Below are 72089 nucleotides of genomic sequence, written 5' to 3'. Positions count from 1 at the left end.
AAGTGAGAGGTACGTGAATGTATATATGCATGTGGGATAACAATGTGATATTCTTTTCATTCCGATATTCATAGCTAAAAGTGTTTAAGATAATTTACCTCATGCAAACCCTTGACCCTTATAAAAATAAGAGGGTTGTGAAAAACGGATGGAGAATGGTGACACGTCACATTAGCATTTCTTCCATGAGACTTGTTGTGCGACTTACCACACGACTTAGACCTAGTCTTCTGCGAGTCTTTGCCACAACCATTCCCATTGTCATTCTTTCCATTACCATCTCTGCTTCTAAAAGTCAAACCATGCAACACACTAAAGGCATCCAAGTTCTTACAGTCAATCTCTTCCTGTAGAAGAGCATTCTCTACATCAGGCAAGTTCAAAATAGTAGCAGAAGCACATAAGGCAATGTAGAATACATCCCATGACTCACTCAAAGTCCCAAGCAAAAACAATAGAGTAACCTCATCATTGAAGGTAATGCCCTGCGAAGTCAAGTTCTTGAGAATAGCTTGGAAGTGGCTCAAATGAGTAGACATCATCATATTCTCCTTCATGTGCAGGTCTGTAAGTTGCTTCAGCCAATACATCTGACTTGCTAGACTTTTCTTGTCATAGAGGTTCTTGATCTTATCCCAAAGCTGCCAAGCACTCTATGCTTCCTCAACCACATTGTAATGCACCTGTTTAGTGAGAGACAAGATGAGGGTGGACTTGCATAACTCATCAAGCTCCATCAATTCATCATCAATCATAGTTTCAGGCTGCTCTCCATGTAACCTTAGTGGTTTTATTTGCAATTTCTGCACCAATACCTACCAAACTTGGCTCTTCTAATAGGCATAATTCGTATCATCAAGCTTAGTGATGTTGAAGATAGCACTGTCAATGGAAGAAGATGCCATACTGCAGTCCAAAACGGTGCAGACAATTCAAAACTGCTTGCTATTTTTTGTTGTAAATAGCGAAAATACCACCAAAACCAAGGTAAATGACCACGAACTAATAGCTAATGATGCTACCCACACCAAGTACCATCAAAAGTGCTTAAAATTAAGATGTTTCTGCATGAAAAATACATCATAGTCCATGTATAACTACTTGATATAATAAATCACAGCCAAGTACAATGAGAGCAAACTATAGGTAAAATGAATGCACCAAGTCAACCATTGACTGTCAAAGCATAACCAGCATCAAGCGAGCATAAATTAGCATGTGATAGTCATACGGGCATCGAGGAAACACCCAATCATGTCAAATGAATCCGTTAGTAAGCCGGCACACCCCCTTTGTAATAGGGCAAAGTGTACACAACACTGGCAAGACCTGACAAAAATAGGTGTATGCTCAAGGAGCGCCAATCCCAAATTAGCCCAACCAGATCTATGAGGACCACAGCATATCAAGCATGTAACATCCAAGTGAAGATCCCAGTCTCAAGTATCTGAATGCTCAAGTAGCATAAACCCATCTACTCTATGTTTGTCAAGCATATTAAGACGCTCCCACTGGCATAAAATGTGTAAATGCCAAGCAAGAAAGATTGAACAAAGCATGTAAGAGTGCACCAGTTTACAAGTGTCCAAGGTCAAGCATCAATGAGATATCCCAAGCATATAGGCTCTGTAGCATCCATAAACATCAAGTACATCTAAACTGTAACATCAAATACAACCAAGAAAGAGCCAAAGTAAGCTTCGGGAAATCAAATGTCAAGCCCAAGTAAGCCATAGTAGCAATCAACTCTAAGACAATGTAACTAGCATGTATAAGTGGCATAAGCCAAGCGTTTCAAGACCAGGCAGACGACAAAAGTGAGGTACATGCCAAAGTATATCCAAAGACGGAGATTCAAGTGCTGCAAAGCAAAGGTCAAGCTCAACCAATGATCCAAAGCAATATCAAGCTAAAAGTCGATCCCTGATGATTAATACATCAAGGTACATCTCCAAAGCATGTTCCCATTCCAAGAGGCATAGGCAAACTTGAAGTAATAGGCTTCAGCCCACTATTTTACAACAATGATTTACTATTGAAAACTCTAATTTTTCAGCCCAAAAATCAGTCCAAAATCATGGCAAAACATATGCCTTGCATCCCCCAACAATCGGTCATCAATAGGCATCAAACTGCTTAACTAGAAGCTCCAAACAAGCAAAGGCATCAATTGCTGGTGTAGCATTGACATTTAGTGTCGGTAAGCTACTATAAACTGGCTCAAAACAATGCTACAGGGCCTCAAATCAATGTTCAAGTCTTGGGAGGCTTCAAAGCATGTCAAGCATCATTGCCAAGGGTGCCAAAATGATTAGGAAGTATGCCATAATCATCAAAAAGTGGAGGATGAGCTGTCCAGGGGCTACCGAAACTGGCGCAAATTCATGCTTCCTAGCTAGATGGTTTGCTACTTCTGCTGATGTGATTCAAGGTGCTCCAAGGCTTTATCACGAGTCAAGGGAGGCACACAAGAAGCCTCCAGTAGCCACCATAAGAGGTCTATGATGAGATATGAAGCAAGAGAGCTTCCATGGTGTTGCCCCCTTTCTTTGCTTAGACATGTAGACCTATGAACTCAATGAAACCCTAAATCAAATGAAGAAATACCACTAATGCAATGCCTTGAGGATGCCCAAAGGGGTTGGGAAGGTTCTTGCGAAGCCGGGGAGTGATGAGAGCTTGAGAAGGTCAGCTATGGTTGCCAGGAAGGAGACCCAATGAATATAGGGATTTGATAGGAAGTTGAAGACCTCATGAACCAAGTTGGAATGCTCAAGTAACCATGCTCTAATACCAGTTGAAGGGTGAGAAGGAAGATCGAAGCTTTCTTGGAAGAGCTATGGCTGGAGAACAAGAGCAAGAAAGAGAGAGACACAAAATGGGAACTCCAACCGTCAAAATGTGGGACTGGGCCTTCCTTTATTCAAACTGTCACTAAAAAAATAAATAATAAAGTGACGATGATGGGCACCCACCACCTACAGTGTGCAGTGGCGGGTATTGTCAGTGTAGTAATACACGGGCGGCTAGGCGGAGGCGCCTTTACCCTCAATAGGTCAATGATATCATTGAGATACTTGAAAAAGAAATTCTTGATCATCCAATCAAGAGGGCTCGACTTGCATTATTAGCAATTGGCATATACAAGAAAATTGTATCCCTATAGCCACACGCATGTACAATGATAAGCACAAGTACAAAAACCCAAGCCCAAAACATTATATTAACTCAACTTGTGGTTCAGATGCCCATTTATTTAAACTTTCTAGAGAGAAGAAGAGTTGTAAAAAGCATAATTCACTCTGTATGGGGTCGATGACATCGTTGAGATACGTAAAAAAGGAATTCTTAATTATCCAACTGAGAAGGATCAACTTAGAATTGTTAGGAGTCAGTAGAGATAAGAAACTTGTATCTCTATAGCCATATGTCTGGACATGGAGAAGTATAGGTATAAAAACACAAGCCTAAAATACTATATAAACTCAACTTCCTTTACAAGAGACTGAAGTTTCATATTACGAGGCTTCTTTTCCATCATGGTTTGTTACAAGGGAGAGGAGAAGTAAATCCATTTACAATAGAGCAACACAATACAAAAACCATTTAGAGGGTAAAATCATTTTGTACTACTACGACCTCAATACCATATACAACATTAGGTAGTTTGATTAAAATCAAGATCCTCAAATGCCTAGGACCTAATGCTTAAAAAGTACAGCTCCCGGAGAACCTAAAAGTTTATAATGTATTTCATATCAGTCTATTGAAAAAGTATATACCTAATCCTAATCACGTACTTGACGACCAACAAGTTGTAATGCCTAGTCAAGGAGTCCTTGAGCTAAGGCCTGATAGGATCTTAGATGTTAGGGAGAGACAATTAAGACCCAGAACCTTGAGAGAATGCCTCATCCAGTGGAAAGATAATCCCAAAGAGGATGCCACTTGGGTAGAAGAAGGCACTCTCAGCTATCAATACCCCCATTTTATCTTGAGATGAGGACATCTCGATTTCTCTAAGGAGGAGAGAATGTAATATATCAAATACAATTTTTTTAAAAAATTTTCCCTCCTGACTGTCGTGCTGTAAGGGGAGGGAAATAGAAATATGGGTTAAGCTCCTTTGTGGAGCTCGACGCCTTCCACCGCCATGCAGATTGCCACATAAGGAGGGGGAGGATTCCCCTCCCTCCCCTATTTAAGAGAGGTGGTTGTGTGAAGAGGAAGGGGGAGGCGGTAATTATCGTCACATTACTGACGCTGCGGCCGAGAGAAGGAGTGACGTCGAGGGAGGAGTGGGCCAACTGTTGGTGCTGTTGATGAGTGAGGGGAGGAGTGGGGTACTCTGGACGCTGCGCTGCCCTGAGTTGGGAGAGGCCCACATTGCCGCTAGCTGAGAAGGAAAGTGTTGGCGTGGAGAGAGAAGGAGGAGGAGAGGGTGAGGAAGGGAGAAGAAATGAGAGAGGGAGAGGAAGAGAGCAAAAGGAAATGAGAGAGGGAGAGGAGAGAGAAAAAATGAGAGAATGAGAGGAGAGAGAAAAAGAGAGAAAAGATGTTAAACATAATAGGGAAAGAGAGAAAGAGAGGGTGAGGGTGAGGGTGAGGGAGGGAGAGGAAATGAGAGAGGGAAAGGAAGAGAGAAAAGGAAATGAGAGAGGGAGAGGAGAGAGAAAAAGAGAGAAAAAACATTAAACATAATAGGGGAAGAGAGAGAAAGAGAGGGAGAGGGTGAGGGAGAGAGAAGAAATGAGAGAGGGAGAGGAAGAGAGCAAAAGGAAATGAGAGAGGGAGAGGAGAGAGAAAAAAATGAGAGAAAGAGAGGAGAGAGAAAAATAGAGAAAATATGTTGAATATAATAGGGAAAGAGAGAAAGAGAGAGTGAGGGTGAGGGTGAGGGTGAGGGAGGGAGAGGAAGAGAGAAAAGGAAATGAGAGAGGGAGAGGATAGAGAAAAAGAGAGAAAAAACATTATACATAATAGGGGAAGAGAGAAAGAGAGGGTGAGGGTGAGGGAGGGAGAAGAAATGAGAGAGGGAGAGGAAGAGAGCAAAAGGAAATGAGAGAGGGAGAGGAGAGAGAAAAGATGTTATACATAATAGGGAAAGAGAGAAAGAGAGGGTGAGGGTGAGGGTGAGGATACGGGTGAGGGAGGGAGAGGAGAGATTAAAAAATGAGAGAAAGATAGGAGAGAGAAAAAGAGAGAAAAGATGTTAAACATAATAGGGAAAGAGAGAAAGAGAGGGTGAGGGTGAGGGTGAGAGAGGGAGAGGAAATGAGAGAGGGAGAGGAAGAGAGAAAAGGAAATGAGAGAGGGAGAGGAGAGAGAAAAAGAGAGAAAAATCATTAAACCTAATAGGGAAAGAGAGAAAGAGAGGGTGAGGGTAAGGGAGGGAGAGAAAATGAGAGAGGGAGAGAAAGAGAGAAAAGGAAATGAGAGAGGGAGAGGAGAGATAAAAAGAGAAAAATCATCAAACCTAATAGGGAAAGAGAGAAAGAGAGGGTGAGGGGGAAATAAGACCTTACAATAAGCTCATCCTAGGCTCATAGGGGTTAGGCCGATCCTCAACAAACCAAAGGGATATATGGCTAGAGAACCCTAGCACACTTGTGCCTCCTAGCATAATGTTCTTCCTACAAAGAGACCTCTCATACATGGAGCTTGTCCTAGCCTCCACCACGCAAGTATACAACGAAGGCAATCAGCCTATCAGTTAGAAAAATATTCATTTTTCATAACGTAAATCCTAAAATAACTTTGGATATTCCATAAAAATCAATCTCTTCTTAAAAAGACAAATACAAAAAACTAAAATAGCATCATTCATATGCTTCGCAAAAACTAAAACAGCATCACCACAAGATCTCTTAGAAAACTCATCTTTAACTATCAATTTCAATTAAAAAATATAATATAAAATCACTTACAAGGAAGGATCTCTTTTATCATTAACCCTCTTTCATCCTTAGAATAGTCTTAGGAGCAAATTTCTTGTCTAACAAGCATATATTTGAGCAAAATAACTATTTTAAGGTTTCTTCCATGAGTAGTAGTAGTATATATGAAATCATCAAGCTAGAGATCATGCTTTGGTATCTGTGGAGATCCCAATCTCATGCCCTCATAGAGATTGTAGTGTGCAATAGTGTGGAGAGAAGGTGGGTGAGTTGTAAATGGTAAAGGAGAATTCTATTGATGATGAAGAGAAGATGAGATGAATCGCCAATTTTATTCTTAGTGAGTGCAACCTACCCATGGTATGGCATCCATGACCGATTGAAATCAATAAGACTTTGAAATCCTACCTCGAGTATTATAACTATTGTTTCGTGGTGGTTTTTCTTGCCATAATTCAATGTCAATTTGTGCTTGTGTTCTCCACGGTGTGTTGACTATGGGTGTCAAATACTCTAGTCAGATCTCTCTCTCTTTTTCCTCTCTCTTCTCTCAACCCTTCTCTCTCCCTCAATCTTCCCTCTTTTTCTCTTCCTATACTCTCCCGATATCCTTCTCTCTCCCCCTATCTCTTTTCTCTCTCTATCTCTCTTTCTATTTCTACCTCTCTCACTTCTCTCCTCTTCTTCTCTAACTTTACTCTCTCCCTAACTCTTGTCTCTCTCTTCATCTCTATATAAGAAGTCGTAGTCGTGGTCGTGGTCGTGGTCGTGGTCGTGGTCGTGGTCGTGGTCGTGGTCATAGTCGTAGTCATAGTCATAGTCATAGTCATAGTCATAGTCATAGTCATAGTCGTAGTCATGGTGGTGGTGGTGGTGGTGGTCATGGTCATAGTCGTAGTCATGGTCGTGGTAGTCGTAGTCATAGTTGTAGTCGTGGTCCAAGACATCATCTATTGAATCCGTAAGGTGAGAAGCAGTGGAGACGGTGTTTCTCTTTAAGAAATACATGTCTACTAACATGCTCACAATACAAATCCACCTTCTTGTGCATCTTGTAGATGAAGTGGAGATTGATGTACTTGTCCATACATATGCAATGGATGTTCTTCCTGGAGCACTTCATGAGAACCCTGAAAGGCTTTATGCGACAATGACCTTAGCCAGAAAGTAGCATGGCTGAAGATTGGTGTCTGAGGTGTTAGTGCATATTTCACACTGGCTACCAAGGTGGATTCAGACAAGAGTATACTATGGTCGTTGAAGGACGATGATAGAATGACGGGAGATGTGGTGGTTTGAAATGGGGTAGAAAAAAGAATTGATGTTACAATGAAGGAGAAAGTGAATCACTTTTGTATGTTGTACCATGCCTCCATGGAGATGTGGCTCACTAGGGGCAAGCAAGCTATGAAAGATCGGGAAGAAGCGCGATCAATCTGAATTTTGACGTAGTATGCGCCATTGACCGATTTGATATCCTAAGGGCATGGAGGAGATGCCACGGTTTATGTCAATGGGACACAGCGTCTCGCGAAGAAGCGGAGGTCTCAACTGAGACGAGTGGGAATTCTCGAGGGGATATAGTCCAAATGTGATGACGTTTTTAGGGTTCGTCGTATCTACATTTTATATGCGACAACTAATTGACTATTTCAATGTATAGTACAAAATATACAGTGCGGCATGGTCGTGCGGACGGCATTTCCACGTGGAGCGTATCGACAAAATCCGCTTCACAACAGATTGTGGTATCATGGAAAAGTTCGAGCAAGAGATTTGATGCCAAGCAACGGATCCAAACACCATTATAGATGAGATGAAGTATTTTGGGAACTTGTAAAGTATTATCATGGTGGACTACCGTAGCTTTTCCATGATCCTATTCGATGTGCAGTGGTTTAAAGTGGTACTTAAAGGAACTAGAGCAATAGTTCGATGAGGTCCATTTGGATTGCTCAAAATAGATTCCAAAAAAAGATAGACGGATTTGCGTGACACATTTGTATTGTCGGCCCATTGTAAGCAAGTGCATGAACTCATTTTTTTAAAAAAGTTATTACGACATGGTACATGTCACAAAAGTTAAATCTCTCTTGTACGTGATCTTGAACATGTAATTTTCTATCCAAACCCCCGACAACCTTGATGGTGGTATGTTATATCTTCAGCTCCCCAAAGTGCATGAGTATATGATCAAAGAAATGTTCCTAGCATAGATGAGGACAATATGCAAATAGAGGGGTCGATATTGCAAGGGGTGGAGGCCACCGAAAGTTTGGAGCATGTAGAGGAGCCAGAATTGGGTAATAATGATGGAAATTTTTGGACAGGAGCCATCATCATGAATGATGAGGGGAGGAGTGTTATGGCTTGTATGAGAGAGTTGTGCCAACAAGTTTTTCGGCACAACATCTTATGTTGGCATTTTCTATGTATTATGTTATTAACATCCTTTGTATCTTGCCATGATTGTACCATCACTTTCATTACATGATCTTGTATTTATTTTATGCATCAGTATTATGGATTCAAGTACACTTTACCTTCATTTAGACGAGCATTGTACACATTACTGCAACTCTTTTGTATTGCCCAAATAAAGCACATAGTGCTATTTGTGGTGGGGTAGCTTGCTACCCTGTCACCAAATAAAAAAAAATTCCATGTTACCGTCACTATTAGCATCACAAATTTACTACACATGTTGCTATTAACATCACAATGTGTATCTCAAAGAGTCGTTATTTTTGTCCTTATCAGCGTCGCATATAGTGACTGTTCTATGGCATCACTAATGCTGACGTTTTTTGCGACGACGGGGGCAAATTTCTTTATGAACATTTTTATCGCTTTGAACATCGGTATAAGGCATGTATGTTGTAGTGGCGGTGGCGGTGAGAAGCTCTCCTTATCCCTCTTTCTCTCTTTCTCTCCCTCCCCCTTCTAAATGCACAATGTACTTCGCTCCCTCTTTCGCTCTTTTGCGCAAAATGTTGTGCTTAGGTTTCGCCCCACTTTTTTCGTCTGAGTATTGCCACTATTTGCAACGCAAATAGCGATGCCGCTAATTTGCATCGAAAATGGCCATCTCTATTCCCCTATATCCTTGTAGTGCATGTAGGAGATGCCAAGAATTTGAAGCTCCTTCCAGGCTATAGGAAACAAGAGTTCTTGAAATGTAGAGATCTCATCGAGTAGGATGAATCAAAAGATTCCTTTAGAGAACCTAGTGAATTCCTTGAAACTAAAGGCTCTTCTACAATAGAGTCAGACTAAAAGATGTTAAGGGTTTCTTGAAACCCATCTTTTTCCATCTCTTTGTCTAGTTTGTAATCATTCTGAATATATTTCCTTTGCATAAGAGTTTAAATTTCTCTTTTCTCTTCTTTGGGTTGTTATAGTGGATATAGTCATTGTCAAAGATGATGTATTACATGATGTGGTTGTGTCTTTGAGCTTGAATTTGTGCCAAATTTATCTCTAAAACCATTGAAAGGCCTCTAATAAACTATTTTCTTTGTATCTTCAACCTCTATAACTTGTGTATCTAAAGTATTTTGTTCTTTCTTGATAATGTGATTTTTCCATACCTTGGGTTGACTAGATAGATAGAGGTCCATATTTCTTGATAAAATATGGAGCATGGTTGTATAAAATATTTTGCATAGTTAACAAATAAATAAATTTAATTAGAAAACCCTATATGAGTCAGACAATAAAGAGACATACATATGCAAACTTCTTACCATATTGTGAGTGAAATGTCGATTGCCCTAAGCTTCTATCATTACCTTTTTAAAAAGGTTCTATTGGTTTTTGAAGTCTTTGAGATCATCATCAGTCCACTCAGTTTTATCATAATAAAAGAATATTTTGTGCTCCATCCTCAAGCTCCACACTCCAAGCTCCATTTCCGCGAGCAAGACAATAGAAAAGAAGAGAAGAGAAGAAGAGAGGAGAAGATGGAGAGCTTCTCCTCCTCGGTCCCTCACCCTCACACACTCACTCCCTCACACTCTCACACTCCCTCTCTCAAGCACAAGCTCAAGTAAGCAAGAACATAACGTATACCTAAACAGCCTCATGGTCATTGTTACAATGGACCGGCGTGCTTTGTATTCAGCCATTTGCATAGGTGATAGCAAGAACACAGTAGCCATTGACATTGCAAATGTCTTCCTTCTTCAACATCAGGAACCAACTACTTGTATAGTGCATAATAGGTTTGGCAGAGAGAGACGATACATATATGCGGACCTCAGTATTTGGTGTAGTACTGAATGTTGGATCCATTTCCAAAGCTATCTACACATGTACGAATACTCATGTATGATATGGGCGTCATTGAAAGAGTTGGTGTGGGGGTGTATGTCATATATAAGAGAGAAAGAGAGAGAGGAGGATACATAAAGTGTGTGCATGAGAGAGAGAGAGGGAGGGAGGGAGGGAGATAGAAAGTGTACATGCATGTGTTAATATTTCTAAATAAAATAAATACATAATATTGTCATTAGCCATTACTACTTAAATCAAAGATATTTATTAGTTTTTAAAAACTAATTTATAACTAATTTAAGATATCTAAATAATTTATAACTAATTAATAAATAACCGATTATTTTTTATTAGTTATTAATTTTAATAAATTATTTATTAGTTTTAAGTAACTAGTTATCGGTTGTTACTAATTGTCTTTTAGTTCGTAGTTATTATAAGTAATTAATTATTAATTTCAACAAATCAATCAATATATAGTTTTATTGGCTAAGTAATTAATTAATAGTTAATATAAAAATTAGTTATTTATTAATTATTAATTTTCAATAATTAATTATTTAACCAAGTAACTAATATAAAATATAATATCATTTATTAATTAATATTTAATTTTTTGATAAGTTAAATGGTTACTTAATTAGTTAGTTTAATTTAATTAGATAATTAATTATTAATTAGTTATTAATTGATTGGTTAGTTAGTTGCTAGATTAATTACTTACTTATTAAATAATTAAATATAAAAATTAATTAATTAATTAATTGTTCGAAAAAGGTATTACTTAATTTTTATTAGTTACTTAATTAATCGATAGATTGATTAGTAAGTGAATTTGGTTAATAATTAATTAAATTATTAATGGTAAATTTATTGATTTAGTTAATAGTTAATTTTATTCACTTATTTTTTGACTCAATAATTGTTTATCTAATTAGTTATTTAGTATATTGAATTATTTAATTAGTAAGTTAAGTTACTAATTAAGTTAACTTGTTAAATTAAATAGTAATTATTTAATTAGCTAATTAGTTGCCTAATTACTATCAAATAGTGATTAACTTGCTAAAATTAGAAATTGACTAATTTATTAATAGTTAATTAATTATTAATAACTATTGATTAAATAGTTAATTAATTTCTCAATTTAGGAGAAATAAAATAACTCTGATTACTTTTTTTGTCTTTATATGAAAGAGAGAGAGAGAGAGAGAGAGAGAGAGAGAGAGAGAGAGAGAGAGAGAGAGAGAGAGAGAGAGAGAGCACGCACGTTAGCGGGGACAGACGCGACGCAGGTAAGTGTCGGCGCCCCCTTTCTCCCAAATCCCTTTCGACGTCATTGAGCGAACACACACTCCAATAATTAGTGAGTTAATTTACTGCTTAAGTTAATTAACTAATTAGTTACCTAATTACTATCAAATAGTGATTAACTTATTAATTAGTTAACTTGCTAAAATTAAAAATTAACTCATAGACCTTGGCATCTTGGCCTTAGCATACTTGACAAAGAGCTACGAAGGCTTTGTTGGCGTCGTTGGTTGCACGTGAGAAGCTCCCACTAGCTTATAGGAAAATCTTCCCGGGAGGTCACCCATCCCAATAGTGTTGTCACCCAAGTGTGCTTAACTACCAAGTGACTATCCACTAGGCTGGTTCTTTTTGTTATTTTATATTACAAACATAGTTTTAATAAGCTAGTCTTGGGAGAATTTTCTAAGTATTTCTTCCATGAACTCGCATATAATACCTCATTATTAATAATACTTATCTTCATAAGTAGGCCGAATTTCATAATTAGAGCTAGTTTTTAAGAATGTGCAACATCAATCAAATTTCTTTAGAATGTGTACACACATTGTTTATTAAAATAAACTAAGTAATGGGGACCCATTCATTGCGAGAGTAACTTTTTGCCCAACTAGATTTGTGGGTATTCTTCACCTAATAAGGGGCTACTGACAACCCCTTTTTGGTGAAAGAACAAACCACTGTCCGACAATATACACCATGGGGAGAATAGGGACCAATAGGGTACATGTAAAAAATCACAAATCTAGTTGGGCGAGGGAAGAGAAAGTAACAAAGTGATCGGGGAAGAGAGAGTAACAAAGTGATTGCAGAGGGATGAGAGAGAGAGAGAGAGAGAGAGAGAGACAACATAAATAAAGCAATGTTTGAATGAGTGTGTATAAGCTTCTACTTTGTATGACTATCTCATATTATACTTCTAGGAGTGTAAGGATCTACTATTTAGAAAATTATATCTCTTTCTTTTTCTTGTAAAGTTAATTAAGTAAATGTTTGTTAATTAGTTGAGATAATGGAGGGAGAGAGAGAAATTGTGATGAGAGAGAGGGCATGTGATGTGTGTAATTTTTTCTTTCTAGAAAGGGGTCACTGGCAGCCCCTTACCGGATGAAAAAATTTGTGGTGACCCATTTCTTGCAAGAATAACTTTTTGCCCAACTAGATTTGTGGGTTTCCTTCACCTAATAAGGGGCTGCCCACAACCCCTTTTTGGCGAAAAAAACAAACCACACATCCAAGAATATATAGCATGGGAGAATTTAGACCAATAGAGTACCAGTTTTTAAACCTATTGGTCCCTGTTCTCCCCATGTTGTATATTCTCGGATCTGTGGTTTGTTTTTTCGCCAAAAAGGGGTCGCCACTGGTAGCCCCTTAATGGGCGAAAATAAAACGACATATCTAGTTCAGTGGAGGGAAGAGAGAGTAACAAAGTGATGGGAGAGGGATGAGAGAGAGAGACAATATGAATAAAGCAATGTTTAAATGAGTGTGTTTTTTAAGCAATAAAGCAATATTTGAAGGAGTGTGTATAAGCTTCTACTTTGTATGACTATCTCATATTATGCTTCTAGGAGTGTAAAGATCTACTATTTAGAAAATTATATCTCTCTCTTTCGCTCATAAAGTTAATTAAGTAAATGTTTGTTAATTAGTTTAGAAAATGGGGGGAGAGAGAGAAAGGGTGATGAAATCGAGGGCATGTAATATGTGTAATTTTTTCTCGCAAAAAAGGGGTTGACGGTAGCCCCTTACTGGACAAATTTTTTTTCTAGCGACCCATTCCTTGCAATAATAATTTTTTGCCTAGCTGGATTTGTGGGTTTTTTTCGCCTAATAAGGTGTTGTCGGCAATCCCTTTTTGGCAAAAAAACAAACCATAGATTCGAGAATATACAACATGGGGAGAATAGGGACCAATAGGTTAAATATCCCTATGCTATATATTCTTGGATCTATGGTTTGTTTTTTCACCAAAAAGGGGTCATCGTTAGCCCCTTAATGGGTGAGAAAAAAACCACAAATCTAGTTGGGCGAGGGAAGAGAGAGTAACAAAGTGATGGGAGAGGAATGAAAGAGAGAGATCGACAACATGAATAAATAAATATTTAAATGAATTTGTTTTTAAAGCAATAAAGCAATATTTGAACGAGTGTGTATAAGCTTCTACTTTGTATGACTATCTCATATTATGCTTCTAAGAATGTAAAGATTTACTATTTAGAAAATTATATCTCTCTCTTTGGCTTGTAAAGTTAATGAAGTAAATATTTGTTGATTAGTTGAGAAAATGGGGGGAGAGAGAGAAAGCGTGATGAGAGAGAGGGCATGTGATGTGTATAATTATTTCTTGCCAAAAAGGCATTGTCCCCACAGGCCGGACGAAAAAAATTTCTGGCAACCCATTCTTTGCGAGAGTAACTTTTTGCCCAACTAGATGTGTGGGTTTTCTTCACCTAATAACGGGCTACGAGCAACCTCTTTTTGGCAACAAAACAAACCATTGGTCTGAGAATATACTGCATGAGGAGTATCAGGACCAACAGGGCACAGGTTTTTTACCTATTGGTTCCTATTCTCTCCATGCTATATATTCTCGGATACGTGGTTTGTTTTTTTGCCAAAAAGGGGTTGCCCGCAGTCCCTTAATGGGCGAAAAAAAAACCACAAATCTTGTTGGGCCAGAATTTACTATCCAAGAGTGGGTCATCGAAAAAAAATCGTCCCCAACAAGGGCTACCGGTGATCCCTTTCTGGTGAGAAAATTTACACATGCTCTCCCTCTTTCCCCCTCTCTTTCATCATTCTTGCTCTCTCCCCCTATTTTCTCTCTCCTTCATCTATAAAAGGACCCATCCCCCCCTTTTCACATTTCAAATCGTTCCACTCTCATTATGTCACTCTCTCTCTCTCTCTATCCCTCCCTCCCTCTCTCTCCTTTGTCTTTAAAAGGACCCCTCTCCTTGCAATTTAACTTCTTGTTTTCTATCCCCTACCTTTAGTATGGTTTTGTCTCTCTTTCTCTCTCCATACCTCTCTCTCTAACAGAGTCACACATACTCTATCTCATCGTTCTATCCCAGGCTTTCCCCTCTCTCTCTCTCTCCCTCCCGTCCCACTCTTTCTCTCTCCCTCTCTCACTCACTCACTCACTCACTCACTCACACACATACACACTCTCTCTCTCAATCTATCCCCACCTTCCTCCCTCTCTCTATCTCCTTCTTCCTCCCCCTTTCTCTGTGTCTCTCTCCCTCTCCCTTGCTCTCACTCTCTCTCCTTGTATCTACCTCTAACTCTCTCTCTCTCTCTTTATCTCTCATTCTATTATCCTAATGCTATCTCTTCCTTCCCCCTCTCTCTCTCTCTCTATCAATTGGTATTTCATTGGTAGGAAATTGAGGAAGCAATATATCTGTAAGAAGTAACCCTAAGCCCCTCTATCATGGCCAAATATGATTTCAAAAGACAAGATCATGTCACCCTTTACGAGGGCGATGAAAGGATTCCATAAGGTTTAATCTGACAAACGTTTCCTTGATCGAGCTTGCTCCAGTGGGAGTTCTTATCACCATCATGCATCAGAGAGGTGTGAAGGCCCGTGGCAAAGGAAATACTGAGTTTGACGTTGAAGAAAACACATTTGTGCAATGGCCAATTGAGCATATGGTAAGCAGCTCCTCTCTTGATTTTTGTTAGGATTGCTCTATCTCCCCCTCTTATCCTATTTTGGATCATTGTTTGCAGGAAAAAGAGTGACGATTGGACGAGTCTCTCAAGAACTTTGACTTGCCTTCAGGATCTATAGTAGGACAACAGGCTATTGTCACCGCCAACATGCAAACACAACGGGGGGAGTCGCCCGGAGTCACCCTCCAAGAGCGAGAGGAAGAGTAACACAAACACGATCATTGACTTCCACCGAGCTACAAAAAGCGGTTGCAATTGCATGTGGGGAAGGAGTGACATCAATAGAAGGTGGGCATGCTTTGATGACACAAGCATGAAAGGGCAAGAGAAAGCTTGTACTATCAGAGAGTGATACTAACGAGGAAAGGAACAACCATCAAAGCATCAAGTCCTTTAGTGCACAGCAAGGGCATGGCCGTATGCAACCCAAGAAGAATCGAACACAAAGAACCAAAAAGAAGTGTATGACATATGCGAGTGGCAAGACCGCTCTCATGACCATACAATGCCTGGAAAGGGGTCATTTGAATGCTCTGCTGGTAAGAGGCATTGTAGGCAAATTCAACTAATGGCAAGTATTGAATCCACCTCTTCGGCTCTCGACAGCAGTATGCCCTAAGCATATCCTCAATGATTTGATTTACTCGCTCTGTTTGGCCATCTGTTTGGGGATGGTAGGCGGTGCTAAAACAGAGTTGAGTCCCAATGGCTTCAAAGATAGCTCTCCAGAAGTGTGATGTGAAGAGAGAATCTCGATCACTAATGATTCTTTTAGGTAACCCATGTAGCTTGAATATCTCCTTGATAAACAATCTTGCAATGTCGGAGGCTTTATAGTTTGTCTTTACTGGAATCAGGTGTGCAACCTTGGTAAGCATGTCAACCACCACCATAATGGAATTGTATCCTCCTTGGATTTGGGGTAAGCCCACAACAAAATCCATACTGATGAATTCCCATTTCATTTGGGGAATGTCAAGCGGTTGCAGTTTCCCTGGCATCATGACATGTTCGGCCTTGATACGTTGGCAAGACAAACATTCAGTGACATATTTGAGAACGTCACCTTTGAGCCTCTCCCAATGGTAGCTCTTCCTAACTGCATTAAGAGTTTTTGCATAGCCGGGATGTCCTGCGAAAGGAGAATCATGAGCTTCCCATAATATCTTCTGCTTAAGTGACTGGCTTGTTGGTATACACAGCCTTGTTCTGTAGTAGACAAGCCCATTATCAATGGAAAATTCCTGATACTTAGCTTGCAACTTCTGATTCTGCTCCTTGGTAGATATTTCCTTTATCATTGTTTGGTAGGTCAAATCATGGCATGCTTCCTCTCTAGCTAGTTCAAGTAAAGGGTTGTTTGGCATAGATACCTTTGTAGCCAGAGATCTAGCCGTTGATGGATTCTGCAAGATTAGGGAATTTAGGAATGCTTTGCGACTGAGTGCATCGGCAACTACATTCTCTTTCCCTGGTCGGTACTTGATTTCAAAATCATATTCCTCCAATACTTCAATCCACCGACGTTGCCTCATGTTGAGCTCGTTTTGGATAAAAATCCATTTGAGACTCTTATGATCGGTTACTAGAGTAAACTTGTTACCCAACAGGTAGTGTCTCCAAAGCTTTAGAGCATGGATGACAGCTAATAATTCCAGATCATGCGTGGCATAATTCTTTTCATGACTCTTCAATTTCCTTGAAGAGTATGCTACTGGATGACCTTCCTGCATAAGTATACACCCCAAGGCAAGAATGCTAGCATCAGTTACTACCTCGAACTCCTTATTGAGGTCAGGAAGTTTTAGAATAGGTGCTAATACCAAACTTTGCTTCAATTTGTCGAAGCTATTTTGTTCGGAAGTTGACCATGTAATGGAAGTCTGCTTCTTTAGTAAGTCTGTAAGAGGTGCTGCAATCAAAGCATAGTTTTTGATAAAGACCCTATACCATCCTGTCAAGCCAAGAAAGCTACATATTTCTTTGACAGATACTGGTATTGGCCATTCAAGCACATCTCTGACTTTGGGTGGGTCTACTGATATTCCTTCTGATGATACTATGAATCCCAGATATTCAATCTGACGCTTGAAGAATGCACACTTCTTCATTTTTGCATACAGCTTATGGGACCTCATTGTCTCAAGGACAATCCGAAGTTGAGGCTCATGATCTTCTTCCTGTTTAGAATAGACTAAAGTGTCATCGAAGAAGACAAGCACGAAATCATCAAGATATGGTCTAAAAATATCGTGCATTAATCTATTGAAGGTGGCAGGTGCATTTGTAAGCCCGAATGACATAACCAAGAACTCAAAGTGCCCATATCTTGTATTGAAGGCTGTTTTTGGAATATTTTCTTCCTTGATCCTTATTTGATAGTAACCTGACCTGAGATCAATCTTGGAGAAGATCTTTGCACCTTGAAGACGATCAAGAAGCTCATCTATTCTAGGAATAGGATACTTGTTCTTGACTGTTGATTGATTCAACCCTCGGTAATCAATACATAGTCGAAGTGTCCCATCTTTCTTTTTCTGGAATAGTACTGGAGCTTCCCACGGTGAGTTGCTAGGCCGGATGTAACCCTGATCCAATAGTTGCTTGAGCTGTTCCTTCAACTCAATTGCTTCTGGTATGGACATTCTATAAGGTCTCTTTGCAATTGGTGCAGCTCCAGGCACTAGCCTAATTTCATGATCTACTTCTCTTGGAGGCAGAAGTTCAATCAATTCCTCAGGGAATACATCAACGTATTCCTTTAGCCAAGAAGGTCCTTCATGAGACTCTCTTGCTTTTGATCTAACTTGTTGAGTTTGACTAGGTAAACGGGTAATCCTTTTCTGACTCCTTTTATGATCCGAGATACTTTGGCTAATTGGATTCTTGGCACTCCTATCTCACCTTGAGTTGTGACAAACTCCCTTTCAGAGTTTCGAAAGGAAACTTGACCCTTTCCACAGTGGATGTGGGCGTCATTAGGCTTAAGCCAATCCATCCCGAGTAGACACTCATGGATACCTAAATTCATGACTCTGAATTTGACTGAGGTTTTCTTTCCTCCCAGAAAGAATTCCTCCTTAGCAGTTTGCCTGGTACAAGTTACCTCATGACCGTTTGCCAATTCCACAAGCAGGGTAGGTGCTTCTACTGTGGCTATTCCTAATCTTTTTGCACATGCTGGTGAGATAAAGGAATGTGTACTGCCACAATCAATCAAGGTTTTGAAACCTTTACCTTGATAGTCCAACGGTGTTTGAATCACCGAGAACTGGCGATTCAGCCCTTTCTTGTGTAAAGCGGCATGGACTGTCGCTCTTTCGAATTCTGCTTCCATAGTCGGATCTTCCTCTTCTTCTTCTTCGCATCTTTGCCTATTGGCAATGCAGGCAGTTCTTCCTCTTCCACGGGTGGCGGCTCCTTGATCGCGGCCTGCACCTTGGAAAGGCGTTTGACGATGTCCCCCGCTGAGCTTGGGACATTGCCTCTTGAAGTGACCGGGTTCGTTGCAGTGGAAACATCAGAGGTTTCGGCCATTACTTTGAGTAGGAACAAAGTTGTTGACATTATTTGTCCTTGCTTTCTTCCTTTGTCCCTGATTGTGACCTTGAACTCTCTTCACTTGAGGTCTGAATGCTCCTTTGTTCGGGTCACTATAGGACCAAGTTTTGTTACCCCTTGGTCTAGCTTGCACTTCCTGAATTATAGGCGCCGCTCGAATGAGTGCATCCTGCAAATCTGATGGACGCATAGATTCGAGACGGGTATTTACGGGTGGATTTAAGCCTGTGCAAAATTTGGACACCTGCTGTGTCGTATCCATCTGTGGCGCATATTTTAAGAGTGAGACAAATTTAGAGTAGTATGCGTCAAGGGTGAGTCCTAGCTGTTTTAGCTCGTAGAACTCATTCATTTTCTAAGTACGATATGCAGGTGGCAAATATCTCCCTTGCACAGCTTTCTTTAACTTCTCCCAGGTAACAGACCCCTCTGAAGTCCCTTGATCCCTGCACCATTGTTTCCACCAAAGTCTAGCTTCGCCGGTGAGTTTTAACTTGGCGACAATGGCCTGATTGGTAGGTGCAGTACCAGCTGCTTCAAAGTAATCCTCCATAGATTCAATCCAAATTTTAGCATCAGACTGGACGAATCTGTCTCTCCCGTCAAACTCGGGTGGCTTTATCTACTTGAGGAGGAACTTCTTCTCCTGGGTCACAGCAGTACTTGATGTAGGGGGCGAATTTGCAACCTGTACCTGGGGTTGTGCCTGGATAAAAGTTTTTTTAACGTTATTATATGATAATTGACGTTAGCTTATCTTTAGTTCAGCTATCTCGTAAATAATGAAGCTAATTAACTTTTTAACAACTCTGATGCACAGCCAGATATTGATAAAAGAAGTCTTTATTTATATTTACATGGGCGTAGCCTTATACAACGTCTCGTGTGATGATAATCCAATCATTACATTCAGTTTGGGGAGAACAACGTTGTATTGCATTTGTCTACAGGAACTGTGTAATAGTAGGGTTTTGGGTCATGGATCTTTAGGAATCGATAATTCATTGGAAGTTCAGGATACCCTTTTCGTTGGAATCCATACTTCTCATGGCGGCCCAACACTTTAATCCTGTCGGCTGGGATTACACGGGTTACTTCCTCATATACATATGAGTTCATTTCAACCCTCCGACCTTGAATATGTAAAGTCGAATTTACGTGAGCTTCCACAAAAATGAACAGCTTCACGACTTTCAAGTCTTCCAACCACTTGATCCTCTTTAGGTTGGTCTGTAGATAAGCAAACTGGTGGGCAACTATGTAGTAGATTCCTGAAGACCCCGTCCATCTTCGTTCTATGTTTAAAGGTGATGGATTATAAATCTGCTCCAGGATGTTCATCATCCCAATTCTTTGTCTATAAAGCGGAGAATGCATTGCAGTCATAAACATGACCCGAAACACCAAAAACTTGTTCCACGCTTCATAGTTCTGCAAGACAACATTGAAGACGAGGAAATGTTTGGACAGCAACAATTTCTTTATTTCATTTTATTGAGATCTCATAAAAACAATTCCGTTGTTGGTCGGCTCTGATACCAACTGTAACGTGTCTCCTAGTATCATCCAGGACACGTCTTAGCAGTCCATCGGAAAGGATGTCTAGAAAGCTCCGCCCGGCACTCCCATGGAATGTTACGGGTTTTGCGATCTAGTTCTTCCCGCGTCTGCCATGTAGCGGAAGTATCCTGACCGTTCCCACTTAGGATCGATCGGAATTAGGGTTTTCCTAATGGGTCATTAGCTAACAGCAACTAGCGTCAGACCCGAGCGAACTACTTTACGCAGAAACGCCAGGTCCGAAGCGAATTCACACTGCACTTGGTTCAAGGAGAATGGGAAACGAGAGAGATGTAAAGCTCAACCTCTCTGCCATAAGGCATAGTCCCATTCCGTTCCCCTAAAACAACGTAAATCGGGTAAGACGTAACTCTAGGTCATCGTTCTCGTTATTCTTTTTAATGATGATGATCATTCCGCTGTTCTTCGAGATTTTTGAGAAAAGTTCCCAGCTAACCGGGACCACCCAACCGTAGGACGGACCCATGGCCCATCCTCCGCACTTTCCTCAGTTTGTTTTAGTTATGTAATTATCTAACACATTAATTTGACATATAACAATCAGCTTCTTTAATTAATCTTGTTAAGCACTGGTTCCTTCACGTAGTCTTATCACGTGACATATAAAAACAACATCAAGCAAGTTATTTTAACATCTCATCATTTTATCTTTGAAATACAAGAAGTTCTGCCCGTAGGCTTGTCCATAATCTGCCCGAAGGCTAACCAGTAATCTCCAGGGATCACTATTCCAAGCTTCCGCCCGTCAACTAGTATGCGGACCTCGAGATCCAATCTCGAGTCACGTTAGCCTCTTGTGCAGGACCCGGAAGGCGAGGGATTTACGGCCAGAGCCCCCCCTGGCACCCAAGCATCCTCCTACTCCAAGTAGAGCTTAACGGAAAGACCTCTCGTCGTGGGTTCGGTCCACGTTCCCGGCGCGGTCAACAACCCCCTTGGTTAGGGGGCAGTCGGGGGTAACTGAAGCTGCCTCTCCCTTCAGGCCTTTAACCTGAAGTATAGGTACTTATTTAATTTGTAATTCATAATTAAAACAGAGCCCTAAAATCTCTAGCAAGCATAAACATTTCCATTAATCAACCCAGTTGTATGGCAAACTGCTAAGGAAGTGTTCTTTCCTTTTTGAGTGTATCAGCAGTCGTTCTCAAGATGTCTTGTAACGTGGCAAGATCCCTTATATTTCGGTGTAGGGTATACCCAACTTGGTTAACCCTAAGGTACCTTAGATATGCTAGTTGCTATTTTACAACTTTCCTTATTTAGAAGGATATCCAAAACTACGTCTTTTTGCAAGATAACTTGCGTAAGGATCTGCCGTCCTTGATGAGGGTTTTTTTTCCCTTTTCTCCTTGTGAATCAATCACAAAATGATTTCATACATGTTGCGCAAGTCTTGCGATGGAATAATCTGTTTAGATTCTTTAAGCTGACGTATGTCAGGCCTAGGGTTTCTTCATTTAGGGACAAACCCTAGTTTCTTATCTTTATGAAAGTATTGTCCTTACGGTAAGGAAAGTAGTCAAGTGTTAGGGTATGAATGTTTCTATGTTTAGATTGGTTCAGTTAGCTTTTGGAAGGTAATCTTACTCGTCTTGTCACGGTTTTACTATCCTTGTGACAATTAACTTTCCCAATCAATACAGTTTAATTTGGCATATAGCATAATGCCAAGATGATACAAATGGCGACAATACTTCTTGGGACAAAAGGCCTAGCTGAGAAATTGGTGTATACACACTTTATTAGTCCCAAGCCCTCAAATAGCAGGGGAAAAGTGTTAATAGAGTGTCATCCAGCAATTCCCCATTACATTTTCTTTCCAAATGAGTTCGTATATCTAATTTTTATACTTGTTAATTCCTAACATTTAACTTCTGTTTTCTTTAAAGATGAACTCAGGCCAAATAACAACAGTTGCCTTGCTAAGATGTGCAACTAGCAAAGATAACTCCCTAGTAATTTGAGCATCGAAAGAAACCTTTCATGAATTTAGCCATTTTACCATGATTCGTTGCGAAAGGAATAAGACTAATGGTGCAAGATATAATTTCTACACTTTAGGAATATATTACTATAGTAAATGGTTAATCTTGCCTATAATTTTATAATGCTTGATGCAATTTGAAGAAAGCTAATTTGTATACATTGTCATTCATAAGCTAACTCCTTCGTTAAAAATAACTCGAACAAATATATCTTTCCTTAACAATTTTTCTTTGCATGATTGACTTAAAACCGAATTAACACCAAGAAGAAAAACCTGGCTTTGAGGTGAGATATCCACATGGATACCGGGAGATGACCCTCCTGCAGCTACACCTTGGACTTTCTTTGGCGGCATCGTAGTTCGAATGTGAGATAGCCTTTTCCTTTTTCTTCTTGGAATTCCACCGTCTTCTCCTTCCTTTTCTTTTACCTTTTCCCCACTCTTCCTCCTTCACTCCCTCTACTTCCCTCCCTATCTTTTATCTCATGGCTATTTCTCCCTTACGGAATACCATACGAGGCCATGATGAAGAATTGGATTTTTAGGACATGGGAGTGTGTGGACACCGGCTTGTTTGACAAAACTAAGAACAAAAAGCTCAATTAAGAGAGCACTTGCACAAGAAGATCTAAAAAGTGAGTGAAGGAATTAATGCAAGAGAATGGAAGTCTGCAAGGTAGCCTAAGGACAAAGTAGGCCTATGGGTGTGACTTGAATAGTCTAAAGAGCTATGAGGAGGGGAAAAGGGCAAGGGCTTAGGGGGGAAAATTAAAACCGGGAGGGGAAACAAGGGGGGCTTGGGGGGGAAAATTTAAACCTGGGGGGGGGGGGGGTAATAAGGGCTTTGGGGGGATTAAAATCCGGAGGGGGAAAAAACAAGACTTAGGGGGGGGGATTATACCGGGAGGGGGGGAACAAGGCCTTAGGAGGGGGAATTAAAAACCCGGGAGGGGAGAAAACAAGGCCTTAAGGGGGATTTAAAAACCCGGGAGGGGAAACAAGGGCTTAGGGGGGGGATTAAAACCCGGGAGGGGGGGGAACAAGGACTTAGGGGGGGGATTATACCCGGAGGGGGAAAACAAAGGGGGTTTAAAGAAAAACATAAGAGGGGGGTGAAAGGGGGCTAAGAAGGTTCTTTTAGAAGCTTCCCCCCAGGAAGCTTCTAAAGCTTCCACGTGGGGGGAAAGCTTATTCAGCAGAACGGCGGGACTGGACGGACTGCGGCAGTCGATGGCGATGTGGTGGAGGGCAGATGTCGGCGTGGCAGTGGCGACTTGTCTTCCTCCCTTCAGCTCGGAGTTATGGCGGCACTTCTCCTTGTCTTCTTCTCTCACGGCCCAGCCTCCTTTGTACAGCGGCCCCCTCCCCTCGTTTAAATAGTGGAGGGAGGGGGATCTTCTCTTCTTGCGTGTCGACACGCATGTCCTCCCTCCCTCCACAGGCTCCACCAAGGAGCCTAGTATCTCCTTCTATTCCCCTCCCCCTCCAGCTCGTCAGTCGGCTGGAGGGATAAGGGGGGAATAATAATAATAAAAATTCTATTTAACTAATTCATTCTTATTAACGCAGGATATTACATCCATTGTCACCCCTGATGCCAATCTCATGAACTAGTGCCTCATTTCTTGAAGAAGTGTTGAGAATAATTGTTGAACCTCCACATTATCTGCCTCAAAAGCGCATCTCCCTTCTTATATTCCCCGATTACAAATCAACCATCATTTATAATGGAGAAGTAGACATCTTGGATTTCAATAGTAGTAAAATTGTGGCTTGTAGACATGGATATATAATAGTGCCCTGTGATTTCCATTATGATTGTATGATAATCTTTATGCTTACAAAATGTGTTTGCTCTACTTGTGGATGATGGTTTGCATGTATTTTTTAATAGCCTCCCTTAGGGTAGAAATAAATACTAGCATTGAGGTTGTACAATGCATGAAAAGCCCAACCAGGTTTAGTCTACTACAACACTCTATTTTTCTTGCTTTCAAAAGAAATTTTCCACCCTTTATTGATGATTTGTTGCAATCATTGGTTCTATTTGTAACAACCTCTTTTCACAGTTTGGTCACCTTCTTCACCATGATCATCTTCTCAATGCAAGTCCAATATATCATTTTCCTCCGTTGAAAGATAGTAGTAGCCCCTACTTAAGGCTCTCATGGGCCTACCTTATCTATTCCTTCTTTTCTTATCCAAGAATAGGCTCCCTTGTTTGTTTTGTTCAGTTGTCTATGGCCTGATGATGCATAGTGGAATTGTCATACAACTCGCAAGAGGTTGACAAATTGCTAAACGTTCAAATAAGAAATATATGCCTCATCTATCTATATCGTTAGAAACATGCAAAAAATTGATTGTTGAACATATTGGACACAAATTGAGAGCAACTATACTAACAAAATTGCCCACTTCTCATGTCCTTTCTTCCTAGAAAATTAAAGTGTATTTGAGAGCACATAATCTACCTTCAATAACCACTAGTACCTTACAAGGCTCCATTCGCACATGAAACCTGATGGGATCCATGTTCAACTCCTAATGCTATAATATTGAAGTGATTGAGGCACACTTCAGAGACCACATAGGCACAAATTCTCCAAAAGCTCACATGCCATAACTAGAATCAAACACTATTCCTATTTTGCACACATCCATTTTTGCTCCATGTGATGTATTTTGATTGGTGCAATTCACTTTTCTCTGTGATATCTTTGATAACTATATTCCGTGAGATGTATTCTCATCACCATATTCAGATTGTACTTTTGATAATTGTAAATTGGACAAGATTATAGCCCCCAGAAGCCAACAAGTGTGATTTATGAATAGACTTGGAATGGTGCTTTGTTGGTTAGACATACTAGGTTATGGATGTAAAGAGCCAAAGCTAACTTGTGGACCTCATCACCTTGAGAAACGTTGCTGGCTTAGGAAGGTGTCATAAACTTCCAGAAGAACAAACACCTTAGAATGCATAAACCGAAATAAATGAAAGGAAGATCAAACATGATTTGGGTGCTCTTCTTTCAAAATTTTGTGGATGCTTGCATGTATTTGATCGGTGGCAATGGCTAGCCACTCCTTTTTGTGTACTATAGAAAACTATCCACTCACCTCCTGCTTGTCAAATTTAGCAACACTAAGATAGTTCTATCCCCCATTGGATTTTTGCAACCTCAATTAACGGCTTTGTTGCAACATTTGTCCCTGAATGAATATGAAATGGCACTTAGTTATGCTAGAGCGTCGATCCAAATGGCAAACACTTTTGTCTTAATTTTTATGCTTAGGTCCCTTACAAATTACATGGACATAGCTTCAAAATGAATGTTTGCTAACATCGTCACTCTAGAATGAGTTTTGATAAAGAAGCAAAAGTGGAGTTCTTGTTTATGGCTAGGGCCCCACCCAAGCCTATAATGCCACCCTTACATTCATTTGGAGAATTGTTCTATCACAATGACTACCAACCAAGCCATCACAATGAGTTATTGAACTATGTTGCTTTGTATTTTGTATTTTTCTTTTTTATGGTTGTAATAGTCATACAGTGTAACTCCTCCTTCATAGGGACCTCTAAAAGTTAGTCCATAAGAGGCCTTACTAGGAGATCCTAGGGTTTTTGAATTATCTAGAGTATACATCATATGTGTCCTACTATTTTAAGAGCTACTAAAGGAAGATTATGGCTCATTGGACACTTGTTATCACTATGGCAATCAAAGGCTAGCACCATCTTGCTCATTTAAAGAAGTTATACAAATACCAACATTTTATTCTAACAATAGCAATAGGATATCTCAAAAAAATTGGATCATTTCAACCATCTAGGTCATTAGTTGAAACACTATAACTATTCAAAATCTTGATGGTTTCTCATTGGCATGTCCAAGCTTGCAAGGGTGAGTACTTTATTATTGTTCTTAAATTAGCCATGATTTGTAAACCAATTCATGCAAGGTGTGCATGAAAATCTATGAGGTTTTTAATCCAAACATTGCCATGTCTACCATTATACAATATTCTATGTCTGCATGAAATATCAAAACATGTGCATTAAATGGTTGCATCATTTAAAAAAAAGTTAGAGAAAAGAGAGTAATATTGCACAAAAATAGGTATATAACTACTTGGTTTGAGGCCTCTTTTTTATGCAACATGGTGGTCATTTCCAACATTTAATGCTAGGATAAACAAGCCCATGACTATATTTAGGCATCACCTTTTGATTAAAAGTGAAGAGGCTTGCATATGTGTGTGCCTATGTGCATATGTATGCATGTGCACACATGTTCATGTGTGTATGTGCATGCAACATGCTCATATGAGTGTGTGGGGGGTTAGAAAATCTAGGTTCACCTCCATATGTTTACTTCCAATTTCATTAATTTTGATATTGAGTTTACAAGCTAGATCAAAGCTTGAAATTCTTATAATCTCCTATATACAGAATTTTAAGAGAAGGTAGGAAATTCTCTATGTACTTATAGTTCGCTATTATTACAATTAGGAAATGGCATTCTAACATAATTCTGTTATATAGGGAATTCTTAAAGAACATAGAAAATCTTCATAGTGATTTACGATTACCTACAAGGAGAAGTAGGGAATTACATTCATGTATACTCTTATATAGGGAATTTTAAAAGAAGGTAGGAAATAGTCTATATTGACCTTTAATTCCCTACCATTAGATGTGGGGAATGTGATTCCCTAGTTGTATACAGGGCATACATGCATACACACATAGGAAATACTTCAACATTTCCTACATTTCACAAGATTTCCTATATAGGGATTGATTAAAAGTCCCTTGTGAAATTTTCAGCCATAACATGATGCCAGGAGGCATATTACACAATGGATTTCGTGCCACGGTGGATTCCGTGAGGTTTTACGGTGGATTCCGTTAGATTTTATTACTGGGGCTCATACACAAAGTGGATTCTTTGTGTGAGAAGTAGATGGGGATGCCTATCCTTCACGGGCGTTGTCGAAGGGTTTTCAAAAGCAAAGCCGCAACCATAGAGGTTCTTGAGAAATTCCAAGACAGAAGATCAATCGAAGCAAATAATCAAGACAAATATGATGTCAAGTAACAATTGTATTACTGCCAAGTTATCTCTGAGCATAGAGAAACATCATAATAAACCACATTTGTTCTATGCAATTGACCCATGCCATGTATACAAGCTCTTATTAGAGTCCAAGCTTATGAGAAGCAAGATTTCAAATGCACACAATTGACAATAGTTTTTGCCTGCTTTGCATCATCTATATGTGATTGCAACAGTTGACAAATCTGTGCCACCCTCTCATGAGCAGTATGAAAACTGAGAATAGCTCTTCAAATCATGAAAATTCGACTCTTGAAAATGACGACTTTGTAAACATAATCAAGCTTCTGATTATAATTATTATAGCGGTCCATGCTACAAAACTGGTTGAAGATGGTGAAGGGAACTAATGGAATGTTCACATCTAGTTTAAAAAGATGCATCAAGGAGCCATGGTAAAGTCCTGCTTCCATAAACTACTTGCAAGCATGTGACATAACTTCTTAACATGTGGCCTTCTGGATAGTATACTGCAATTATAGTAGGGGCTTAGAGCCTTCAAACAGTAGCCAGCTGCCTTTTTCCCCTTGCCACTTTTCTGAATCTAATAGCAGAGTGACTGATAGCCTTTACTGACGATTCTCAATACATCATGATGGCTCCTCCAATTCACTATCTTTCTGCAGGTTGTCATTGATTCATCTGAAAAGAAGGGTAGATAGCCAATCAGCATTTCATACATGATAACACCGATTAATCACCACCTGTTGCTTTCTCTTCCCCAAAACAGAGGTGAACAATGAACCATCGTGCTCCGATTAATGTGATCTTTAACTCAACTTGGTCGTCTTGACTTGTGCTAACATTCTTGGCGTACAGTACATGCCACAGCTCGGGCCCAAAATCTTATCTCTTCTTTCATGTCTATAGAGCCATCAACTGGGGCTGAGAATCGCTAGTTATGTAGGGGACGTCTAGGCTTTTGTAATAATCATGCCTCAGTTCGAACTGCTCTAGTTCTTGAAAGTGTGAAATCTGAGCTTTCCACTGGAAGATACTCCTCTCCACGCTGACATCTCAATGCAGGCAACATGCTGACAATTCGTGGAGTGAGATCATCTTGGCTAAAGTTGAAATCCAGGTCCATAAACCCCTCGAGTTCATCAAAATCTACATCTGTCATACTTTTGGAGTTTTTCCACCGATACTTTTTCCCTGATTTTTTATGTTAAGACCTCTTAGCTCTGAAGCTTCCAGGGGTGCAATCAAATATTTTGTAGGTGCTGCTTTGGAATGTCTAGAACTTCAGGTCCCTTCTGAGCCGGAGTAACCTGGCTCATCCACTAATGTACTACTCAGTTTCTGGAATACTGGCTGCCGTAGGGTGGAGAAGACATTGCAATATTCATCGAACAGTACCTCATAAAGCTTTTTCCCAAAAGCCCAGGGACTTCGTCTCCCTTCTCCTTCATCGCTGATCTCCAGCGCGTTGTTCAAGACCTGTTGAAGCTACCCTCCTGACTTCTTCAGCACCCTCGTCCACTTCGGCTCTCCCTATTCAATGTTAGTATTTTCCAGAGGAAGCCCAACATCTGGCCTTGCACAGCTAGCCAGCTCAATAAGAAGAGTAATCAAATCAGCAATATATCACAACGTTCTATTGTTTCCTCCAGATTAGTAGGTTCTTTCACAAGTTTGTCTTTGTTATCCTTCACCACAGTTTTCGAGTTTGCACTATCTTCCTTCCGACATCTCGTCTTCTGATTGCAGTCGACATCTCTCGTGCCAAATGCTTGTACGTCACATCAGTTTCCTTGCTACAAGGTGTAGGTACTCTTCATTCCTTCCTCCTTCATTCATCGTTCCTTTCTGTCCATTGGGCCCTCCACTCTCCCTCTGCTATCCTCCCAAAAAGCCCATTTGAAAAAGCTCCTTCCATCATTGGCTCTAGAAAAGCGGCCCTTAGAAAAGCATACAAGCCCTCATCTTCAATCATAGCTTACAATGGCTCTTTCATATCATATGCTTTCAAACTGCCTCCAAACTTTGGAATTCTTTTCCTTCATCATCACAATACAAGCAAACAAAACCCCTTGTCACCTTCAAGCCAAGATAATGCAGCATTCCACGAGATTACGCTACAAATTTGATGCTTGTCAAACACTTTTTGTGGTTCCGCAAATAAACCACACATGGCATACATACCAACCAATGCACTGCCACCAACAACAGTATCCTTTTCTAGCCCCTCTTTACTATATTACCACGCAGAATAAAGATGCAAACATAATGACTAAGTATGTACAAAGTATCAAATCCCACACACAACTTTTGGGTGGATTTCACACCTCGGATGCGCAACAATACGACATCCAACCCCTCTAATCCTGCGCATCCTCTGGATGGGCCAACTACCCATGATCATTATCATCAAGATCCACGAACAGATCAATCTCTTCATTGTGTATTTCCGGTATTTCAGCAAGATTATGTGTCATATCATATGTCTCTTCTATTGAAGTTTCTTCTTGTTGCTCTTCTCTTGCAAATTCTTCCAATGCATAATCTTCATCATCTCTTTTCTTGAAAATCTTGATCATTTTTCTTGCAATAGGCACTCTAAGCACTGTCCCATCCAATTTTGTCAACTCATATGTTGCATTATCAAAGACATGTCTGACTATGTACGGCCCAAACCATCTTTTCACCATCTTTCGAAGTGCAGTATGCTAATTTTCAAGGCTGCTATCAAAGACTAATACCCAGTCTCCCTCTTCTATTGCTCTAGGCCGCAAGCGATGCCTGCTGTCAAACCTGTCCTTATTTCTTAGTCTAGCAACCTTCAACCTGTCAATAGCTAGCTGAATATCCTCTGGTCTTCTCTCCAACTGCCAAATCCAAAGAACTAAGAGCTCCTCTCTCGTCAAATCCTCCTGCCAAGGTAAAACTGACCAAGTCAAAGCACAAATCTCAGTCGGCATAACTAGTTTCTGACCATACATCAACTCTACCGGCATATATCCTGTGGTAACACTGTGAGTCGTATGATCAGCCCACAAAGCAAATGGTAGAAGTATCGGCCATTCTCCAATCCGTCCTCTACATGCTTTGGCTAATGCTTTCACTATCGGCGGATGCCCTCTTTCACTCTTCCCATTTCCCTCTGGATTGTATGCTGTGGTTAGAGTCAACTTGATTCCTAGTTGAGAGAAAAACTCCCTAGCTTCATCTGCATCCAATTCACCGCGATCCGCAGTGATCTTACCCACACAACCATACCTGCATAAAATTTCTTCCAATAAGAACTTGCACACTGCACTAGTGGTCTTCATTCTCAAAGATCTGCCCTCAACATGATTGGTAAGATCCTCTCTAGCCAAAACAATATACCTCATCTGCCATAGACCCATAGGCATAGTAACCAAGTCAACTACCCACTTATAATGAATGCATAGTGGATAGGTCGGATGAAGCTCATCTCGATGACGCACTATCGAATACATCTCGCAGTCTCTGCAAGTCTCTACAAAGTGAGAAACATCTCTATACATGCCTTTCCACCAATATTTCTCCTTGATTTTCTCATAAGTAGCCCACACTCCTCTATGACCAGTCCAAGGACTCTCATGAAACTCCCTGATCACCTGTAATTGTGTCTCTCTATCGCAGACAACCCGCAAAGGTAATCCACCTCTTTTCTTCTGATGCTTCCAAAGAAATCCGTCCTTGAGAAAATAACCATAGGCTTTTCTTCTGATCTTCTTGAACTCTTCATCTGTCCATTCATCTCTTTTGCTTAGTGTACTAAGGTACTTGCCAATCTGCAACCAATCTCCAACATAGAGTTCTTCTATGAAAGCCACAATATCATAGACATGGCAAACATGATCAACCATAGTGGCTGAAATTTCTGCATCATCCTCTTCTGCAAGTGACAACTCTGCATATCACTTTTCAGCATATTTTCCACCTCTATCATCGTATCTGCACAAATCATACTATCATGTATCCCATCTATATGCTCATCATCCTCTAAAATACCTGCATTTTTCAATTTTTTCTCCTTCCTGCATATGTGCTGCCTGGCAGCTCTAGGCAACTTTGAAGTCTTCTGATAACTCATCGAATTGTTTGCTGAAATTCCAACAAAACTGGAGGAGAAAACACTGCTGCCAGGAGGTGAGAACTCCAATCTCCTCTGCTCTGTACCACCGTCGTCTCGCGAAACAGCGGTACCTAATGAAAACCCGAATCCCTCACAGTGGGCAAAGGTGCAACTCTAAGAGTATCTCTGTTTCTAACATGATTCACACACACAGTCATAAACTGAACTGCTTTCATGTCATCTTTACTGCGAATCCGTGCATAAGCAGATCCATCATCCATTACCTTTGTTTCCATGCGCATCTCTGTGATGAATGGCTATCCAAAAATTATGGGATATGAGCATAATCCTGCACAAAGAAATGGAAATCCTCCTCTACATCTCCAATAGAAACCCTGACATTGGGACATGTAGCATGCAAATCACCTGCAGTGTTGTTGGCGGCTCTCATACGCCACCCATGCTCTACATCCATAGGCCATCTATTACTTTCATAAACTCCACGAACTATGAGATTAATCTCTGAACCATGATCCACCAAAGCAACATAAGGCACCTGTTTCTCTCCAATTTTTACCATCGTCTCTTTAGTTGCCCTAGCCCAATGACTCCGCGAAAAGTGACTACGCGGTATCAAGACAGGCTCATCAGTTTCAGCATAATGCATAGGCTGAAACCTCTTCTCTATCTGTGGAAAAACAGAAGCATTCTCAACCATAACCTCATCCTCATCCTCATCCAACTCCCCAATAAAAACTCCATGTGTATCAGTAGTAGGCAATGCATGTCTTTTCCTCTTCAGGACCTCTTGGAACTGATCTTGAAACTCTCTTTTCGAGATGCCCAAAACCTCAGAAATAGTAAAAGTCACCTCACTGCCAAGTATCTTGTCATTAAAGATTTTCTTCATGTCCGTAGATGTCTCAATATCAGACATCAATCTAAACCCTGGCTGCTTTCTCTCTCTAGGCTCTAGCCTCTTTTCTCTCTTTTGAGCATCTTGCATCTGTCGTTCTAGCCCTGGTCTCAAAGACGGTCCTGCAGTAGGTGGAGTAACAAACTCACCCCCTCTAGTCTTTTTAGCTACACTTGTTTTTTCTTCATCCCTCTTATGCTTCTCCTCAACAAGTACATCTACTCCCTGAGACTTAGCCAACTAGGCATAAATAGTGTACCTGTCAACATGCAAATCCCAACTTGTCTCAGATCTGATGCTAGAGCCTACACTAGTCAAAACAGTTTGCTGAATTTTTCCCTTATTTGCCGTCTCCATAGCATAAGTCCATAATGCTGACTGATTCTCTGATCCTTTCTCAATCTGGACTCCATATGCAGAAGCATCTCCTCTAGCTGCCACATAAGAAGTACGCGCAGCCATGTCATCCACTAACTTCTTCATTCCGCCTTTCCCAAAGTTGGTAGCAAGCAGAGCTCTTGTTTCAGTCAACCAAATCTTACCATCTTGTCCCCAAAATACCAAATTCTTCCTCCTTGCATCCTGAAAATATTCACAATCCCTGCAATGCTGATGGTCCATACTATCACACCAAATACATCTTCGATCTCTCCTAGGTGCACTAGGAGCACTCCTAGGTGCAGTAGGAGCACTAGAAGAAATAGTAGGCACAGTCGAAGCAAATTGCTCTTTCAATTTTCCCACCAATTCTGCTTTAACTGACTCCAGTGTCAAATCCGTTATGCCTTTGATTATATCATCAAGAGAGGAAGGCACCGACGAAGTGGATGGTTTTGGAGCAGAAGGAGCCGGCATCGGTCTTGGAACAGGAGGAATAGGAGGAGTAGAAACAGTAGGCACTGGCATAGGCCAAGAAACTGGCTGAGGAAGAGAAGAAATAACAGGGATAGAAGTAGGAATAGGAGCAGAAGACGGCGTCGGTGTCATAGATCCATTCTGTAGGCGGATATTCCATATCCTCCTCTTGGTCAAAGTCGAGACTGCATCTTGGGCATCTTGCCAATTTGTTTTAAGACCCATAGGCTTCGTGCGATCCTCAAGAAGCTCTCCCAATTCTTCCTGAAGAGCAGGATCTGCAGCTTGCAAGAAAAGCTCAACTTTCTCAATATCCAATGCTCTTTGTTCAATGGCATCAAGCTTACTATACCTCTCTTCAAATTCTCGAATCAACTCTGAAGCAGCTAGACCTTTGTTTGGCATGTAGACCCACTCTCGGAATGATCGCCGTGTAGCCATCCCAAAGTCCTCAAGGAAATACTCTTCTTTTAGGGCCTTCTTAAAATCTTGCCAATGTGAATTTTGAATAAAAAGATCAGTCACTTTTGCCCTCAAGGCGGGTGTGACAAGACGAAGGAAATACTTACTCATAAGTCTAGCTGGTACTCCAAAAAATCCCATCTTGATCTCATACGTCTTCAAGTAAGCTGAAACATTACGGCCATCAAATAGCTTCTTCTCATTCTCAACTGCTTCAATCGCCTTAGTCGCGTTGATTGCATTCTCCTGCTCCGAATATAGTTGCCTTTGCTGAGACAACTATTGTTGATGCAATTGATGCTGCTGCTGCATATACAATTGTGTTTGCTGATTTTGAAGCTGCATATACATAGACATATTCTACAAAATCTGCTTTAGATCATCCGTTGAAGTACTTGAAGCAGCAGTCAATGATGGAGCTGCAATAGAGGACGAAGCTGAAATTGTAGAAGAGGCTGAAATGGATGCTGAAGTATCTCCCCCCATCCTGAAATTTATGCTACACTTTCACGTCGGGTTCACCAAAGATGTCGAAGGGTTTTCAAAAGCAAAGTCGCAACCACAGAGGTTCTTGAGAAATTCCAAGACAGAAGATCAATCGAAGCAAATAATCAAGACAAATATGATGTCAAGTAACAATTGTATTACTGCCAAGTTATCTCTGATCATAGAGAAACATCATAACAAACCACATATGTTCTATGCAATTGACTCATGCCATGTATACAAGCTCTTATTAGAGTCCAAGCTTATGAGAAGCAAGATTTCAAATGCACACAATTGACAACAGTTTCTGCCTGCTTTGCATCATCTATATGTGATTGCAACAGTTGACAAATCTGTGCCACCCTCTCATGAGCAGTATGAAAACTGAGAATAGCTCTTCAAATCATGACAATTTGACTCTTGAAAATTACGACTTTGTAAACATAATCAAGCTTCTGATTATAATTATTATAGCTGGCCATGCTGCAAAACTGGTTGAAGATGGTGAAGGGAACTAATGGAATGTTCACATCTAGTTTAAAAAGATGCATCAAGGAGCCATGGTAAAGTCCTGTTTCCATAAACTACTTGCAAGCATGTGACATAACTTCTTAACATGTGGCCTTCTGGATAGTATACTGCAATTACAGTAGGGGCTTAGAGCCTTCAAACAGTAGCCAACTGCCTTTTTCCCCTTGCCACTTTTCTGAATCTAATAGCAGAGTAACTGATAGCCTTTACTGACGATTCTCAATACATCATGATGGCTCCTCCAATTCACTATCTTTCTGCAGGTTGTCATTGATTCATCTGAATAGAAGGGTAGACAGCCAATCAGCATTTCATACATGATAACACCGAGTAATCACCACCTGTTGCTTTCTCTTCCCCAAAACAGAGGTGAACAATGAACCATCGTGCTCCGATTAATGTGATCTTTAACTCAACTTGGTCGTCTTGACTTGTGCTAACATTCTTGGCGTACAGTACATGCCACAGCTCGAGCCCAAAATCTTATCTCTTCTTTCATGTCTATAGAGCCATCAACTGGGGCTGAGAATCGCCAGCTATGTAGGGGACGTCTAGGCTTTTATAATAATCATGCCTCAGTTCGAACTGCTCTAGTTCTTGAAAGTGTGAAATCTGAGCTTTCCACTAGAAGATACTCCTCTCCACGCTGACGTCTCAATGCAGGCAACATGCTGACAATTTGTGGAGTGAGATCATCTTGGCTAAAGTTGAAATCCAGGTCCATAAACCCCTCGAGTTCTTCAAAATCTACATCAGTCATACTTCTGGAGTTTTTCCGCCGATACTCTTTCCCTGATTTTTTATGTTAAGACCTCTTAGCTCTGAAGCTTCCAGGGGTGCAATCAAATATTTTGTAGCTGATTGCTTTGGAATGTCTAGAACTTCAGGTCCCTTCCGAGCCGGAGTAACCTGGCTCATCCACTGATGTACTACTCAGTTTCTAGAATACTGGCTGCCGTAGGGTGGAGAAGACATTGCAATATTCATCGAACAATACCTCATAAAGCTTTTTCCCAAAAGCCCAGGGACTTCGTCTCCCTTCTCCTTCATCTCGCTGATCTCCAGCACATTGTTCAAGACCTGCTGAAGCTACCCTCCTGACTTCTTCAGCACCCTCGTCCACTTCGGCTCTCCCTATTCAATGTCAGTATTTTCCAGAGGAAGCCCAACATCTGGCCTTGCACAGCTAGCCAGCTCAATAAGAAGAGCAATCAAATCAGCAATATATCGCAGCGTTCTATTGTTTCCTCGAGATTAGTAGGTTCTTTCACAAGTTTGTCTTTGTTATCCTTCACCACAATTTTCGAGTTTGCACTATCTTCCTTCCGACATCTCGTCTTCTGATTGCAGTCGACATCTCTCGTGCCAAATGCTTGTATGTCACATCAGTTTCCTTGCTACAAGGTGTAGGTACTCTTCATTCCTTCCTCCTTCATTCATCGTTCCTTTCTGTCCATTGTGCCCTCCACTCTCCCTCTGCTATCCTCCCAAAAAGCCCATTTGAAAAAGCTCCTTCCATCATTGGCTCTAGAAAAGCGGCCCTTAGAAAAGCATACAAGCCCTCATCTTCATATCATAGCTTACAATGGCTCTTTCATATCATATGATTTCAAACTGCCTCCAAACTTTGGAATTCTTTTCCTTCATCATCACAATATAAGCAAACAAAACCCCTTGTCACCTTCAAGCCAAGATAATGCAGCATTCCACGAGATTACGCTACAAAGTCGATGCTTGTCAAACACTTTTTGTGGTTCCGCAAATAAACCACACATGGCATACATACTAACCAATGCACTGCCAACAACAGTATCCTTTTCTAGCCCCTCTTTACTATATTGCCACGAAGAATAAAGATGCAAACATAATGACTAAGTATGTACAAAGTATCAAATCCCACACACACAACTTTTGGGTGGATTTCACACCTCGGATGCGCAGCAATACGACAGCGTTTTGTTAATTTTATGTGTACATGGGTGATTCCATAGCGAGTGATTCCGCAAAATACATATTTAATTAATAAACGTTTATGAGTTTAGAGTGCGCACTCTTGATAAATTAAGGTTAGGATTGATTTCTAACCAATTTATTTATGTAGCTGAAGACTGCTAGGTATTCACTTTTGTCGGTTTAATTGTATTATTTTACTAACGATTGTGAATGCTTCAGTTGATGTGTACAGATAGCAACAGTGGCACTGGAAAGCATTGGAGGATAGCGTGTATTCAAATTTATCGTCAATATTTTGATGGGTGCAAACCTTAGGCATGGCGCTTATATTTTGTCGTGCTTATTTATCAAGGCGCTTGATATTTATTTATTATTTTTGTATGCGCATGGGCGCACGATTTAGATATTTGTATTTGGACATTGTATGTGGGTATGCTTGACTTCTTGGGCGCCCATCAGCTTTAATTCTATTTGGCAAAAAAGCAAACTCAAAAGCTAAAGCTTGCTATTTTGTAATTTGGGCTATTATTTGAGCTTGAAGATGATTAATATATGAAATACATGCTTTGTGGAGCGCTCACACAAGGCATAGGGGGAGATTACACCCAATCAGTCTCTTGTTCATGTCGTGCAAGCTTTCTACATTGATTTGTGTGCAAAAAGTAGAGCTCTTTTGTTCTTGGGGACCTTTTGACGCTTACTACACGCGCTTACGACATCCGATCTGTGCACTAGTGGTATCAGAGTGAAGCTAAGATCGAGAGCTTCCAATCGCTTACCATCTTGCACGAAGGCGGAGCTCCTAGAATGATCGAGCTCTACAGTTAGTTTTGTCGCGACGGTCAATATGAGTGTGTTCTTGGCAGTGAAGAACCCCTATCTACATCCTCTGATCGCGAAGGACCAGCATGTGGAGGCGGAGGACCACATAGACATCTCCTTCTTCAAGTCGTTTTTCAACCAGACTAACAGTAAGCTTCCATAGCTCAAGAGCTTTAAAAGCTTAAACTTAAAGCTTAGTAAGCTTTATAAGAAGCTTATATAAGCTTCATTCAACAAATTCGACGATCGGCGGCAAGAGGATGTTCTGGGTGGCGCCGATTCCGTTGAGGATGTCCTCAGTTACACGAAAATCAGCTTTGTTATTAAAGTTCCTACGCTACTAAGCTACTCCAAGTCTTCCAAGTCTACTAAATTTTGCAAGTCACAGAAGTCATAAAAGACTTACTTCAACCACTCCCATAAAGGCTTTTCACACGCAGAAGCACAGAATTCATTTATTACTCTCTGGTAGACTTTGTTCACACCTGCAGACTTGTTGAACCAGTTTTAGCAAACGCAGAAGGTCATACAAAGATTATACGCAACTTCTACGAAGACAACAAATACCGCAATCACAAAAGAGAAAGATCGTAAAGCTAAAAATATATATATAAGCCTTGTATACCCGCCTTTGAGCTACGCTCATCCCACTAATCAGATTTCGAGAGTGTGAGGTCTTTTGGATTTTACAGGATGACGGAACAACATATGGACGATCTTATCGCTGAAGGTGATTTACCCGAACCAACGATGGAACAAAAGATGGATTTGATTATGATGCAGCTTGATGAAGAACGAAGAGCCCGACAAGCTTTGCAAGTTCAATTGGCTAATTTGCAACGAACTACCACCGACAAAGATGGACCGCAACCTGAAGATCTTATACGACATACCATTGATGCGATGCTTGAAGCCCAATCCATCCGCAAAGAAACAAAGATAAGTAAAAGAAACTTCAAATTTCATACTTTTAATGGATCTCGAGATGGAAAGACTATACTTGCATTTATCAGTCAGTTTGATGATTACCTCCATGAAGAAACATATGCTAAGAAAGACAAAATTAAATGTGTCACTAACCATTTAGTCGATCGAGCATCTTTATGGTGGACTGTGGTCCACAAGAGTATTGATTGTCCCACTACCTGGGAGAGTTTCCAAAAGAAGTTTTTGCAAAATTTTCTTCCTCCTCAGTTCCATGAAAAAGCCATAAAGCAATGGGATCTTTTACAACAAAGAGATCATGAATCTATTTCCTAATACACTGAACATTTTTGGAATGCCCTACTACAACTACGCATGCTCGAAGATGTACCTAAAGCAACCCACAAACGCAAGTTTATGTTTGGCCTACTTGGACATTATTATGCTGAAGTCAATATGTTCAAGCCTACAACCCTTGAAGATGCAATTTCCTTAGCTCATGACACTGAAGACAAGATTCGCAAAAGAGATAAGCGACCACAATAATTTCAAGATAATGGTAACTATGGTTCCAAACAATTCAATTCAAATTTTTGAAGGTTCAATCAAAGTCGTTTTCTTCCATTTTCATTCCGTAAGTCTTGGACACGACCACCTGCTTTGCCATCAAATACCAATCCAAACCCTAAGCCATCCTCACAGCCAAATCCTAACATTCCTAAACTTCCTGCCATTACCAACAATGTATCTAAAGCCAAACCTATAGTTTGTTATAAACGCCATCAACCTGGACATCTAGCAGCCAATTGTCAATCCAAAAAGCCACCTTTCCATATCAATTATCTTGGAGCAATGGAAGAAGAAGAACGTGAGGAAATGCCTGACTTTACGGAAGATGATGACGACATTGGTACTATTTCGGATACTTTGCCAGGTATGCCAACTCCCCATTCTTTGTTAACAATGAAATGTTTTGTGCATGGTAAAGAAAAGAATATTTTACATGTTGATGGTAGCAAACATGATTTTATTTCTGCAAAGTTAGTTAAAGAATTGAATTTACAAATTGTTTCTACACATTATCGCATTAAAGGTGCATTCCTAGGCACGAGATATAATATTTAAAAATTAAAATTGGTGAATATACTGAACGAAGAAATTTCCTAGTTGTACCTTTGCAGTCTAGTTACATTATCGTAGGAATGCCTTGGTGTCATCAGTATAATCCTGACATAGATTATTCTACGCATTCAATTAAAATTTATTTTCAAAGAAAACAAATCACATTGCATGGTATGCACGCTTCTAATAATTTTCCACTACTTACTCATACTCAGGCTAAACGTGCATTACGTAAAAGTAGCAAATCTTATTTAATATGGGTGAATGAACTTCAAGCTAAAGAAAAACAAATGCATCCTAGGTATACACAATTTCTTGCCCAATTTCAAGATTGTTTTACTAATGATTTACCACCTGGACTACCACCTTCACGTCCTGAAGATCACAAAATAGATTTAATTCCTGGTACACAACCACCATGTAAAGCATCATATAGACATAACCAAATTGAACAGAAAGAAATTCAAAATCAAATAGAAGAATTGCTTAACAGAGGATTAATTAGACCTAGTAGTTCTCCATTTGGTGCACCTATATTATTAGTAAAGAAGAAGAATAATACTTATCGCATGTGCATTGATTATCGTGCCTTGAATAAAAATACTGTTAAGAATAGATATCCGATTTCTAGGGTAGATGATCTTATGGATAAGCTACAAGGATCTGCCATATTCAGTAAGATAGATCTTAAATCTGGTTATCATCAAGTAAGATTGGATAAATCTGATATATTCAAAACTGCATTTAGAACACAATTTGGACACTATGAATTTCTAGTGATGCCTTTCGATCTAACTAATGCACCAGCTACATTTAGTCACATGATGAATCACATATTCTTGAAATATCAACATTGTGTTATAGTATTCTTTGATGATATATTGGTATTCAATAAAAATGAGAATGAGCATTATGAACATCTATCTTTAGTTTTCAAGTTGTTAAAAGAGAATCAATTGTATGCAATCTGGAAAAGAGTGAATTCTTTCAGACAAAAATTAAATATCTAGGATATATTGTTTCATCAGAAGGTATTAAAGTTGACCCTAAAAAGATAGAAGCAATTTTTGTTGAACAATGCACGAGGGAGACGAGGAACGGAGGAAGAGAGAGGAAAAGAGAGACAAGAGACACCGAAAGTGGAGCCCCAGAAGTGTGTCAACTGATCACACATGATAGGAATATATAGAGGGGACCTGGGGCGCTATATATAGACAGACTATATATAGCTAATAGGGGCGCTATATATAGATAGACTATATATAGCTAACACCCCCGCTCAAATAAAGGTCCCTTACTATGGATGAAAAAACCCTTGGGGGCTCAAGGGAAAAACCCACAGCTCTATATAGGCCTACCATTATATTAATATTCAAAATATAAAATTACAAAGTTGAACTTACAAGAGCCTATTCATAGGCATCAAAGGAGCTACATCACTCGTGAATTACAACATCAACGGAGAAGGAGCTACATCACTCCTGAATTACAACAGCCTATTCAGAGGCATTAAAAGAGCTTTATCACTCCGAAATTCCTGCAACTGAACTTGGGATGTAAGCAGTATATCTGTCACATCAAAACTTAAAGAAAAACGTTACAGTGACATTAGAACAACACAAGGTCTACAGAGACGGTTCGCGACGCCGCTCTATAGACAACATAACACATGTGGGGCCCCATGAACAGAATATAAATAAAACAATTTGTCATCAGCTGGAATATAGATGCTCATCAGCTGGAAAGAATATAAACGAAATAATGTGTCATCAGCTGGAATATAGACCCTCATCAGCTGGAAAGAATATAAGCCTTGAGTGGCAATGCCATACAGGCAATCTAGCAAGTGCTTCCAACTGTGTATGTTGTTGACGATAACATGGAAGCTTTCCTCAAAGATGAAATAAAATGGAAGAACCTCATAGGCTACTTTGGTGACCAGTTTTCCCAATACTTTGAGTGCTTATGCACTTGAGTCTTGCGCATTGTTGTCCTTTGTCATGCTTATTCTAATGACCCCCAAAAGCAAGAACATTCCAACAAGACAAGTCCTGGAGGATGGATTTTCGCAAAGGGCGAGGGAACTGAAGGTTGTTACATAATGGAGTTGCCAATCTTGAAGAATGTCTAGGCCCCCAACGACCACCAAGCAAGAAGGAAGATTTAGTTCAGCCAACTGTGGTGCCAGGGGAGAGAAAGATTACAAGCAAGGTGCTCTTTGTTTTCCCCGACAGGAAGAAAAGCTTGCCAATACCAATCTCTATCCCTTATTGTAACGAAGTACAAAAGCTTGCCAATACCAATCGCTATCCCTTATTGTAACGAAGTACCTACCATCCAATAATTTCTCTGCAGGAGTCCTCTGTTGTCCTCCAGACATAGACATTAAGAGAATCATTCCTGTAAGATGTATGCCCTCTTCTGAAGCCCTAACTCCAACATTGTGGGCTATGTTCCCCCCTGAACTGTCTCCTGCAAGAATGCACTTGTTTGAGCAGCAACCCAGATAAAGAAGACATTGTCTCCCCATGTCACTCCTTGCCCATCTCACACATGTCAATCCATCTTCATATGCTGCTGGATACCTGTGCCCGGGTGCTTGTTTGAAATTGAGGGAAAGCACAACATCAACAGCATTACAGGTCTTTGCTAACCTCCTGCACATCGCATCATATATGGCACTATTAGCAGAGGAGTGGGCAAAGCTTCCCCCATGGAAAAAGATGATCAGAGGCCTCAATAATGGCATACGTCCTTCATCCTGTAATGATCTTACACCTGTGTCTACATTCAGATCATTAGTACTGCCATTCACAAGGAGATCTACCATCCAAAACAGGCGACTCCACAGGTGAGTTGCTCTTTCTATGATCACATCAACACTAGCAAGCCTTCGACAAGTATTGCGTTTCCAGCTACTTTTCTGTCTAGGAACTCGGCAAGGTGACGGTCAAGAGTTCCATCTGGCCTGCGAAGCAGACTGTACAACACCTTGAAATTGAAAATTAGGACATATGTTGTTAAGGGGACAATTGCGTTTGACTGTGTAGAAGCGAGTGCATAGTCTGCAGCAGCTGCGGTAGCCATGGAAGAGTTGCATGAAACCCCACGTATCAAGAACAAAGGCTGGATGGAGCACCCGTCTTGGTGAGGCTGGACGAATCTGGCATCCATCCTCCAAACAGGGCAGATGAAGCTCCAACCGTTCCTACGAAGCTCCACCCGTTCCTTCCTCTGCTTCTCCATCACTTTTTCCCACGCAGGATGCGGGGGACGCAGTACCCCCCACGGAGCACAAGTTAGATGACTCCATCGGTCCTATTGAGGAAGCCAAAGACTTGGAGCCTGCAGCGAAGCATGCCGCTGTCTCGCGTGATACTGTAGCGGAGCCAGATTCACATGAAGCAGATGGTGATGAAGCGCTTGCACCTCATGAAAATGACGTTCGTAATTCTGAGCAAGAGGCTGAAAAGCCTGAACAAGATCTTCCACCCGTGTCTTCTTCGCTTGCTTCTGAGATTGTGGAACAGCAGAAGCCAGAAAAGCTGGACCTGGAGCTTGAAAAGCAAGAGCCAGAGAAGATGGGCCCAAGCACCTGTCTTGGTGAGGCTGGACGAATCCGGCATCCATGGCATCAGAATGTCGAAGCGGCTGCTGTTGTGACGGTCGGCTTCTTCCACCGCAGCGCTAGCATGTGCGTCCCTTCTCCGCTAGGGCCTCTGAGCATGCCTCCCTTTATCTCCATCTCTCCCTGAGCCTCTGTGTCCGTGTCCCTTTCTCTCTCGCGCACAGGCAGAGAGTCTCTCTATGGAAGAGTCTGAAGGTAAAAACCTAGAGAGGGAGCGAGCAGGCACATGCAACAAGCTCCCAATCTGCGCTTCCGCTTCCACTACCGGGAGGTGAGAGCGAGACATGCTCGTCACCAGCATCTGCACCTCTGCTGCTAAGATTGTCCGCTATTGGGGTTACAGAGGCCGAGGGGAGTCAATTTGAGGTCACAACAGCTGGGGCGTATTTGTGCGCTCTGATACCATGTTGAACAATGCGCGAGGGAGACGAGGAATGGAGGAAGAGAGAGGAAAAGAGAGACGAGAGACACCGAAAGTGGAACCCCAGAAGTGTGTCAACTGATCACACATGATAGGAATATATAGAGGGCACCTGGGGCGCTATATATAGACAGACTATATATAGCTAACAGGGGCGCTATATATAGATAGACTATATATAGCTAACAATTTTAAATTGGCCCATATCCAAAAATGTGCGTGAGTTACGTTCTTTTCTAGGTCTTGCTAGTTTTTACAGAAAGTTTGTGTGAAATTTTTCATTACTTGCATTACCTTTGACTAAAATTTTAAAGAATGGTATTGTTTATAACTGGTCTGACAATCAACAAAAATCTTTTGATTTATTGAAACATGCATTAACCCATGCTCCTGTATTACAACTACCTGATTTCAATAGACCATTCTTTTTAGTAGTTACGGATGCTAGTGGATCTGGAATAGGAGCCGTCCTTATGCAAGATAATCATCCCATAGCCTACTCTAGCTGTAAACTGAAACCATCCGAACTTAAATATTCTACCTATGATAAAGAATTGTTAGCTGTAGTACAAGTCTTACGTCAATGGAAACATTATTTAATGGGATCTGAATTTATGATCAAAATTGACCAACAAAGCATTAGACATCTCCTTAGTCAACCCCAAATATCTGACCGACACATTAAATGGGCAGCTTTTATTCAAAGTTTTCATCTCCTTATACAATATCAACTAGGAAAAGAGAATGTTGTAGCCGACGCTTTGAGTAGAAGACCGAGAATTCATAATATTTCTGTCATATCATTTGATTCCCTTATCCCTATGAAAGATACTTATCATCAGGATATTACTTTTCAAACTGATTGGAATAAATTAGTTGCAAATAATTGGATTCCTATTGATTCATTGTCTTGCAATAATGGATTCATTTTTTATGAAAAAAGATTATGTGTGACAGTTCCATTTCGATCATTTGTTTTGCATGAGATTCATTGTCCTCCATATCAAGGTCATAGAGGTATTATATCTACTTTGCGTACATTGACTGAAGATTTTTATTGGCCACATATGGACATTAATGTATCTAACTTTGTTTCTGAATGTTTAGTTTGTCAACAAGTTAAACGACACCATGGTAAACAATATGGTTTACTAATGCCACTATCTATTCCATCACGACCATGGGAACAGATTTCAATGGATTTTATCACTGGTTTACCTAACACTAAAGCTAACCATGATATGATTTGGAGTGTTGTAGACAAGTTTAGCAAACAAGCATATTTCATTCCATGCAAGAAAACTTTAACTGCATCTCAAGCTGCTCAATTGTTTTTGAAAACTGTGTTTACTAATCATGGTTTACCAAAAGTTATTATTTCTGATCGTGATTCTAGATTCTGTAATAATTTTTGGATTACTTTGTTTGCTAACTTAGGAACAAAGATTGATTTTTCATCTACATTTCATCTAGAAACAAACGGTCAAACAGAAGCTACTAACAGTACTATTTTAGATCTTTTGCGTGCTTACACTATTTCAAAACCACACACATGGGATACACATCTACATTTACTTCAATTTGCATATAATAATACACCGCATACAGCTACAAAGAAAGCACCATTTGAGGTTATTTATGGATATAGATTGCCTACACCTGTTGCATCATTATCAAACAAAATTCAAACTGTTGATGATATTGCTAACATGCATGCCACTATTTTTTATGAAGTTAAAGATATGATTGCTAAAGCCCAGCAATCATATACAAAACAAGCAAATAAGAAAAGACAGGCTATGAATTTTAAAGTTGATGACTATGTTTGGTTACGCATAGAAAAACGTAGATTACAAAGTGTAGATAAACACCCAGTTGTGAAATTAGCACCTAGATTCTATGGACCATTCAAGATCATACACAAAATCAATGACAATGCATTTAAACTAGAACTCCCACAACATTGGAAAATCCACAACACCTTCCATATCAGTTTATTACGACCCTTTAGAGGCCAATTACCTGTACACCCTGTCTATGAAAACCCACCTTTGCTAGATGAAGAGACTGAAATCCTTGAGCTTGAAACTATTATAGATACTGACTTTATGACCACTAGAACTGGCCGTAGATATTCTAGATATTTGGTCAAATTTAAAAACCATCCTGTTGAAGAGGCCCAATGGATGCACGCTAGAGACTTAAATGCTTTCCCCACTCTGTTAGGTCCACATTGAGCTAATAGAAATTGAGGTCAATTGCTATCCAACCCCGGGGGTATGATGCCAGGAGACATATTACACGGTGGATTCTGTGCCACGGTGGATTCCGTGAGGTTTTACGGTGGATTCCGTAAGATTTTATTATCGGGGCTCATACACAAAGTGGATTCTTTGTGCGAGAAGTCGATGGGGACGCCTATCCTTTTCGGGCGTTTTGTTAATTTTATGTGTACATGGGTGATTCCATAGCGAGTGATTCCGCAAAATACATATTTAATTAATAAACATTTATGAGTTTAGAGTGCGCACTCGTGATAAATTAAGGTTACGATTGATTTCTAACCAATTTATTTATGTAGCTGAAGACTGCTAGGTATTCACTTTTGTCGGTTTAATTTTATTATTTTACTAACGATTATGAATGCTTCAATTGATGTGTAGAGATAGCAGCAATGACAGTGGAAAGCATTGGAGGATAGCGTGTATTCAAATTTATTGTCAATATTTTGATGGGCGCAAACCTTAGGCATGACACCTATATTGTGTCATGCTTATTTATCAAGGTGCTTGATATTTATTTATTATTTTTGTATATGCATGGGCACACAATTTAGATATTTGTATTTGGACATTGTATTTGGGTATGCCTGACTTCTTGGGCACCCATTAGCTTTAATTCTATTTGGCATAAAAGTAAACTGAAAAGCTAAAGCGTGCTATTTTGTAATTTGGGTTATTATTTGAGCTTGAAGATGATTAATATATGAAATACATGCTTTGTGGAGCGCTCACACAAGGCATGGGGGGAGATTGCACCCAATTGGCCTCTTGTTCATGTCGTGTAAGCTTTCTACATTGATTTGTGTGCAAAAAGTAGAGTTCTTTTGTTCTTGGGGACCTTCTGATGCTCACTACGCGCACTTACAGCATCTGATCTGTGCACCATAACATCATTATTTTCACCCTTATACAACCCATTTTTAGCATCAATCTATTTTATGATAGAAATGGAATCATCAATAGAGTCCAAATGAATACCATGTGAACCCATGTCTTCTTCAACTTGCAACAATACTTCAGTAGGTTCTCCTACAAACCGCCGTTTTTGCTTAATGATATCTATTACCCCATCATGGAGTTCATGCTTAGCGATTCCAAGAAAATACTATATTAGAGAATTTTAGAATCTCACAAGTTGCACTTTCAAATATGGAGTAAAGATTTGACCAAGTGGCCAAATCTTAACCCCATATTTGAGGGTGGGACTTGGGGGGGTTGCTTATATAATATATAGGGAAAATATTAGCTTCAAGTAAGGGGATAAGATTTAACCATGTGTCAAAATATTAATCATATTAGAAATTTCCAAACTTTATGAAAATTTCCAAATTCTTGAATGCATGGTTAGAATCTCACCAATTGCAAATTCAACCATGCTTCCAAGAATGTATTCCTCAAGCGCTTTTTAAATTACTATCTCTATGATAGATTACAACTTGTAACTAGGCTACTTGCCTCTATTTTTTCCTTACTGTTTTTTTAAATGCAAGACATCTTTCATTACATGTTCTGTATCATTACATCTTTGTTTCTATATCACTATAAGCTATCACACCATATACATGGTCTCTTCAACCCTTCTCTAACAAGCCTTTGGACTGCTACCCACCCCTTTCCTTCCACTTTTTAAATCCAATTTTATAACCTTTGAGTGAAGGTCTATCATATTCAAGTGTAGGTCATGCAAGCTTTTCACCAACTCATCTATAATATCTTCTTTTTGGGTGACTAGCCAGCATAGTGGGTTGCTTAGCCATATACACAAATGGATTTGCTGCAATTTCAAGTCATTTAATAGAAAATGTAGGCATAGACCATGTTCGTAACCTCTGTCTCATCCTTTCTTGTTTTACAATCATATTTACAGTATAAGTAATATGTACCCATGTAGTTTTCAGCCCAATTTCTAAAGTTTTATATTCTAACTAATTAGTCAATTTCTCATATAAAAAATAACTTAACTTTTTAACTTTCCAATGATTGTTGGTCATTCACATCCAACTAAGTATAGCAACTTTCAAATTCATGCAACAATGTTGTAGTAGGAAGAAATTTGTTAGGTTTTTCCACTCAATCTATAAATGTCTTTCTTGTAACTAATCATGTATCTTCCAGGAAAATCTCCTCTATGAGAGTATTCTTAAAAGTAACCCAATTATCATCTCTTCGATACAATTTAGCTAATTGTTCTTGCAATGCATATACAACAAGACACTGACTCCATGCATACTAAGGAACTCCGTGAAAAATCACCTTGTCTACATATACTCATAGATAGGTTGATACATTCTGCCCATTCAATTGCTTCATCTCATGTTCCACGTGCTGCAAAACATGCATAGTTGCAGCATCAAGTTTTTTAGAATCTTGCCTTCTTTGTTGTTGTTGGGATTGTTGTTGCTATGATTGCAATACTAAGACCACTTGTTGCATAATCCTCCCAAACCAACATTGATGAGTCCCCCATGACTATATTGCTTCCGCCAACCTTGACATCAACTTCACAATGTTGGAGTGTGTCTACCACAGGGATAAGTGACAGAAGGGTGTAAGGAGATTGGGAGATGGAAGACGATTAAAAAAATAGAATTTAGAATTTGGAAGATTTAATGGAGATAGATAGAGGTGAAAATGAGTGACTTCATTTCATACATCATAGTAGAGTAATCAATTTATAATACATTTGATAGATCTTATGGATATGCCCAAGACAAAGGCACATACACACACTTGGGATGATAGCCTAACACAAACTGAGACTAATACATGAATAATACATGTTGAATATAATACACACTAATACATGAATCATCTATGTTGAACATAATCCAAAAACTGTAGGTAATATCTCAAAATCTCATGCATACATCAATCTATTGATGGAATATGATAGGTCACATTACTATAGAAAACAAATATAAATAAGAATGCTTAAATCCTTGTAAATACTATCTTCAAGCCTTTAGAAGCACTTCAAAAATGTAATTATAGTTTCATTACAATGGCAACACATGCTATAGATGCTGGCCCAATTCCAAGAGAAACTCTATCTTTGTCATTTATACCATGTCTACCAAAGGTAGAGATCAAGAATCAAGTTGTAGAACTCAAGCGATGCCATGTTTGAGAACTAAATATCCATTCTCAACATGCTACCCTATTCTTGATTATTATTCACAACCCAAAACTATCCACATGAAGAGCACCCATTATCATGACAATGAGTAGGTTAGAGAAGTCCACTGACTAAGAAATGTGCCACTTACCATTTTGTAGACAAATCATAAACTCTTCCATAAGATAGAGCATGCTCCACTTTCACATTGTATGTCAAAAATCCCATGACACTGATTAGCCACGTGGCTTTTCCCAAACTTAGAATAAGGACCGTTAAATCAAGACCTTCCTATGAGTCAGTCTTAGAATGGAAAAGCATCATTTTAGAGGGTCCGCACGAGTCTATGCCTTATGGAGAGATGGGTTGAATTCTTAGCTATTTGTCATTTCTCAATCTCATTGAACCAAGTGCAATGCTTGCTTACCTCAAACTTGGGTGATTCGTGAAATGTGCTCATCCTGAGTCTAATGTTAGACTGCTGTTAGAGGTTGTAGTTGTGCATTTGAAACTTATAGGTGGATTCTCATGGAATGAGTCTAGATGCTTTATATACAAGGTAGACCTAGGGATCACCTAGTCATCTAAGTTTGAATGCTCAAAGTTAGGATGGATGGTGGTGACTAGAATTGATCCTTAGAGGACTACCAAAAGCTAGCCCTCTGAAGGGTGATTTAGATCAAGTATGTTTCATGTCATATTAGAGCATTAAACGTAAATCACTCTCCATCATTATATTAAAGTTGAATTTTTTAAAAAAATTATTCAATATTATGATCAGTGGTCTAGAATCTAAATTTATTCGTTAGGGACTTTTTCACCAATCTACAAGTCATGAGGTATTTCAAGCTTTATATACTACGTCTTGTGGATCCATCAACCTTTCATTTAGGCATAATGTTACATTGATTATTGGCAAGACTATTCTAGGAGAAGATTGGTATAAAATTCAAGAAGAGAGTTAGAAATTGTGTGGCAATGTAACATTTTGTAAACAAAAGGATAAATAACTTATGGAATCTGAGGAGTTTTATGAATTGTACTTGATAAGAGAATGGTCTTAAAGTGAAGTCACTAAAAGTTATAAAGAGAAAAGAAAATTAGGACCCTCCCTTACTCTTGTGACTTTGTGTAGGATAACTTTCATATGATGTTCAAATTGGTTTACTAGGTTGGCTCATAGTGTAGACTACCTTTGGGAGAGCTTGTGTTTTGCTTAATGGATTGGATTTTTACACCTCCATGATACTAGTTCTTTCATGCATGATAGTGGGAACAGTAGATCAATTGGTACAAGACATCTACCGACTATTGCATACACATTGATTGCATCAGTAACCTTGAGTATGAGTTGTGGAGAACTTGTTGGGTTGAGAGACTCAACATAGTTCAACTTTTTACTTTCTACATAAGCCCTCTAGGGCCTATTGAGCTTCCTGAGGGTGAGGAGATGACCCGAGCCAAGTGGCATATCATAGGATGATTCAAGTCATATATCCCAAACTTGTATTTGCACATAGATCTCATTCTTTTGGTTATTAGGTGGAGGAATTTTCATATCTTCCCATCAAGTATCTAGCTTTAAATATCCATAGTGAGTCACCTAGATTTGAGGCTATTTTTGTTCAACATTACTATGGTTTATTTGTATACTATATGACTTTTATGTCAAAAAGTATTGTATATAAATAAGAAATAATATAGTTGGGTTTCTTTTTGTTATCATTGACTTGTTAACTGTGTTAAATTAATCTACCTTGTCACATATGGATTCAAAGTGAATGTTGGCATGACTTCTTGGTCGTTTGCACGATGTATTATCCCACTGTGTACTTGTTGGATTATGCTTGGTGATAAGATTTCATGAAGATCGTGGAAAAGTTATATTATTCTTTTGGATACTATCAAGAAAGTTGATGGACCTCTAATGGAAACTATTGCTTTATTGATGTTGAAAGATTAGCCTATCCTATTGCAAACTTTAAAATAATTCGACAGATGGAAGAATTGAAGCTTATCAAGATAATTATGTTACGAAGTGGAACACATGGCAAATCTAGCAAATCAAATCTCCATCATAAACAAATTTATGACACACATAATAAAACTTAGTGAAAATATATTTTTAAAAAACATATCAACTATTAAATACAAACAATATTATTATACATAAGAGGATTTGAATAGATTGAGAAAGACAAGAGAAAAAACGCACGATTGGGCCCAACCTCCTCCATGGCAAAAGCTGTAAGAGAGGGGGATTTAATAATGGGAAAATACTAGCTACACTGGCTTGTATATAAGGTGTTAGGGACTTGATTTTTGCATCAGATTATAATACAAGTCTCCTTTCATCTTCATCTCTCCCTCCCAGCTTTCATGGCTTCTTTCTCTCTCTTTTCATCTTTCTCTCTCCTTGTCACAATATTTCTCTCTCTTCTACACACACACACTCTCTCTCTCTTCTTCTCCATCTCTCCTGTCCTCTTCATGACAAGTGGTATTAGAGCTCTAGTTCTGATCCATTTAGTTACCTTACATGCTCAGTTACCATCCTTTTCAGTTTAAAAATCCAAGAAGCTTCAGGTACACATGGATAGGCACTAAAATGGAGGAGCATTGAAGGACCCAGGGGTCAAGGACTGGGAGGACAGCAGACATGAGCATTAGTGGAGTCCTTGGACCAAGTTTGGAATGTAAGAGAGGGGGATTTAATAATGGGGAAATACTAGCTACATTGGCTGGTATATAAGGTGTTAGGGACTTGATTTTTGCATCAAATTATAATACACGTCTCCTTTCATCTTCATCTCTCTCTCTCCCAGCTTTCATGGCTTCTTTCTCTCTCTTTCTGTCATTCTCTCTCCTTTTCTAGTCTTTCTCTCCTTGTCACAGTCTTTCTCTCTCTTCATGTACTCTTTCTCTCTCTTCTCCACTCTCTCTCTCTCTTTTCTTCTCCCTCTCTCCTGTCCTCTTCATGACAAAAGCCATGGTTTGCCATCATTAATTATATATTATAGTTTTACATGGATATTTACATTTATATCTTGCATATGACTACAAAGAAAGTAAAAATGTCAATTGAAATACAAAGTTTTAAGAGTCAAAAGGTATCATCTAACATGTTGCAATTGCTATAGAAATTTTTGTGCTTTGAATATTGACATTTTGACATCACCATCGCGTCTGAAGTGTGCCAAAACCCCCAAAATGACTCTTGAAGCTTTGAATTCCGATTCCGCATGAGGGACAAACGAAAAAACTTAGTTTTCACCCTATTCTCCTGTTTTGCACTCGATCCTGTTGCTTTTATAAATAAAGCTAGAAAAGCTTTCTAAAACTTAACCACATTAAGAAAATAGCAAGGCGTTCCATCAAAAAAGCTTATTTCAATAAAAACATATCTTAAATCTCATATTCTAAAATATTCTATATTAAAAATAAATAAATTAATAGTACTAAAGACAATGATCTAATTATTACTAAAGAATTTTAAACTTATAACTTACAAATATAGTAATAATTTTAATAATACAATATCATATAAATACATAATATTATATATTATACTTAGGATAATTAATCATAATTATGAAATTTATGCTTGGACTTACGCTAACGCTTAGTACTATCCAAAGCCATCACTACCTTCTCTACACATCAACTGAAGCATTCATAATTATTTATAAATAAAATAAACAAACAATCATGAATACCTAGCAATCTTTAGCTACAAATAATTAAAATAGGTTGGAACACTGTCCTAACCTTAATTTAATTCGAGTGCACACCCTAAACTTGTAAAATCTTAATTAATTATTATGAATTTTGCAAAATAACCCACTATGGAATCACCCACATGCACATTAATTAATAAAACGGTCGATAAGAACAGGTGTCCTTGTCAACTTCTCGCACAAGGAATCCACCTTATGTATAAGCCCCGATCAACAAATAAATTTTACAAAATCCACCGTAAAATCTCACAGAATCCACTGTGATTATGCCTCTTGGCATCATTCCCCCGAGTGGAATAGCAGTTGTCCACAATTGCTATTAGCTGCTCAATGTGGAGCTAGCAGTGTAGGGTAAGCACCAGCGGCACACGCAGTCATCCGTTGCACATCTTCAATAGAATGAGTTTTTTTTTTTTGAATTTTATCAAGTATTTAGTATAGGACAATGAATCAATCGGAGTCTAATTATTAGCAAATAATTGATTCTAATAAAATTAAAAACTAGTGTTAGTGACATAAATATCTTTCATGGGAGTAAGAGAGTCAAAAGATAAGACATAAATATTATGAATGCTAGGTCTCATACTCAAAGCATTGACGATAACAATTAAAATTGTTATTCTAGTTTAGTAGTAAGTAAAAATTTAACTAATAATTTTAGAAAAAAATAAGAAAAGTAAAAGACTTACATATCTTACCTTGATTGGAGATCTCTATCTTTACTAGAAATCGTAAATTTGCAATAGAATTAGAAAGTTAAAGAATTTTCCAAAGTACTTTTAAGAAAAAATTGTTAGTCTCAATGTTTATCAATCAAAAGATAATAACATTAAATGCATGCTATAATCGCCAAAAATTAGAGTGAGAATCATATTGAAGGCCTACTTTAAATACAAACAACTTATATCTTCTTGTGAATCAACTTAAGTCTATAACTAGAGATTTGGAGCTTATAAGAAATTTTTCAAAACATTTACTTATGACTAAGACTAAAATTTAAAAAGAAATATACTAAAGATAAGGCTAAAGTTGGATAAAATACAAGTCTCTTGGTAAAAAATAGTAATATTCAAGTTCTATGGCATATTTAGATATCATGTCTAATGTAAGTTTTAGATCTTTGTACAAGCTAAGACGTTTTTTTTTTGGAGCATACTTAGATTCCAAATGGATTAAAAGCTATCGGAAATTAGATGTCTCTATAGGTTGAAATTTACAAATTCCACTAAGTCTGGGTTAACTGCAAGACATACTTTCAAGATAAATAACTTTCTTTGTAGATAGAATCAAGTCATGATGATAACTAGAGAGTTGTAGACAACAAAAAGGTTCACAATTCATGTCCCTATGATGGATTACTAAATCTAAAGATAAGGTCATTAAAAAATAGGGCTCAAAGTTGGTTACTACACAATTATCTACATACTGCTGTGAAATTTGCATTCAAGGTCACTTTAGGACTCAAATAACTCGCTAAATATTCAAAATTTGTAAAATATGTGTCAAATAACAATTATAGGTCTTTTTTAGGGCTAAAGCTTTTGTTTCTATACCATCCTTAAAAAATGAACCAATAAAAAGTTACATTACCTGAAAAATAGTTGTTTGAGAGGATTTTTATGGTGAAGCATATGCAATAGCTAAACTACTTTCAAGTGCCTCTTCTATATAGCCTGTTACATAAATAAAGACTTAATATGCTTAAACTTGAAACTTTTATAAAATAAAAAAAAGCTATGATTTACTATGAAATAAACTTCAAAATCTTTTTGGCTATAACATCTTGTTTGCATAGCGAAGTCCATGCTATAATCCAAATTCAGAGAAGAACAAATTGGATCAATTGGAGTCAATCAATTATGGATATAAGACTGTCCAAAACCGAAGAAATGCAACTGCAATATTCATATGTAGTGATTTGTCTTGTAGATTGCGATTGTTCCACAGTGTTCACCTTTATACACTGATATTATACCATTGAAAACTCGAAGCATAGCCAAGCTTTGATACCAATGTTACGAAGCGGAACACGTGGAAAATCTAGCAAATCAAATCTCAATCATAAACAACTTTATGACACACATAATAGAACTTAGTAGAAAAATCTATTAAATCAAACATCTCAACTATTAAATACAAACAACATTATAATACGTAAGAGGATTTGAATAGATTGAGAAAGACAAGAGAAAAAACACAAGATTGGGCCCAACCTCCCCCATGGCAAAAGCCATGGTTTGCCATCCTTAATTATATGTTATAGTTTTACATGGATATTTACATTCATATCTTACATATAGTTACAAAGAAAGTACAAATATCAATTGAAATACATGGTTTTAAGAGTTAAGAGGTATCATGTAACATAATGTAGTTGTTGTAGAAAATTCTGTGCTCTGAATCTTGACATTTTGACATCACCATCGCGTCCAAGCATGTCAAAACCCCCAAAACTACTCTTGAAGCTCTGAATTCTGATTCCGGATGAAGGATGAACGAAAAAACTCAATTTTCACCCTATTCTCCTATTTTGCGCACGATCATGTTGCTTTTATAATAAAAGCTATAAAAGCCTTCTAAAACTTGACCACATTAAGAAAATAGCATGGTATTCTATAAAGAAAGCTTACTTCAATAAAACCATATCTTAAATCTCATATTCTAAAATAATCTATATTAAAAATAAATTAATTAATAATACTAAAGATAATGATCTAATTATTACTAAAGAAACAAAAACCAACTTAAAATCTCACGGAATCCACAGTGACTATGCCTCTTGGCATATTTTGTTTAAAGAGCCACATGTAAAAACTATTATCACTATGAATGATAGAAGTATCCATTAAGAACAATATATCTATGATCAGGGATTAGCGATTTTCTACTTCCAAATAAGATAGCTCACCTAGGTAGACTAAAATGAAATGATTATATTGTGAAGGGATTTTCTAAACAACCAAGCCATGATCGACTTCTCGTAGTCCATGAAAAACTACTTGTACATAAATAGATACATGTGTCCAAGTCCCATGAGTAGAATACTTTTTTAAATGTATCAAAAAGCTTTCTTCACAAAGCTATATATTATACATACTAAAGCAATAAAACTTGACCTTTTCATGATGTGAAAACATCTTGTCGTGAATGATATTGTCTAAGGTTATCCTACATCTTTCAAGTATCCCCCCACCAATTTCTTCGGCTAATCAATAAGAAAATAAATTTCCATTAAAGTACATTAAATGCCCGAGTCTAACTATGGAGGCATAAATATTAAAACAAATGCAAAGACTTAGATCAAACTAATGGAATAGTAATTTTCTTCCATTACAACATGCATAACCAATCAGGCTATGATAATCCAGTTACGCCTCACTAGTAAAGTCTGATTATGGTGGAAACAATTTATCATGATAAGGCTATCACTAAGATATCCCAAACTTGGGAACAAATCAAGATAGCTATCCAAGCTCGAGGGGTTTTACTATATGTATATCCTCTATATCATGTGTGTTCAATGCCTATTTATAAATAAACCCTTATCTATGAATTTTTCTTGAATAAACTACAACCCTTCTTTATTCAATGTATAAACAACCCCTTTATATGACACCCTTCTATATGTAAAAATTTTATGAAAATGATATTTTAAAAATCTCTTATTTTGAACCCACGTGATACATACATATATTCATGAGATCCTTTCAAGTGTCCAAGGGAGATACTTGTCTCTAGCCTATCAGATTTATAGAATTGATAAGTTTTTCAGCTTAAGGAACTAGAGAATAATAGTAGGAGGGTGTTACTCTCGTTTCATTTCCCTTTTGAAGTATGGCCCCAAGATGACTATGATACAAGGCTTAAACCCACCCCTAAATGGGCAACTAAAAGTCGTGAAACCTTTCGATCTGGAAGACAAGTTACTCTACAAACTCAACCTTTGATGGAATCTCTTCCAAGAAGAAAATTTTGTACTACCCCCTTCTACCCAAAATATGGATTTCCCTATCCGAAGAGAGCCAAGGTCAATCTTGAAATTAGAAATCGAAATTGGTATTGCCTCAATATTTTCAGAAATGGACCCATTCAATATTTTCAGAAATGGACCCATTCATTAAACCAACAACAATAACAACCTCCATCTTGCAAATCCCAATCTTGGAGCATAGTCGCATTGCTTTAAATGTAACCAATTAGGCCATTTCAAGGTTTAATGTCCCATTCGTATCCTCCAACAAGGGATAACTTCAACAATTGAGGAAGAGGACATGGAGTGAAATGAGAAATGGGTGGCCATGCATGTTTCCTTGTTGGACAAGAACATGGAAGGATTTTACCCTTTATGAGGAAATGGAATCCATGATTCCATCATAAATAATCAAAAGGCCAAGGAACTCCAGTTCATCACTATCCTATAAGTGCAGAGAGAGTACCAAGGCAAATCTTTTCAAAGCCTTATCGATTTTGGTGCTACTCATTAATTTATGTCTCCTAAGTATACTAAGAAACAATAATTAAATCTTGAACCTTGTTAGAAAACTTATAGTTGGACTAGCAAATGGAAAATAAGTATACTTAAATAAAATAATTAGAAATGTTGATTTATACTTAGAAAATTAGTATACTAGGATAAATTTTAGCATTCTATCCTTGGGTACCTATGATTGTCTTCTAGGGATGGATTGGCCACGTCGTAATTAGGCAAGTATCCATTGTGGGCAAGGTACAATCACGTTCAATAACATCGATGGAACCTTAGTTCAAACTAAGGGAAAAATAATGAAATCTAGACTTCAATTAGCAAAAGCTAGTTGATTGATACAAGATCTAAGGAAGGGATTACCCATTTATTTAATCCAATTGAATAAAGAAAATTTACCTGTACACCTTGAAGAAACTTTAGGGCTTAGTGATTATGTTCACATGTTTCTAGAAGATATAATTGAATTATCTCCTAATCGTGAAGTGGACTACGAAATTAAATTAACTTCAGGGGGCCGAACCAACAAAGAGGCCTTACAAAATGTTTGTTTCTAAAGCAATTAAATTAAAGGAACAAATTAAATAACTTCTAGAACAAGGATTCATTTGACCAAGTAAATTTCCATGGGTTGTTCCTATACTTTTTTAAAAGAAAACATATAGAATCTTAAGACTTTGCATCAATTATCATGGGCTAAATCAAGTAACCATTAAAAATAAATATTTGATCCTGCAAATTGATAAGTTGCTTGATGACAGGCTTCAAGGAGCAAAATTGTTCTTAAAAATTGACCTAAGGTCAAACTGCTATTAAATTTGGAAAGACAAGAATATATCAAAAATTGCTTCCAATATGAGGTACGGCCATTTTGAAGTTATTGTAATGTCCTTTGGATTGACTAATGCATCGGATACTTTCAATAGACCAGTCTAGGACATTTTAGACCTTACCTTGATGGATTTGTTCTTGTATTTTTTGATGACATCCTGACCTATTTCAAAGAAAGAGAGATCATCCAACCCACCTCAAAGTCATTTTTGATACCTTGAGGGCAAAGAAGCTCTATGCAAAGTGGAGAAAATGTGCCTTTTTCAAGAAGATCAAGCATCTTAGATTCATTGTTTTAGCCAAAGGGATCTAAGTTGATTTTGCCAAGGTGAAGGATGTCCAAGAGTGCCCACCTCCCCAAACTATCCAAGAAATCTAAGGATTCCTAGGACTCACAGAATGGTATCACATTTTTTCATCAAGGATTATGCCCTTATAGCCACTTCCTTGATTGAGCTTCTTAAAAAGCAGATAAGGATAGTATGGACTCCTACGGAGTAGGAAAGCTTTGAAAAGCTAAGGGAATGCATCACTACGACCCTAATATTAAAGCTTCCTAATTTCTCTCAAGAATTTGAAGTAGTCATTGATGCTAGCATTATTGTAACATGATGTGTTCTTTCCCATAAAGGCACACCCATAGCATATTCTTTCCAAAGGCTTAAACCTTAAGCGAAGAATTATGCCACACATGATCTAGAACTTTTGGTAGTTATTCATGCCCTTAAACTATAGTGCCATTATCTACTTAGTCGAAGACTCATCCTCATCACCAATCACAAAATCCTAAAATGGATCTTCACCCACACGAGCGAATCTTGAGCTTCCTAGTAAACTACACCCTCTTGATATTCCCTAGATGAAATGGGAGTATTTAAACATGGATTTTATAGTTGTCTTACCAACTATTCAAGGAGGTTATGATTCTATCCTTGTAATAGTGGGCATGCTTACCAAAGTAACTCATGCTATTGTAGTAAAGTCAATATGTGAAGTCTATGATATTGCAAGAATTTTCATCAAAAATATATATTGTCTACGTGGGTTTTTGAAAAGGATCATTAGTGATTGTGACACTCTCTTTATCTCCAAGTTTGGGACTAGTCTCTTTCAAGCCATCAGAACTTAGTTATGTTTCACTATAGCATATAACACCCACAAATCAATGGGCAAACTGAAAGAGTAAACCAAGTCTTGAAGGATATTTTGAGAGCCTATTGTAGCAAAGAACCAAAGAAGTTGATCGAGTACCTACCATTAGTAGAATACGTCTACAATGCATCCTTTGAACAAAGCATTGGAATGACCCCCTTTCAAGCATTATATGGAAAAGAGTGCTTATCAACTCTTATATTTTTAATTTATCCATAACAATAAAAGCCTAAAAGATGATGTTGGTGACATGATAGGACATAAAGGCCATGCTAGATCGACAAAATCCCTACACCAACCCAAAATGGATTGACTTAACCTTTAAGGAAGGTGACATGGTTTTTCTGAGGCTTTAGCACAAGAAAAGCTTCCCATCTCTTAGGAAATTCAAAAATTTAAGTCTTAGATACTATGGACCTTATAAGATCATAAAGTGCCTTGGAACTCATGTATATAAACTCACCTTAGACCATTGTCTTAAGATCCAGAATGTGTTTCATATTAGTCTACTCAAATCATATGTTCTCAATCCTATAAAAATTAGGTTATTACCAACTCTACTAGTAGTAGAAAGTCCTATGAAAATTAATAGAATAATCCTAATTTTTCTTAGTATTTTTATGTTTCAAAAATTAGAAATATAGCTAAAAATAATATTAAAATTTCCAAAAATATAAAAAACTAAAATAAATAAAATAAGAAAAAAATAAAGTTATTTGAATAGTATGATTAGAAATATTAGTTTTGTGAAATTTTAATTGGGAAAAAATAGCTAAAGTTTCTTAAAATACTTAAGATCATAATAAAATTACATAAAAACCTTATTAACACCTAGATTGGACAATTTCAATCAATTATTAAAATCATAAACTTAAATTTTTTAATCAATTAAAAAGTAAAGTTCATCATTATTGAATTATCTGAATAAATCAAGATAGTATCTCAAATTGCTGAAAATTGTAAATTTTTAACAAAGAAAAGGTATTCAAGATCTTGATATTTTAATAAGGTATATTCATATGCATGAAATTAAAAATACTTTCACTAAAGTTTGTTCACATGTATTGAGAATAACTTCATGAAAATCAAAGTATGTGTAAGAGCATGAGATGAACATTGTGTGTTGTGAATTAATGAATTTTTTTAAAAAGTATTATTTTGAAAAGATTGATTAGTAAAAAAATGAGCAATTGATTGTGATTGCCTTTAAATATGATAAGAAATTATACTAATTATATCTATAACTTGAGTAGCTAAATGGGAATGAAGTGTATTGCTATCCCTATGGCCACCTTGGTTACTCTACACTCAAAGTTTTTGTACAGTGCCTAATGTAGTTGACTATTATTAGGTATGTTTTGGTCTTTCGTATAGAAAGATTTACCATTATGGTGGATGAGAACCAACGGGGCTTTGATTTGTTATAATCTCTGTCCTGGACCTAAAGATAGGATTGGAAACTTATATGAGTCCAATGTAGTTTAGCATTGGAAGACCTAGGAACAAGAGGGCAAGGGTGGTAACCCGATTTATGGGTTGGTTTGCTATTCTAGTGATTATATATATGGAAAAAAATCAAGAGAAATTGTTTTTAAATAAATTGTTTCATGTTTGTAAACCAAGGATGTGATAAGGGATTAAGTGTGAATATTAATTAAGAAAACTATTTTTATATATTTTAAATAGTATGATGGCATGCCTTGTTTAGAACACTAAAATACACCTCAAAGGGAAGCATGTGAATGATTTCCTGATGGAATCAACTTATGTTAGACTATCATTAAAGACCACGATTTTGTATTAGAACTTGCAATTTTATCCTTGAACACCATATTGGGGAATATGGGAATTTCCCATAAGTTTGGGACATGTGGTCAAATCTTTGGATCTGTCATAATTTGAACACTATAGCTCCAAATAGAGCGCTTTATAGCTCAATAGATTCCATTTTTCAAGAACTTTCCAATTATAGGTCAAATCATATGGTTTTGAGAAACTTATGGGCATGTTATCAGGGTGGCACCTTTTTAGTATTCAAAAAATGGGAATTGGGAGATTCCCAAACTCACTAATGTTGTGTTCTTGTGGAATAAGGCTAGATGCTTGGTATGCAAAGTAGACCTAGGGATCACATAGCTATCTAAGTTTGTCTGCTTGGTATTCCCATGGGATTCATTGTCTTGATGAATTGGAGATCACAATGGATCCATTCAAAGATACAAAACAAATTAGATCACTTGACGAGACTTTCAAGGCAACCTTATAGACTTGGGTTGTGATTCTCAAGAAAAATACCATTAAAAGGTAGAGCTTGAGTGGAAGCACACAAGTGCAAGCAAGAGCAAAGAAAGAGCTATGGTAGGTAGATCAAGAGAGAAAGAGAGAGAGAGAGAGAGACACCATATGTGGGAACTCCAACAGTCACAATGTGTGACAAGTCTTTCTTATTCAATAATCACTGAAAAGATAAAGAATAAAGTGATAGTGATGCACACTTTCCACTCGTAATGACCAAGAGTACGGTCATGGTGTGTGAAGTAAATACAAGGCAGTGTAGACACAGGTGCCTTTACCCCCAACAACCTACTACTTTAAGATGAATGTGTCTCTAATAAGGAGAGAACAAGAAAAAGTGACAAAGTATAAATATACATAAAATACAACTGGATGAGGGACTTCCTACTTTCTACATGTCTTATTGCACAGTCAGAGTCAGTGTAACCCATGATTATAGTATCTTGACCACCATTGATGCCAGGAGGCATATTTCACGGTGGATTCCGTGCCACGGTGGATTCCCTGAGGTTTTACGATGGATTCCGTAAACTTTGATGACCGAGGCTCATACACAAAGTGGATTCTTTGTGCAAGAAGTTGATGGGGACGCCTATCCTTTTCGGGCGTTTCATTAATTTAGTGTGTACATGGGTGATTCCATAGCGGGTGATTCTGCAAAATGCATATTAAATTAATAAACGTTTATGAGTTTAGAGTGCGCACTCGTAATAAATTAAGGTTAGGATTGATTTCTAACCGGTTGATTTATTTATGTAGTTGAAGACTGCTAGGTATTCACTTTTGTCAATTTAATTGTATTATTTTACTAATGATTGTGAATGCTTCAGTTGATGTGTAGAGATAGCAGCAGTGGCGGAAGAAAGCATTGGAGGATAGCGAGTATTCGATTTATCACATATTTTGATGGGCGCATACCTTAGGCATGGCGCCTATATTTTGTCGCACCTATTTATTGAGGCGTTGGATATTTATTTATTATTTTGTATACACATGGGCACACGATTATGTTATTTGTACTTAGACATTGTATTGGGTACGCCTGACTCTTTGGGCAACGCCCATTATCTTTATTTCTATTTTGTGCTAAAGTAAACTCAAAAGCCAAAAGCGAGCTATTTTGTAATTTGGGCTATTATTTGAGCTTGAAGATGATTAATACATAAAATACATGCTTGGTGGAGCACTCACACAATGCATGAGGGGAGATTGCACCCAATTGGTCTCTTGTTCATGTCGTGCATGCTTTTTACCTTGAGTTTTGTGCAAAAAGTAGAGTTTTTTTGTTCTTGGGGACCTTCCGGCATTCACTACACGAGCGTACAGCATCCGATGTGCGCACTAGTGGTATCAGAGCGAAGTTGAGATCGAGAGCTTCCAATCGCTATCCATCTTGTGCGAAGGCGGAGCTCTACGATCGAGCTCTACGGTCAATCTCATCGCGAACGGTCGATACGGGTGGATTCCTGGCGATCAAGAACCTCCGTTTCCATCCTCAGATCGCAAAGGACTGGCCTGCAACAGTGGAGGACCACTCCTACATCCTCTCATACAAGTTGTGGAGTTACAGAGAGATAATGTAAGAAGCTGGGAATACTTAGAATGCTATTAATATGCCATGTCACATTGACACTGGTATATAAGGAGAGAAGTTGTAATTTTACACATCTTTTTGACATATCAATACATTTACAATCTTTCTCTCCCTTCTTGCTCCAAGCTTCCATGGCTTCTTCATCTTTCCTGTCTTTCTCTCTCCTCGTCACTCTATTTCTCTCTCTTCCTGCAGTCTTTCTCTCTCCTCTGCAGTCTTTCTCTCTCCTCTTTCTCTCTCCCTAGTTCTCTCTCTGACAAGTGTGGAGAAAAGTATACTCCTGACCATGCTTCAAAGTGTGTATACAAAAATGCCAAGCCAAAAATTCAGAGTATGCTAGTTCTTGAGGACCTTGAAAATGACATAGATGAAGTTAATGCAGTCACAATCAATGCTGAAAATGAAGATTTCGAGGATGATGGTGGACAGGAGTACTTCTATGATCCATCTGACTCTTTTCCTTTTGATCCAGGAGGTGATATCCCATTTGATCCTGGTGGATTTTGTAATGCGTTGCCTGCTGCCACTAATTGTTCTATCTCTATGGATGCTTGGACGGGATCTAAGAACCCTAATACACTTCGTATGAAGGGAAGCATATGTGGAAAGCCAGTGTTCATCCTGATAGATAGTGGCAGTACTCACAGTTTTGTCAATAAATCCATTATGTACAAGTTGAATTGTGTTCCCACCGACTTACAGCAGCCCATTAGAGTGCAAGTGGCTAATGGTGAAGAGGAAATCAGTACACAAATTTGCCCACAGGTTTCTTTGCAGATGGCTGAAAATTTTGAAGTCAAAGTAAACCTGATCACTTTGGAAATGGGGCCCATAGATATTGTACTTGGTTGTGATTGGTTGATGACCTTAGGCAGGATTACTATGGATTTCTCACAGTTATATATGGAGTTTTTCTCCAAAGGACAGCTCATCCGTTTACAGGGAATCCCTAGTAGATCTGATTTTCAGCTTATCACCATTCAACAACTCAAGAAAGAGTACAAGAAGCGTTCACAGATATTTGTATTGCATTTGAACAAAGAAACACAGGATCAGCCCAATAATTCAGCAAACCATCCGGCCTTGACAGCTCTTCTTGAGGAGTATAGAGATTTATTTGAAGTACCTACTTCATTGCCTCCTAAGAGAGCGGTGGATCACCCCATTGATTTGGAACCTAACTCAAAGACAATCAATAAGCCACCTTACAGACTATCAAAATGTGAACGAGAGGAAGTAGCCAAGCAAATCAAAGAGCTTCTTGAAATGGGATTTATTGAACCCAGTTCTTCACCGTATGCATCCCCAGTCCTGTTAGTCAAAAAGAAAGATGGATCTTTCAGAATGTGCATTGACTACAGGGATCTTAATAAGATAACAGTGAAGAACAGGTATCCTATACCCAGGATAGATGATTTGCTTGATGAGCTTAAGGGGGCTCGATTCTTCACGAAGATTGATTTGAGATCAGGGTATCATCAGATTCGCATGAGAGAGGGTGATGAGGTCAAGACTGCTTTTAGGACTGATCGTGGGCTCTACCATTTCTTGGTGATGCCATTCGGCCTTACAAACGCTCCAGCTACCTTTCAAAGCCTGATGAATAAGATTCTACAACCTTTCCTCTTTCAGTTTGTCTTAGTGTTCTTCGACGACATTTTGATCTACAGCAAGACTTTTCAGGATCATTTGTCGCATATGAGGAAGGTTTTTGATGTGTTGAGACATCATAGGCTTTTTGCTAAGGAGAAGAAGTGTTCTTTCATGCAGACTGAAGTGGAATACTTGGGACATATAGTCAGTGAAAAAGGAATACAGGCTGATCCCAAGAAGGTGCAATGCATAAAAGATTGGCCAACGCCTACTACTACTACCTCTCTTAGAGGATTTCTTGGTCTATCTTCATTCTATCGCAGATTTATAAAGCATTATGTGGCAATTGCAGCCCCTTTAACTGACAGGTTGAAGAAAGAGGCTTTATTTTGGGATGCTCTTGCAGATAGCAGCTTTAACCAGTTAAAGGAATTACTTACTACTGCTCCTATTCTTATATGCCCGGATTTCTCTAAACAGTTTACTATACAGTGTGATGCTAGTGGCCGTGGCATTGGGGCTGTTTTGCTTCAGGAGCATGGAGTAATTGCATTTGAAAGCCGTAAGCTTACTGATAAGGAGATGGCCATGAATGTTTATGATCAGGAAATGTTGGCTATTTTGCATGCAATCAAGAAATGGCACCATTACTTATATGGCAGCCGATTCAGAGTGCATAGTGATCATCGCGTACTCAAGTATTTCCTTACTCAGTCGAATCTCACTCCAAAGCAAAGACGATGGGTAGCAACATTACAAAATTATGACTTTGACATCACTCATACAAGGGGCAAAGATAACATAGTGGCTGATTCTCTCTCTCGTATGTGGGCCTGCAAAGTATCAGCCATGACGGAATTACATAGTGATTGGATTGAAGAGCTACAAGAGGCATATCTCTTAGATGAGGAATTCAGCCAAATCTTTCAGAAATTACAGCAAGGTCTTATGGAAGAAAACTCACATTACCAGCTTAAAAATGGTCTTATTTGGTGGAAGGGCAAGATTGTTATTCCCTCTACTTCTTCTTTCAAGCGAAAAATTATGGAGGAGTTGCATTCTTCGCCTTTAGCTGGACACTTGGGAGTTTTCAAGACTTATGACAGGATCAGCAAGAGCTTTTATTGGAAGGGACTGTGGAAAGATGTCAAGGACTTCGTTATGAAGTGTATGCCTTGTCAGCAAATAAGGATAGCACCCATAAGCCAGGGGGTTTATTGCAGCCATTGCCTATTCCTACGGGTAAATGGACTCATATTACTATGGACTTTATCACTGGCTTACCTACTACCAAGAAGGGGTGGAATAGTATTTATGTGGTGGTTGACAGACTCACCAAAGCAGCTCATTTTATCCCAACAAAAATTCAGTTTACTGCTTCTCAGGTGGCCAACCAGTTTATGGAGCATATTTTCAGATTACATGGACGCGACTCTCGAAGATCAATCCATCCGCAAGGAAACAAAGATAAGTAAAAGAAATTTCAAATTCCGTACTTTCAATGGCACTTGAGATGGAAAAACTGTTCTTGCATTCATCAGTCAGTTTGGTGATTATTTTCATGAGGAAACATATGTAGAAAAAGATAAAATCAAGTGTGTCACTAATCATTTAGTGGATAGAGCATCTCTTTGGTGGACCGTGGTTCATAAGAGTATAGATTGTCCCACTACCTGGGAGAATTTCAAGAAGAAGTTTATGCAGAATTTCAGCAACGAGATCTGAGCCTATTCCTCAGTATACCGAACGCTTTTGGAATGCATTACTCCAGTTACGCATGCTTGAAGACTTACCTAAAGCGACTCATAAGCGCAAGTATATGTCTAGATTACTTGGGCATTACTACGCTGAAGTCAATATGTTCAAGCCTGCAACTCTTGAAGACGCAATTTCATTAGCTCATGACACTAAAGACAAGCTTCGAGGAAGAGACAAGCGTCCACAGCAATTCCAAACCAATGGTAACTATGGATCTAAGCAATTCAATTCAAATTTTAGAAGATTTAATCAAGATCGTTTTCCTTCATCATCTTTCTGTAAGAATTGGGCAAAACTACCTGCTTTACCATCCAATACCAACCAAAACCCCAAGCCCATTCCATAGCCAAATCCTAATATTCCTAGACTTCCTGCCATTGCAAACAATGTAACCAAAGCCAAACCTATAGTGTGTTATAAATGCCACCAACCTCGACATCTAGCAACCAATTGCCATTCGAAGAAGCCACCTGTCCATATCAACTACCTTGGAGCAATGGAAGATGAAGAACATGAAGAAATGCCTGATTTCACGGAAGATGAAGACGACATTACCACTCCTTCGGATACTTTACCAGGTATGCCAACTCCACATTCTTTATTGACAATGAAATGTTTAGTGCATGGAAAGGAAAAGATTATTTTGCATGTATCATCAGGTGAAATTAGATAAGTCTGACATATTCAAGACTGCATTTAGGACGCAATTTGGTCATTATGAATTTTTAGTGATGCCTTTCGGATTGACTAATGCACCTGCTACATTTAGTAGAATGATGAACCGTATATTTTTGAAATATTAGCATTGTGTTATTGTCTTCTTTGATGATATTTTGGTGTTTAGTCAAAATGAGAAAGAACATTATGAACATTTGTCCTTGGTTTTCAAGTTATTAAAAGATAATCAACTGTATGCTAATCCGAAAAAGAGTGAGTTCTTTAAAACAGAAATTGAATATTTAGGTCATATCGTATCATCAGATGGTATTAAGGTTGACCCTAAGAAAATAGAAGCAATATTGAACTGGCCTATACCTAAAAATGTGTATGAGTTACGATCTTTCGTAGGTCTTGCTAGTTTCTACAGGAAGTTTGTGCATAATTTTTCATTACTTGCTTTGCCATTGACTAAACTTTTGAAGAAAGGTATTGTTTATCATTGGTCTGATAATCAATAGAAATACTTTGACTTATTGAAACATGCATTAACCCATGCTTCTGTATTACAACTGCCTGATTTTAATAGACCATTCTTTTTAGTAGTGATTGATGCTAGCGGATCTGGAATAGGAGCCGTACTTATGCACGACAATCATCCTATAGCCTATTCTAGTTGTAAACTGAAACCCTCCGAACTTAAATATTCCACATATGACAAAGAATTATTAGCTATAGTACAAGCTTTAAGACAATGGAAACACTACTTAATGGGTTCTGAGTTTATGATTAAGACTGATCAACAAAGTATTAGACATTTACTTAGCCAACCCCAAATATCTGACCGACATATCAAATGGGCAGCCTTTATTCAGAGTTTTCATCCGATTATCCAATATCAACCCGGTAAAGAAAATGTAGTGGCCGATGCATTAAGTAGAAGACCTGCCATTCATAATATTTCTGTTATATCATTTGATTCTTTAACTCCTATGAAAGATACTTATCATCAGGACATTACTTTTCATGCTGATTGGAATAAATTAGTTGGAAATAACTGGATTCCTATTGATTCACTGTGTTATAATGATGGATTCATGTTTTATGAAAAGAGATTATGTGTTACAGTTCCATTCAGATGTTTTGTTTTGAATGAGATTCATTGTCCTCCATATCAAGGTCATAGAGATATCATATCTACTTTACGTACATTAACTGAAGATTTTTATTGGCCATATATGGATACTGATGTATCTAACTTTGTTTCTAAATGTTTGATTTGTCAAAGAGTTAAGAGACATCATGGTAAACAGTATGGATTACTTATGCCTTTATCTATTCCATCAAGACCATGGGAACAAATTTCTATGGATTTTATTACTGGTTTACCTAATACTAAAGCTAACCATGATATGATTTGGACTGTAGTAGACAGGTTTAGTAAACAAGCATATTTCATTCCATGTAAGAAAACTTTAACAGCATCACAGGTAACACAATTTTTTTTGAAAACTGTTTTTACTAACCATGGATTACCAAAAGTTATTATTTCTGATCGTGATTCTAGATTTTGTAACAACTTTTGGATTACTTTGTTTGCTAACCTAGGAATAAAAATTGATTTCTCATCTGCATTTCATCCTGAAACTAATGGACAAACAGAAGCCACTAATAGTACTATTCTAGATCTTTTACGCGCTTATACTATTTCTAAACCATAGACATTGGACACACATTTGCATTTATTGCAGTTTGCATATAACAATACACTACACACATCTACAAAGAAAGCACCGTTTGAAGTGATTTATGGTTATAGATTCTCTACACCTGTTGCATCTTTATCAAATAGAATTCAGAGTGCTGGTGATATTGCTACTATGCACGCTACTATTTTTGATGAGGTTAAAGACATGATTGCCAAAGCCCAGCAATCATATACCAAACAAGCCAATAAGAAAACACAAGCAATGAATTTCAAAGTTGATGACTATGTTTGTTTGAGAATAGAAAAACGTAGATTACAAAGTGTAGATAGACACCCAGTTGTCAAATTAGCACCTAGATTCTATAGACCATTTAAGATCATTCACAAAATTAATGACAATGCATTCAAGTTAAAATTACCACCTCACTGGAAAATTCACAACACATTTCACATTAGTTTATTACGACCCTTTAGAGGCCAATTACCTGTACACCCTGTTTATGAAAACCCACCTTTGTTAGAGGAAGAGATTGAAATACTTGAACACGAAGCTATCATAGATACTGACTTTATGACCACTAGAATTGGGCGAAGATATTCTAGATATCTAGTCAAATTTAAGAACCATCCGGTAGAAGAAGCCCAATGGATGCACCCTAAAGACTTAAATGCTTTCCCCACTCTACTAGCAATTGAGGTCAATTGCTATCCCACCCCGGGGGTATGATGCCAGGAGGCATATTTCACGGTGGATTCCGTGCCACGGTGGATTCCGTGAGGTTTTACGGTGGATTCCGTAAACTTTGATGACCGGGGCTCATACACAAAGTGGATTCTTTGTGCGAGAAGTTGATGGGGACACCTATCCTTTTCGGGTGTTTCATTAATTTAGTGTGCACATGGGTTATTCAATAGCGGGTGATTCAACAAAATGCATATTAAATTAATAAACGTTTATGAGTTTAGAGTGCGCACTCGTAATAAATTAAGGTTAGGATTGATTTCTAACCAGTTGATTTATTTATGTAGCTGAAGACTGCTAGGTATTCACTTTTGTCGATTTAATTGTATTATTTTACTAATGATTGTGAATGCTTCAGTTGATGTGTAGAGATAGCAGCAGTGGGCGGAGGAAAGCATTGGAGGATAGCGAGTATTCGATTTATCATTTATATTTTGATGGGCGCATACCTTAAGCATGGCGCCTATATTTTATCGCGCCTATTTATTGAGGCGTTGGATATTTATTTATTATTTTGTATGCGCATGGGCGCACGATTATGTTATTTGTACTTGACACTGTATTGGGTACGCCTGACTCTTTGGGCACCGCCCTTTAGCTTTATTTCTATTTTGTGCTAAAGCAAACTCAAAAGCCAAAAGCGAGCTATTTTGTAATTTGGGCTATTATTTGAGCTTGAAGATGATTAATACATAAAATACATGCTTTGTGGAGCGCTCACACAATGCATGGGGGAGATTGCACCCAATTGGTCTCTTGTTCATGTCATGCATGCTTTTTACCTTGAGTTTTGTGCAAAAAGTAGAGTTCTTTTGTTCTTGGGGACCTTCTGGCATTCACTATGCGAGCGTATAGCATCCGATCTACGCACCAACCATAGCAAATGCTCATATTTGTAGTGCCTTTCAAGTACCTCATGATACCGTTTATGGCATCCCAATGTTGCATGCTAAGTGTAGCCATATAGCATGCTAAACTTTGACTAGAAATGATATATCAAGGCGGTATGGTAAATATCAAACTCTCCATCATGGATACATAAGGGATCTTGGCCATCTCAGCCTATTGCTCGTTTGATTGGGGATAATTTTCCTAACTAACCTTCACATGGAAAGGTAAAGGACATCCAATAGGCTTAACATCTTGCATATGGAAGCACTCAAGGACCTTGTGTATATGCTCCTTCTATGACAAGTGAAGAAGCCCTTGAGAGCGATTGTACGTGATGCACATTTCAATAATATATGAGGCATGTCCTGTGTCCTTCATCTTAAAGATTTTTTTGAGTTGATTCTTCAAAGTATCTAGCTTCTTATCATGAGCACAGACAAAAGTGAATGAAATTTTAAGTAGCAATCATATATTTAAAAGCTATAAAGTCTTGATCTATCTTACATATAAATTTTCCTTTTGTCCTAGTGTCCCATCCCTCATCAACAAATTCTATAATATGATCATATGTTATCTCTTCATTGAAAGCATGGCCTTTGATCATCTTATCTCAGCATGAGAAAAGAAGTCAACAAATATATTAATAGGCATGAACAAGATAACCTTGCTTAGCCTATTTGAGATACTAGGTTTTAATGCTCTCTATATCTCAGAATGTATTTACATCTATAGCCCTCACTAGTAGCTAGATTTGGCAAAGGCCACTCAAAGCTTGAAGAATCTGGCAAAGGAAGGGGGGATATTGATCCCCATTGGTTACGCTATATGGGGACAATATAAGAATGGTCATAGAAGAATATTCCATTCTCTACAAGCTCTACCTTCTTTCTACCTTTGTACATATCTTCTCCAATCAAGCCATGCATCACATCAATCATATCAACAATAGACTCGACAAGTTGCCATTCCTCAAGATTAGAGGGATAGACATCTACTACAAGACAAATGAACAAATGTTATAATGAAAAACATTAAACAAAGTCCAAGAAAAGAAAGACCTTAAGAATCAAATCCTTACAATTTGGTTTATGCATTGGAAGATTTGAACTTCCAAGTTCCAAATATAGCTCTCTATGAATAAACACATCTTACACCAGAACCTCTTTTATACTATTCTTATTTACTCCAAGCTTGAAATCTCGGATTCTACCCTTCCAAGCAGAGATGAACAAGATCTCATATCTTTGCCTTTTCCCATGTTTTGTTTGTTGTATGGTGATCCAACTGCCTTTGCTAATGATTGTAGGAATCCATCTTCCATCTTTTTGGAATGAGTTAAACACTTATATGGATGTGATTTGGGAGCTTGGAAACCTTACTGAAGGTCAAATTTCTGTATCCATGGCACACACACACACACACACACACACACACACACACATATAGAGAGAGAGAGAGTGAGAGAGAAAGAGAGAGATGACTAAGTTACCACAAAGAAGGAAAAAACATGAGAGAGATAAAAGGAGGAAAAAAAAGTGCCAAGGTCTGTATTAATTTGAATTTAGATTAAATATGTCATTATCATTAATCCATACATATCATTAATGCAAAGAATGTCATAATCACAAATATAAGAGGCTAAAAATAGATCTTGATAA

General features: G+C 38.4%; 1 pseudogene; it reads right to left on the bottom strand.

Moving 5' to 3' along the window:
* Positions 1-40698: 40698 nt before the first annotated feature.
* Positions 40699-42795, bottom strand: LOC148040758 (gibberellin receptor GID1C pseudogene; annotated as a pseudogene).
* Positions 42796-72089: the final 29294 nt, after the last annotated feature.

The sequence above is a fragment of the Lygodium microphyllum genome, chromosome 2, assembly GCF_053477565.2.
Source record: "Lygodium microphyllum isolate KBCC chromosome 2, Lygodium_microphyllum_v1.1.10, whole genome shotgun sequence".
NCBI classification, from domain to species: domain Eukaryota; kingdom Viridiplantae; phylum Streptophyta; class Polypodiopsida; order Schizaeales; family Lygodiaceae; genus Lygodium; species Lygodium microphyllum.
This window is presented reverse-complemented; position numbering and strand designations above follow the sequence as displayed.